This window comes from Scleropages formosus, chromosome 4 (assembly GCF_900964775.1).
Source record: "Scleropages formosus chromosome 4, fSclFor1.1, whole genome shotgun sequence".
Classification (NCBI taxonomy): Eukaryota; Metazoa; Chordata; class Actinopteri; order Osteoglossiformes; family Osteoglossidae; genus Scleropages; species Scleropages formosus.
The window spans coordinates 30274891-30346362 of record NC_041809.1 but is presented as its reverse complement, the minus strand read 5'-3'; the positions used below and the strand labels follow the sequence as shown (position 1 = coordinate 30346362).

Sequence of the window (71472 nt, the reverse complement as noted above, 5' to 3'; positions counted from 1 at the left end):
TGTCATCGTTTCATCGGAGAAGCCGTGAGAGAGAGTAGTGCCGTTCGTGTTAGTTTTCCCTTTCTTTCCTTCACCGCAGCGTATTTGATCAGCACATCCATATTCAGAGAGCAGTGGAAGTACAAAACTGTGGTACTATTTTCAATGTGAATTTTCTTGCCTCTTGTGTATATGTGTAATTACTAGTGAACTGAACTGTAAATATGATATCTTTCACTTAATATTTCTTAATGCATGAACAATACAGGGCAGTACTAGCAGCTAGCTTCACTGCTAAAAGCATGGACGGCTTTTGCAGCACTGGCATAATTCTGCAAACAGATCTCTTAAAAAGGAAAAGGAAAAAAATCCATTGTTCTTTGTTATCGTTTTGATTTGTTGCATGTTTTTATTTTCCAAAGGTTTATTTTTGTAAATCAGTCAGATTCCAGTAACTTATTTATTTGTATCATTCGCACATTCCTGAGATGAGAGGATACACGTGTTCTGGTTGCATATATTACTACAGATATATTTCAGACACTGGATATTGCCGGAAAGTTCACGAGTGCGAAAACAGTTTCAAAGATTCAAAAGTGTTATGCCATATGTAACGGAAACATGTTAACTGCATAAGAAGTATATAGACACTACTGGTTTCAAGTCTGGTTAGATATGGCTTTGTGCTGTTACTTCTTAAATTAAATTAAAGGTAAAAATGCACATTGATATGACCTGAATTTGAGCCATGAGAGTATAAGTTTGTTTTGTTCTTTTTTTTTTTCCCGGATAGTTTGCTTTCAGCCAGATGAGCCTTTCTGGAATAGAGGGTAACAAATTACTATATTTAATTATAATACATGCATGACACAATCAGATCTCATCATAGGAATTAGACAAAGCAAATAGTTTCACTAAGACACCCCTTGTGCTCTTTCCCCTCCTCCTTTCCCTCCCCAATCATATAACCAGTTTTATAATTCTGCATCAGGATGCTTCCACTTGGAAGAGCTGTAAAAATGTTTCTGCCATTTCTGACACCAGCACTTACAAGAAAAAATATACTTGCAACCCATATTAAATAGAATAATTTGGCAAAACAGCAAATTTGTTTTGAGCTACCAGTTCATATCTGCTTTTTGGTTGGTTTGTTGTTTTATTATCTTGCTTTTCAGATTTGTTTTAAATAGTGATTGTTGTTATGATTTACCACCAGGAGGACGACATTTCTATCCTATTTACATTTTGTCCTGGAGTAGGCATTTGTTTAGTACTGTATTGTTTTCATTTACATCTATTACTTGATTCAATAAATCTGTTCTTTATTGAGTGTTTGGTTTTCTTTTTGGTATGAAATGAATTCAGCATCTGTATAGTGTTGTATTTCCTTACATTTTTTTGTCAGTGCCAATTAATGTAATGGTGTCAATCAGCTTTTCTATGTGTTTGAGCAAACTGTGTTTTTTACTAATACAAGATGTTAAGTGGTATGAAAAAGGGTTACAATTAAACCAACTGAATTTTTACAAATAAAGGCTTATGTAGTAAAGGATGACAATGCTGTCTTTTCATTTGCCCTTTGAGGACTAATTGTTCATATTTCTACCTGATTTAAGTACTTAGAACAATTAGTCCCCAAATGGTAAATACAGTTTTTGCAGAAAAAAAATACAATAAAATGGAAAATTCCTGTGCCATTGTAATTTTGATCCATTATGTCTGTTTTCATCTTCTGTTAGCTCTTACTTTCCATACTTTTTTGTCTCAGGAATTGCTGGGTAATTGGAATGATATAGCAAACTGGTCTTGGCGTGCCTCAGTCATAACTTAAAAAAAAAAAAAGAAAAGAAAACATTGTCTACTTGTTATGCATTTTAATTTGACTATAAAGCTGACTTATCAACAAGGAAATACCCCCTTTTCATATCTTTTATTCTGAATAAAGAAGCAAAGAAAAATCAATTTGCAATGTTTTCCCGTTCTTGAAATTAAACCATACTGTAACAAATCTTCACATATTAGAGGCATTATGTCTTACCTGTATTGAAGGGTAGGGCATGCAGAATATTGACATCATCTGCTGGACTGCAAACGATGGAATGACAAAAGAATAAATTGGATGGGACTGAAACCTAACTCCAAGTCAGGGTGGTACAATAAAATAAATGGATATGATTAAAAAGATATCATTTGTCACATTGAAACTCCCAGCGATTAAGAATGCCAGAATCCACAGGATCATGTAGGGTACTATCAAAGAGCATGGTTTATGTTCGACTCCCATGAGCTTTCTGCTTGGCTCTTCATAGAGAAGGTGCACAGGGGCATATTTTAAATAGGGCACTAAGTATAAATGAGGACACTAACGGTACTGGTGTTGTTTTCCTGTCCACTGGTAAACTTTGAAATTGTTCCCTGGGGAAACTTTTATAGGGTTGATGTGTATTGCCCTGTTAAAGATGGATGCAGGGTCACCAAAGTAGTTCGGCAAAAAGGGCCCTCCATTTCCTGGGTCTATTGTCAGCACTCCATATAAAAATATCAAATATTCAAAGGATCGCATTAACATGGTCTAGGCACGGATGGTTGCTGCGCTGAGGAAAGTACAACAAAAGCTGGTTAACAGAGAAGACCGCATTGCTTGTGGCTACCCTTGGTAGTAACGGCACACTTACCGACTGTCCAGTTATCCCTGGTGAGCGTCCAAATACTGCGCTCTCGGTCAAAAGGTCCACCCAGCTCCAGATCGGTGCTTTAGAAAGTAAACTCGTAAATCTCAGCTTTTATTTTCACGATGTCAAGGCCTTTTTCCGTAATAAATAACAGTAACAAGTTTTGTTACATCATAGCAGTTATATGAAAAGCAAATGAGAAGTAGTTGAAATTTTAGAAAAATGTCTTTGCTCCATAACAGAACAAAAAGTCATATGTGATGCATATCCAGTTAACGCTGTGTGTGTAAAACAACTGTATACAAACTGTTTCATTGTCGTAACTTTTTTTCTTTTTCCAGCCTTCATGTAGGTTTAACGCTCGTTCCTTATTGCTCTGATGAAGTCAAAACAATGGTCACATTTACCGATTACCGAGAGTTTCCTATCGCCACAATCGTTATTATCAATGTATGTAGTCTGCTGATCCATTATCCATCAAATCAGTCCTCACAATACAATATTAAAGAGAGACGTGGCATTATAATTAGTAGACATTGTCTGCTTGTGAAGCTACTGAAATATTTTGCAGAATATTTCATTAAAAAAAGAACAATTCAATTTTTTATACATTTTATGAATGTTACTCCGCAATACATCCCAAATCCTCATTCTGTTTCATTAACCGCAGATTTGAAACGCAAAAAGCATAATACCGGTCTGCAGACGTTGGATTTTGCTATTTCTCCAACAAAGAGAATGTCAAACATATTTGTCCATTTCGATGCCTCTTCATCTGTAGGGAAGAATGGCGAGTAGTTGCTAAGGGCTGTGTCTGATAAAATATTCAGAGAATTGTTTTATCCATGGTATAGGACCAACACTGCTCTGGAGTTCATACTGCATTCATATTAAATGACCATCTCTGCACAGCTGAAGCTATACACTCTTCCTTTCTGCTCCTTTTTCCTTTATCACTCCAAAACACAGACACAGTGGCCTTCCACTAAGATGTCTGCCAAATCGGGGGCTTTGATTAAAACGAGGGGCGGGGGTGAGGGGGATGAAGCCGGTTTCCTCTTTATGTTCAATTCGGGGCCGCAGATTTCAGAAAAGCACGTAGGAGCGTGGAACAAGGAGAACGCGCCATGCTGGAGCACCTCGCAGTGCCGAGCAGCAGGCTGATGTCGGAGCAGGCGATCGCCTGCCGTCTTACATGCAGCGGTGGCTGATGTAAACAGAGAGCAAACCACAGAAGAGGGGAGCCATGTTCGAGAGGAGGGAGGTGCATCACGTCTGTCTCGGCTCTCATGCTGGCCGCCTAAAGCTCTCGCCAGCTCAGCCTCCGTCGAGTCTCCGGCTTCCGATCTGTGAGCAAAGGGCACAGCCTGTTGGCACCTACTTGCATTGCATAAAGTGTAAAATATGCCTTTTTTTTGTTTTTCTGTTTCTGGAAGATGATGATTGCAGTGCAACACGACCATGTGTATAATAGCAAACACAAGAGCTGCACACATGCGACATATATGACGGCGTGTAGGACGTAACACACAGCACTGGCACCCTGGGTTATGAAGGCTCAAGTTACAAAATTTGAAAGGCACAAACATTTTCTGGATTTTTTTTTTTCTTTTAAATTTTAAGCAGAATTTTCTTCCCTTATCTATTTCTCAACGTTTCTCTAAAGCGCTGAAGGTGACCTGTTTTTACCTGTCCAGCTGATAGATGGCATTAAAACGCTCCCAAACAGGACAGTAGAGCAGGACGAGACGATATTAATTCATCTTTCTTCCTCGCTGTTTACAGCCATTGTGTGGTATCCAGGAGTGTTGGTGACCACTAACGCAGATGACAAATGTTAAACACGTTCATTGCACGAACTGGTCAATAATCTGGACAGCGTATCTTAAATTGTCACTTAATAAATTCTCATGTGGCTAAAACATTATGAAATTTAATAAAAACCCTTACTTTTGCAGTTATTATAGCTATATCCAAGATTTTTACAGAACGCAACACTTGAATGTATCATGGCGCATCAGTATTATTATTATTATCAGGCTTTTAGTATTTAATAGCAGCCTTGAAATAACTAACATGAAGTGATAAATAAAATGAATTATGAACAGATTGAGCCAAACTGTGTTCATAACATGATTTCTCAAATATATTGCTTAATGTTTGGCAAGGATAACAACTTGTAAACAAACCAGTGCAGCAGATGACTAGTATAACATTTCACACCTGAGTATCAATTATTTCACAGAGGGGTGGCACAGTGGTGCAGCAGGTAGTGCTGCCACCTTCCAGCACCTGGGCTGTTTAAGGGAAAAAAAATTCAAATCTGGCTTAGTTTGTGTAGAGTTTCCGTGGTCTCCCTGCTTGTGTCTGTGTGGGTTTCCTCCCAAAGGTATGCAGCTCAAGTGAACCGATGACGTTCAGTTGCCTGTGGTGTGTGACTAGATGAGTGATTGCATGTGTGGCTACCCTGTGATGGACAGGTATCCTCTCTAGGTTGTACTGCACCAGCTTAGTGCCAAGTGATGCTGAACCTGGACCAGGACAGGGGGTTAGGAAAAGTGAGTGAATGATTTCATAGATAAATTATTACAGATTTAATGTAAGTCACTGTGATTTGTCATACAATGTCTCTGAATGAATAAAAGTTAACGTAGAACGAGTTCCATGGATTGAGCTGTCGTTCAGTTATAGTACAACTGAATAATATGTTGTGCCATAAGAGAAAGAGCAGATGGCATCGGACGGCAGGGTCCCCCCAACATTCTTCTTGATGAAGACTAGACAAAATAAAATAGTTTGAGATCCACGTAGGAGAATCCTTATCCCTGTATTACTGGACATAGCAGGGAGCCCTCTGGACCTACTGGCCAGGGCATCATGTGTACCAGCACTGGGTCACTGAATAGCTGCCATGGCAAAGCAGCCTTATTACATAAAACAGACACAGGTAGCCAGAGCTTATGTCTGGTGTAAAATCACCGGCTTCGACACAAATAGGTGGCAAGCTTTGTATCTGTACTATGTACCTGTGCAGCTTCCTCTATTCTAAAATTATCTGGGATTTGACATCAGGTGTAGCTCACTTCACTGAAGCATAAACTGCAAAATAAATAATTATATATCTAAATACACATAAGTATACGTTAAAATCAAGCAGGATTTTTAAATTCTAATTTATATATGTTTGTATATGTGGAGGGAAACTGGGCCATATGTCTTACAGAGAGAAAGCTGCTGAGAATTATTAAAGTATATATAGTAGTAAGCATAACTTTGTTGGATTACTTGTGCAGTGGTGTCATGTCTTGGGTGCATTTCAGTTATGTGGTCTAAAATGTACCTAGAAGTCATTCAATTTTTATTTTTTATTTTTTTTTTCTTTTAAAAAGTTTATTTTACATGAGGAACTGTTCTAAATGCACCACATCCCCAGTGAGTTAAGCTTTGACCCTAAATTTACCCTCTGATAGTAAGTTTATTACTGTTACACGGTTTTATTTTGATATTTTTTATTTGCTATTTATGATTCATTTTTCAAAATAATTACAATGCATTTTCCATAAAAATGTACTATTATTGCTCTCATTGTGTCATGTCCCATAAGGATTATATGGTTAACAAGTTATATTTTACCTTTGCCAGCTATTCCCACATATGCTGCAGTGTTTTTTTTGCATAAGTGCTAAATTGGTACTTAACTACTTTTTAGATTGTCCCCTATTTGGGAGCTCTGAAGGCATGTCAAAGGCCCAGCATTAAACCAGCTGTTTTCTCTCCGTTGTTCTCCAAAGGAACTCGCACCTGAGTGTGTCTCCTCCCCCCTTAGCCTTAGGACAAGCAACTTCAGACTGTGTGAGTGTGTGATTTCTTGGAAGATAATCTAGTGTCTTCTTTTCACGGGACAATAAAATTACCCACCTGTATCAATGAGTAAATAATTGTAAGTTGCTTTGGAGAAAAGCATCATATACATGAATAAATGTAACTGACAAGAGCATCACGTTCGGTCAGGAGGGGCAGCTGGTAGCAGGGTGGAGCAGCTGCGAAAGCCACCGTGCACACATGCCTGGGGAGGAGAGGGTGTCTGGGACGGGAGCAACGAGGGAAGAGAAATCAATGTCCGTGGTTAACAAATCACTCTTCTAAATTTCAATTTAAGAGACATAGATGTGGTGCGTTTGGGGTTAACCGACAAGCAGAACTTGACATTTTGACTTGTTGTTTGTGGTGCCAGCAAAGGAGTGCACACTATGAGATCTGGGCTGTCAGAAAAGTCGCGTGTCACGTTTTGACAGAAGCAGAATGCATTTGTGATTCTGCAAAACTGGTCTGCGGTTGTGCTGTTGTACGTGTGTTGTGCCAGTCACAGCGTGTAACCAAGCAGAAGAATGGAATTTAGTTGGCATTTACTTTTTGTGTAAAAACATTTCATTTTTATTTATTTATTTATTTTTTTTTTTTTGCAGGATTTCAATTCAGTTTTCCCCTTCGTGTTTTTTGAAAGCGTATCCTTTTCTGAAATCCTGATCACAAGACAGATATCATGCGTTCCAAAAAATTTTGAAAAATTACAAAATACGTAGAATGCAGCTATCGAAATCATGTGCTCTCTGTTCAAAAGATGTTTTGCATTCAAATGAAGCAGTCAAATATATTTTGACATAAATTAAGACTAAGACACTTGCATTACTGCTATATTTACATTTATTCATTTATCAATGAATCGGAATATAGCTGAACATCAGCTCAATGTATGGAACTCATTCTACGTTAATTTACGTTGTATTAATGACGCTTTTCTCCAAAGCGACGTATATCTTAGATAATAAGGCAAAAACTGCATTAGATCAACAGAAGGGGAGATTTGGATGCACAAATGTAATTCTTGAGTGTTAAAAGCCATTCTGAGAGTATGCTAAAATTTATAATATACTGTGTTTGTATTGATAATAAATAAAAATACAAATTAAAAACGTTAGTTTCATTTTTGCCACAAGTGTGTTTTACACAGTGTTTTGTAAGCAAACATACAGGATGTATTTACATAGGCAAAGGAACAGAGCAACACTGTACTCCATTGTGAGATGAACAAAATAAATATGCTGGGAAAATATAGATAAAAATTCTTACCAGTTTTTTTTTTTCTTTTCTTTTAATGCATCGCTACAATGTTATCTCTGGTCTGTTGTCTGGCATGGTTGTCCCATCCTGGACAGGACTCAGACTGGGATGTCTCCGCAAACTTGCTTTGAAAAGGACCATAAACACACTTGCCATTCCCTCACAGGAAAAAAAAAGAAAAAAAAACCTCTTTGGGACTGAAAAATGGGGAACAACCAAAGAGATCACTTTAAACACAGGTTGTTGATTGACTTGGGTAAGTATTCATGCACTGCTCAGAATTGCCCAGCTCTCTCTGTTTTTGTCAGACTGTTATGAAGTGTTACAGCCCAGTCTAGGGTTGGGTTTCAACACAGGGTTGTTGAGACTGACTTCAGAAGCAGAGGTGGCACGGCGAGTAGCGCTACCGTCTCACAGCGCCTGGGTGGTGTGAGAGGATGTGGGTTTGATCCCTGCTCAGTCTGTGTGGAGTTTGCATGTACTCCCTGTGTCCGTGTGGGTTTCCTCTGGGTGCTCTGGTTTCCTCCCACAGTCCACAGACATGCTGGTCAGGTTCCCCCATAGTGTGTGAGTGAGAGAGAGTGTGCTTCACTGATGTATGGATAAGCGACCCATTGTAAGTAGTGTATCTAGCAGTGTAAGTCACCGCAGTGAATAAGATGTGTGGGCTGGTAACACTACATAGAGTTCATTGAAAGCTGCTTTGGAGAAAAGCATCTGCTAAATACATAAGTGTAAATGTATTTACTATTTGCATATATTTTGCACAAAATACACAGTTTCAGAGGCTTTTACCTCTACTTACAAAGCCGTCACACTTCCTGCGCACCTAGGTATGAGAACAGGTTCTCATGGGTGAACACGCAGCTCAGCAACAGCAAGAATACAAATGTTTCTGGTAGAGCCGGCCTCCCTTTGGTCTGGTGGCCATGTGACTTTTCATCCTTCTTTCATTTCTGATCACCAATAACTAGAAGTTAGATGTCGATTAGCCTTCCCAGCTCCACCCGTGAATAGAGGGAGACTCACATTCCCACAAACAAAATATCACAGGCCTTTGGAGCAAGGCTTTCAGTACGTTAAGAAGATGGAAGACTAGAGGAAGATCCCATTGTGAGTCGTTGCTGGACATGTTTTGACATTTCCACTGTGTTGGTGAGGAACCTGAATGGTAGCACATTCACAAGTGAAGTACCCCCCCCAATTCCTCTGTGTCTTCACTAAATTAAATCTAACTTCTCTTTGACTTGGCTGTTTTTGTATTTTGTACAGTATGGTATTGTTACTGGAGTAACTGAAGGTAAAGGCCCTTTCAACAGTGTAGCGACGGGTGCAGTGTTTGAACTAGGAAGCTTGAGATTGCAAGGTGACATCAATAACTGCTGTGGTTTTCCCCCTTCCTGTTGCAAATTACACACACACACACACACACACACACACACACACACACACACACACACACACCATCTGAAACCGCTTGTGCCACACGGGGTCGCGGGGAGCCGGAGCCTAACCCAGCAACACAGGGCGTAAGGCCGGAGGGGGAAGGGACACACCCAGGACGGGACGCCAGTCTGTCGCAAGGCACCCCAAGAGGGACCCAAACCCCAGACCAACCCACTGTGCCACTGTGCCACCGCGCCCACCTTTGTTGCTAATTATTAAAAAAATATTTAGTAAAAGGTACACAAAAAAACAGCACCGTGACAATGGCAGCAATTAAAACGGAGCAGTCATAAGATCTCCATGGAGACCAAAATTCGGCAACACTAGCCACAGCTTTCTGGAGTACCCAAGAAAGACAGAATTTTACTATGTCAGGGATCTTTTTGCAATTTTTGTGCTTTTTTGGAAATTCAAGGCCAAAATAACCTTCAAATTAAAAAAAAAAAAAAACAAATTCAGAGAAATGCAAGGTGTTTTACTTGCTCATTTTAAAAGTACTTCTTTTCATAGCTTTTACTGGATTGTCCAGGGATGTTCATTTTTTAGGGTTGATGGAATGAAGGAGTGGTCTCTTCAAAAACTGAAGAGCCTGGGACGTGTACGTTTCAGTGTAAGATATTTTCACTCGCCCCGGTGTCAGCAGTGACGTGGCACAGAGTGCCACTACTGCTCGTCAACTGTTCACACCTCCATTAATAACACAGCTTGAAAGCTCCTATTCATGCTGTCTGATAAGGACCAAGTCACGAAAAGATAGTCTGTACAGACCAAAGCCTTTCCATCAAAACAAGACTGTTTCATTTTTGTTATAACATTTTTTTTCCCAATATACCTTAAACCAACCCAGTGCTGATGTTAATTTACAGTAAGGAAGTTAAGTTCTGTGGGGAAGAAAGTTGATATCTATCCCTGATTAAGACGTTTCATAAGACTTATTTAATGTGAGTACACACACACACATTTTCAGAACCGCTTGTCCCATACGGAGTCACGGGGAACCGGAGCCTACCCGGTAACACAGGGCGTAAAGCCGGAGGGGGAGGGGACACACCCAGGACGGGACGCCAGTCCATCACAAGGCACCCCAAGCGGGATTCGAACCCCAGACCCACTGGAGAGCAGGACTGTTAATGTGAGTAGAACTTTTTAATGCTCAAAGACCCAGTGGTCCCTGATTTTACTAAATATCACATACTTCTTTGAGAGAGATTAAACTCCGTCCCATTTCCTTTCCCAAAATTCAGCACTACAGGACAAATAAAATTTAATCACAATTTGCCATGGCCTTAACTTTCAGCGTCACCTTACATTAAATGTACCAAACAAGTCATGATTGATTCGTTGCCAAATATTGTCACAAAGTTCTTTGTTTGGTCAGGGCTTGAGTCAATACAACTGAACCTGGACACATATTGAAACTCAACACTAGGAAGTTACTGCAACGGTCACAGATCACAGAGCAGGTGTATAAAATATTACATTTATGGTAAAAATGCTACAAAATTTGTGATAATTGATTCATGTAACTCAGAGTTTTTTTAAGTATTGTTAATATAACTGCCATTTTTACAGAAGCAATTCAGATTAAGGTAGCAAAGCGTGCCTCCTTGGACTCTACTTTCAAACTTCTGGTCACAACTTTTACTTCAAATCCGTAGTGCAGAGTAAAGCAGTAAACCAAAAATGGAAAATGTAGCAATGGCCGAAACATATGGAAATACATAGATTTAAAAGAGTTTAAATGACCTTCCTTTCAAATTTCTGTCACTTTTTTTTTTGCTGTTGTTACAAAGATGGTATTCCTCGCAAAGAAAAAATGTCACCTTTTTGCGGTGGGTGTGTGTGTGTGTGTGTGTGTAATAAGTATTGTTATACTTGTTCAAGTCTATGCATAAACTTGGCAAAAAAGCCTCTTGCCATGATTTTAGTCTCCATGATTAGAGTCTAGTCTCTTGAGCTATGAAGTTTATTTTGTCTTAGAACAGGCTGTGTGGTTTTATTGTTGATTGAACACTGATTGGTTTTTTTATCAATCCTCAAGGGGGGATTTGAGGGGAAGCTGAAACTGGTACACAGCACTGTTCATATACAGCAGAATATCCTTTAACAGACAGTTCTTAATGAATGATCATCAGTTAGTGTGTTGTTTTAGTAAATACAAAAATTCGAATTATTTTGAAATTACAGTGAAAACTCTGAAATTCAAAACAGATTTTTTTTTTTATAGAAATTACAGGGCTTTGATTTGAAGCCACCACTCTTACACAAGTAAGTGAGAGACCTGTAGTCTTTAAAGCTCATGGGTTTCGTTATAATTTTCATCAAGAAAACCTAGAAATAATTTATGTGGCCATAACCTTTACTATGCGCCTAACGGCAATCGCAGCCTTTGAAAGTGTGTTTCTCGGTTTCTCTGCAGTTCTTTTGGCAGAATCAACAAGCCCATGTCAACACAAAGAAACTCCATATCTAGCTGCAAAGGCCCAGGCTGTGTTAGTCACTGTATGATAGCGCTGTATTTAACTAAGTGCTGTGTTTTTTGTGGGTGTTGCCCATTGGCCTGATAATGATTATGAGAAAAAAAGCCGCGCTAGTCTCCAAAACCCGAACTGGGAGACACACGACACAAAGCAGAAAGGAAGGATTTGCCTGCTGCCAAGAAGACTGGAATGAAAATGAAGTTGTCAGTGCTTAGCATTGCTGTACTTTACTCTCTTTTAGGTAAGTTTTCCATTTCTGCATTAAATCTACTCAGTTTTATGCATTTAATTAATGGTATTAATGTAATACTATTTATTTGCTGAAAGCCTGCTGCCCATGCCTTTGGGTGTGGTCTTCATAGCACAGCCAAGGCAAGAAATAGGTTGTTTTTTCTAAATGACAATATTTTCATCAGGATTAATAATTTATTTGGCCTAAATCCATTAAATCTTAAAAGTGTATTCAAGAAAATACAGCTCCTCAGAAAAAGGAAAACTGAGCACACAATACACATTTGAGACTATAAAATTTACTCACTCACTATTACTAAATTAGACCACAGACAAACAGTTAAGTCCAGCTTTGTAATAAATAAGTGCGCAGATCTCACATTTTGTTTTCAGCAGTATAAACCCTGTCAATGAAAAGTTCCAAAAATAGACTTAAACATTAATGAAACTTTAAACATAAAGTGTTGCATGATGCACTACATTAGCATTATATCATATTATTGCATATTAATGTCTCCTAAAATGTCTCTAATGCAGATTTCTGTAAAATTTTTATAACATTCAAATAAAAATGACAAAATAATGTACAATAAAATGAGGAAACAGTATAATCATCTTTAATTTATTTTTTTATGTTTTAGGTTCTCTTCATTCAATCACTGTGTCTGTTCCATTAAGCACAATTAATGTGACCAATGGTGGGAATGCAGTTCTACCATGTACCTTCACAACGAATCAGCCCACCACCAACTTGAACATTCAGTGGTCTTTTGTTTCCCAAACGACAGATCAGACGGTGAGTTGCCTGTTGCCTGTTGCCTTCTTCATTGCCTTCCGTGCTTAAATAGTGCTCGTCGTCATTGTTCAACTCACAAAAGTAATATTTGGAATTAAGTTAAAAAAAAAAAAAAAAAAACTCGATTACCATGCCTCTTTTTGTAGAAGAAGCACATGAGTCCCTAAAGTTATTCCATACCTGCACTTAGAAGGAAAGTGCAGTCTTTAAAGAATGCTTTTCCATTATTGGTGCAACCTCTGTAATGTAATGCATTTAGCTCACAACCATAGTATTGGGTCAGTTACAGCAACGCTTTGTCTTGGGGGCACAAGTTATGGATATAATTACATCATCTCATGTTATGATGGGTAATCAAAATGACATATATAGCACACACACACATTTTCAGAACCGCTTGTCCCATACGGGGTCACAGGGAACCGGAGTCTACCCGGCAACACAGGGCGTAAGGCCGGAGAGGGAGGGGACACACCCAGGACGGGACACCAGTCCATCACAAGGCACCCCAAGTGGGACTTGAACCCCAGACCCACCAGGGAGCAGGACTGTGGTCCAACCCACTGCGCCACTGCACCCCCCATACATATATAGCAAGCATACATATATATTCTCTTATAATTATGCTAGGGAATATTTTTTAGGAAAGGTTTTCAAATAGCGAGAGATTTAAATTCAAAAAGAGAGATTTAGGTTTAAAACCTATACAGCTTTTAAATTAGGAAACTTTAACCAGCCACAGGCTTTGTGTGTCAAAACTTTCCGCGTGTGCTTGGAATAGTCATGGCGACACAGAGAGCTGAGAAAGATGGTCGAGGCCAGGAAGTTTGCTCTGCCTCAGGCTCACGCCAGCGTCTGCCGGCCCTATCGGAAAGCCCATGCTTTTGACCACGACATCGTCGGGCACTGACTCCAGCCGCACCCTGGCCGGACAACAAAGGGCTCTCTGGATCACAATGGCACCTGCGCAGATGGATGGGGAAGGCGGAGTCCTCAGCTACCGCTTACATACTTGCATATGTCGGGAGCAACTATAGAGGGCACTACTCTTTACCCGTCCAAATGGTGAAACGGCGACAAGTGCACCGTAGAACCTAGAGGTTGTTAGTTCAAAGCGTTTAAATTTGTTTATCTTTATTTTTTAATCCTCGCTCATAGCTTCCCATAGCAGGTGCTTAATATTTCAATGACATATCCGTTTCCATAAGTGTGAAAAAATTTAAATTGGTATGTCAGTTATGAAAGCGGATGCATTGGAAATTGCCATATTTCAACTTAAAGTTTTGGTGACGAGTCCGTAGCCTGATCCAGCACATCAGCTGCCATTAAATGGTAATAATTCCCAGAAAAATGTATCGGAGAATCACTTTAATTCTGAACATAATATTATCATAAAGGACAGCAGGCATGCTGTGTGAATACACACACACACATTTTCAGATCCGCTCGTCCCATACGGGGTCACGGGGAACCGGAGCCTACCCGGTAACAGAGGGCATAAGGCCGGAGGGGGAGGGGACACACCCAGGACGGGACGCCAGTCCATCGCAAGGCACCCCAAGCGGGACTTGAACCCCACACTCACCGCAGAGCAGGACTGTGGTCCAACCCACTGCGCCCCCACGCCCCCACGCCCCCCTGCTGTGTGAATAACCATGATGAAATTTAATTGAAAGGTCATTCTTAAAGTTGGTTTGAAAGAGCTTTACATCCCCAGAAGAAAAGGCTGTGAAAAAGTTTCAGAAGGATGAAGGTTGTTCTTCTCTTTATCATTTCTGTTAAATGTTTAACTTCAGTCTTTTCATTTCAGATTTACTACTATCAAGCAGGCCAGTCTACCATTCCTCAGAATTACCATGGCCGAGTGATCGTGCCTCCTTCTCCAAACACCACTAGGAACGCCTCCATAACAATAACCAATGTCAGTCCTGCTGACTCTGGAACATACTACTGCGAGGTCCATAACATGCCAGATAGTCTGGGCCAGACAGAAGGGCGTGTCATTTTGAACGTTTTAGGTAAATCAGTTCAGTAGCGATCGAACTCGAATATGAATTTGAAATTTCACATTCAGTATGTCTGTTTAGATTATTGTTTTACATTATTCCTGCTGACAACAGCTGTATTGCAATACGATCAATTAATGAAAAAATATAAAATGAAACCTGTATTACTGTGAAAAAAAATGTGAGCCCTTTCAAATTATCTGAATTTCTACATGAATGGCTCTTGAAATGTAATCTCATCTTCTTCTTTGTCTTAATGTTATTTAACAAACGACACGCAATATTTTACGTAATCATATCTTTATTGAACAAATGGTTTCAACAATCAATGTCACTGACTGAAAAAGTCTGTGAACCTCTAAGACAGTGACATCTTGGAAAGAGGAAATTTGGAGTCAGGTATCCCAGTCAATGATGTCCCAATAAGTTTAGCTGCGGGATTTACCTCTCTGCCATAAAAAAGGTCACACAATTTTGGTTACCTTCACAACAGAAGTCTTTTGAAAGGTAATAGAGCAGAATCAAAAGAGATCTCAGAGGGCCTAAGAAGAAAAGTGGGTGAAGTTCAAAAGACTGGAAAGGGTTAAAAAAAAAAGGGTTTTAAAAAGTGTTAAGAAAAGCAATACTCATTCAGTCAAGATATCCCAAAAACAGACAAAAATGGAAACAGTTTTGTACAGAGAAATCTGGAAAGAGGAAAATATCTCCAAACCACTGTACAGGTGTGATCAGCAGTTACAGGAAGCATTTGGTTGTAGTTTTTCCTGACAAAGGAGGTTTTGCCAGTTACTAAATATAAGGGTTCACATACTTTTTTCCATAAACGACGTCGATTCTTTGAACCATTTTCTCAACAAAGATATGTAAATGAAAATGTGTGTATTGCTTGTGAAATGAAGCTGTCTTTATTATGACTTACACTGAGATCAAACCACAGGTCAAAAGCCACTCGTACAGAAATCCGGATAATTTCTAAGGACTCGGAAACATTTTCTCACAGCTGTATTATGTCACAACATGTTGTTTTGTATTGTATGGAATATTTTTGTTCTGTACTTTTTAATGTCATGCAGTTGCACCTCCATTGCCACAATGTTTCAACAATGAACCCAAGGCAACTTATATAGAATCACAGTTGAATGTTCACGGAAGATCCCATTATGACGTATTGACATTAATTCATTTAGATGATGCTTATCTCCAAAGCATCTTACGATGTTAAGCAGCTTACAGTTATTTACCCCATTTACACAGCTCGGTATTTTCTTTGGAGCTTTTTTCCGGGTAAATACCTTGGTCAAGGATATCAGAGCTGGAGGTAGGATTTAAACGTGCAACCTTTGGGACCAAAGGCATCTCTAACCACAACGCTACAACTGTCCCCACAACAACAGTGACACGTAATTGTACAACATTTGACTGCAGGGCTGTTGCTGAAGTTGAGAGTTGCTCTGGGTTATTAAAAATAATTAATTCTGTCAGAATCATGTCATGTCAATGTCTGTAATTTTAAATCCCCAAGAAAAACCCTCAAAACCATTTTGCGCCATCCACGGGACGGTGGAGTCGGGCCATTTAGTCACCTTGACTTGCCACACTGAGCAAGGGAGCCCCACCCCGACCTACAGCTGGACTAAGGTGGAGCAAGGCAAGTCCAGGAGCTTACGTGCAGCCATCAGTGAGTATCCCAGCACAGAGGCCCAAGCTGAGTTTGTGTGACTGTTTGACATAACAGTAGTCTGTCAAGACTCAGAACAGTGTAGTGGGCAAGAGTGTGGTCTTATATCCTGAAGGATGTTGCTTTAAACCCTTTTCACTACTCACAATGGTATTTGCGCCAGTAAAATGTATAAATGCAGACTTTAAACTGTACACACTGTGGCTTTTATTGCTCTTAAATAATGATAATAAAGAATGGATAAATTCCCATGGGTTGATCGATTTGATAAGAGAAGAAAATTGTCACATATTTATCCGTTTAATATCTTGTGTGCTCTTATATTCAGATACTCAGACTGGAGTTCTACAGATTGGAAATCTGTCTCAGTTTGAGTTTGGAACATACCAGTGTAACGCCTCGAATGTTGTAGGATATGATATCTGCACTGTTAATTTAAATGAAGGTAAGGATGACAACTATTTTATCCTTTTTCCCCAATGTTCAAATGTAAAATTGACCTGTAATATGCATTCCAGGCAATAAAGGTCGTATAAGGGCAGCAGACTGCAGAGTAGTAAAAACTCTTGCGCTGCAACTAGAATTCCCTTGCTTTAGTACTCTTGAACAAAGTCCTTCTGTATAAAAGGGTAAATAATTGTGCCATTATGAACAATGAACATTGTAAACCACACTGAACAAAGGTATCTACTAAATAATATGTAGTTTTTAACTTTTCACTTTAAAATTGCTTTCTCAGTTGCATGTACTGCAGGAGTAGTCATATATACAGCGTTGATTGCTTAAGTAAACTTTTATTCAATAGAGTACAGTAGTTTTCCCCAGGTCTATGAAGTTTATCTATTTAGTCTTATTCTTTTAAAAAATACAATACATATTTTATTTTTAGATGGTTATATACTTGAAACATTAAAGGTTTCAATATTTCACCATTCTAACAAGTGCATCATAGTGTAAATCAGAAAAGCAGGGATTTTCTGCTTTATCACTTTTGTGTCAGCTAGTTACTCTCAGATGACAAATAATTATATGTCAGAAACTTTAACTAGACAATAGATTCTGACTATACTGGAAATGTACTAAAAACGTTTGCATTAAACATGTTCCTTGACATAACTTGGTTTTCAAAAACTGCAACCGCTTTGTAACCACACTTTGGTCAAATGCCCAGTTCAATATCTGCCTGCTTCTCAAGCATGTTAAGCACCAGCAAAATGTGCTCCAGTGTAAATGGAATGAGATTTGAATGAGCACAAAGTAAATGAGACGCCATTCCGCAGAGCTGAGCGACGGGGTCATCGCCGGCGCTGTAATTGGGGCATTGCTGGCATCGGCTCTCATCATCTTCATTGTGTGGTACATCCTGCACTCGTTGAGAAAGAAACAGTACAAGGCGGTGAAGGTGGCGGCAGGGACTGAGATGCAGTAAGCATTGAGCGCCTCCTCCAGACAAACACAAGCTATCGAAGATAAGGGTAGAAAAAAAGCAGTACTACTTCCCTAGAACTAGTAACATCTAATCCAGTCCTGCTTGCATGTTATTAAAGAGACTGGGAATGAGAAATGCCTAAATACATTGAAAATATTCAGAAAAGGTTGAAATATGCCAAAATGAAAATCATGAGATTTTGTTCATTTTCTAGTTATTTTTTAACGTTGCCTTGTTACTTATACTGTACTTATTTAAAGCTACAGAAACCCCAGTAGTCAATGTTGCACCACTTTCTGCAATTCATGAATGTTTACAGATTTTGTTTACAGTGTCGTGAGTTGAAACATTAAGTGATGATATTATAGGAAAGATGTTCAGGGTTATCACGTGAAGCCTCAGGGACACTTTCTTCTTTTGTAACACTTGTGGATCTCATTTCAGCACACAACTAAAGGCCACATCTGTCCCATTTCTAGAGTTAAATCGCAGAGTGGCAACACTGCCAAATTCGACAGCATGCACGGCAGCGAGGAAAACAGTCAGGCCACTGCCTCGGCGGCGCCTACGGAGGCAGCAGAGAGCCAGGGAGGGGAGGAGAAGGAGCCTGTGGTCTAGGAAGAACCCCTGGAGGGGGGCACTGAGGCTGCAGCTGTCTGAAACAGAGCTCATGTTCATTATAGGTCTCACAACAGCGAGTGAAAAACATTTTTGTGTGAGTTTGTTTCCCTATATTTGAGCTATTTTCAACTTTTTAAATGTTTTTTAACAATAGAAATGTTTTTAATCTTTTCGTTCAATTTTTAATCTTTTAGGAATTAGTTTTCAAAGCTTTTCACAGCTTTAAGTATAGATGATTGCGAATGTTTTCATTCTACTTTAGTCTTTTTTCTGAGCTGTAGATAACTTTGGAGAAAATCATCCGCCAAAACCATAGCTACAATGTAATGTTAACAGCCTTGCACTGTTTCCTCATCGTCCTTAATACTCAGTATATTGTTTCAGTTCAGCATTTGATCAATAATTATGTCTTTAGGTATCAACAGTGATTGTGGTCTTCCTAACAATGAAGTTAGGTTTATTAACACTATTAAAGTTTTTTTTTTTTTTAGTATTTGGGTCATCTGTTACTACTTGCTGCTGTGAAAAAATATGATATGTTAACGAGTGCAAAGTTATAAGGCCAGTACAAGGGCTTTGGTTACAATTCAACTGTTTAATTGTGTTCTTCACTCTGTTCTTTCCCTGAATACATTTTTTAGCTTGATACACTTAAAAAAAATGAGAGAAACTGAAAACATTTACAGTTACCATTTTATGCACCCATCTCAGTGTAAATTCAAGGCATGATAAGAATAAAATAAAGTCCCAGATAGGCAATAAAATACCCTACGGAATAAATTTAATTAATGCAAACATTAAGTATATAAATCCCACGTCAGCATTTGCAAGTTTTAAATGAAATTTTCTAAGGATGTCAGTCAAAACATATAGAAAAAAACAGCAAGAGACCATAACAACGTCATTAGTGTCATTAGACCTCCTCGGAAATCAACACTTTTGTAAGAAAAAAATACATGGATGTTACATATTTGAAACTAAGACTAGAAGCCCCTCTTATCTGATTTTGATGACTATCCAGCATGCATAAACGTACGTCATGAACAATTCAACAGACATGTTGAAAAGGCATGAATAATTGGCCCTGGACGTTTACTTTAATGTGCTGTGGAAGAACGGCGCAGTGCAGGGCCCCGGAGGGTGGACGAGCCCAGTAGCCCTGGGATGAACTTGCTCTCACACCTCCAAGAACACTGTCAATTGGTTCAGTTAAGGGGTCTTGTTCCGGAGTCCCTGGGAGTGGCTTAGTGAAATATCCTCTTGCTTGGTGCATTCCACAGTCAGAGTTGGACTCATTTGCAGCATGGGAGTTAGATGCTGCAGACTGGCCTTTAGTACAGAACAGTGATACATCACAAACATTTAGCTGTTATAATCACCGTACACACTTTGGCTGAAACCACTTGTCTCAAGTGGGGTCGCAATGAGCCCAACCCGGCAACACAGGGCGTAAGGCTGGAGGGGGAGGGGACACACCCAGGACAGGACATCAGTCCATCGCAAGGCACCCCAAGCAGGACTCGATCCCCAGACTCACCAGGGAGCCGGACCCAGCCAAGCCCGCCGTGCTACCGCCGTACGCTAACCGATCAGGTTATTCCACAGGACCAATTAAAGTGATTTATTGCATAAAAACCCAATTAACGCAAATTAAAAACCAGCTCATTACAAACCATTTTAATTTCTGAAAACAATAACCTGAAATTAAATGTTGAGTCTTACCTCGAGCCTTAGCTCACTTTTTCCAGGAAAATCTCTACAGACGAAGACTGTTACACACTAGACCATAAGTAGTGCCCTCAGCAGACCACTGGTCTCTCCCTCCTTGTTTGTCACCTCAATGTTCTCCAAGAATATAAGAACTTCTGTTTATATTGAATGTTTCAAAGTCCTGCTGAGTGTGAGCTCCTTATTCTGTTCTTTGCAGAGTTGAGTGTAGAAAATTCATAAAAGCACTACCACACTAACCCAAATGTACTGGAACACATACCGGGGGGAAACAGACTTACCTGAGAACATCTGACTGCAGTTCATTTTGAAAGTTTGAAACAAGGGGGCTAATGTATTTCTGCATATCATTTCCATTTGCACTTTTAATAACACTGCACACCTGAAGTTCCAATTTAAGTTTTTTGCAATAATTCTATGACGCCATAATATTCTATCATTCTGTTATACTCCAGCTTTCAGCTAGCAGCGCACGTAGAAATTTCATCCCGTGCCTTTTTTTGTTCCAATAATTTACTGTGCAGTGCCCCATCTAGACCTATGGACTGACCTTCTGTGGAAAACTGGACTTCTAGGGCCAAGTTTGGGCCCGGTGCAGTTGAATTTGACACACAGCGACCACTCATTTGCGCTTAGATTTACAATGAGAACATCATCAAGGTTGGAGAATGCAGTTACTTGAATGCTTTCAAGTGCCCTGAAAGCTGAACGATGGGAACAAAAGTGCCTCATTGCTATGTAATATGTGTTTCATCAGCCCATGTTAACATCTTAGCACGGGGACCTCCTTCAATAGCATGTACCGCAATGAGAAGCTGGCTGAAGATAAGGTTGTGCAACAGCTCCTTATCAAAGTAACCAGAGCAAAGGTTCAAAACTGCAGCAACAGGAAGCCAGCGGTTACTAAGTGCTCTGTCTTGCATGCGCAATTAATCTTTACCAAGATAGCAGCTGCACAATTTTATAAGGGCATATATGCTAATGACATACTGGGGGAAAAAGAAATGAAAAATGCTTTAGAAAGCTGTACGTCCTTTGTTAGCCCTTCTTTGTCGGTGATTGTTAGAATGGACAGTGACGAAAGTCACCTTTAAGATATGATGAAGGAACTTTTTGTGCAATAAAGTATTATATTACTTTTCCGCACATGGCAGCACATCCAAAAACTGTAAAATATGACAAATAGGCTTGTGTTCATTACACTTTTATCTTTCTTTCTTATGTGTGATCCAAAGATTCATTCAGAAACTTTCCTTAACTGCTGTCAAGGGCAGGGTCACAGTGATCTGAAGCCAATCCTGGAAGCACAGGGCACAAGGCGGAGCAAGGTACAACCTGGACGGGACAAGAGTCCATTGCAGGGTCGCCACAGGGGCACACTCAGGCATTCACACAAGATGGGAAATTCAGAATTGAGAAAAAATCTGAAATGCGTATCTTTGGACTGTGGGAGGGAACCAGAGCACCTGGTGGAAACCCACAGACATGGGGAGAACGTGCAAACTCCACATGGAATGAGTTGGATTCAAAGCTACACCCTAGCAGCGCTACAGCCTGCACCACCGTGATGTCCTGAAAAGGGTTTACATTGTTATAATGTATTACATATTTTCACACTAATTTATGCATCAATGATTTATCATAGTGAAGGAACAGCTAAATATATCAAATTGCCTTATTGTTCGGACAGCATATTCTTTCAAATTGCAATGAATTAAAGACAGATTACATTGTAATATTTTATTACATTTAAACATTTATATAAAATGTTCAGTGCTTTATTTTGTTACATTGACAAATATTTGCTATAATGCATGGAAATTTACTGTAAATTTTCTTGCTATTAAAATAAATTCATGATAACTTGGAAATGCAAAAAATTTACATCTGCTTAATTTAAATACTTTGTTCATAAAAAAGGAGTACAAAACAACTCATACTATATTTACAGACATTAAAGACATTTAACATTATAAAGCATATGCGTACGCTGTGCTTCAGATTATCATGGCAGTGGTGAATAACTTCATTTTACCTTATCCACCTTAACTACACTGACAGATTAAGCACATGCTATGGGGAAATTCCTGGATACCATGTCACTGAGAAAGGTCAACGTCTTCGCCAAAACCAAAGGTTGTTTTCAAAGGTCATAACAGAGTCAGAGGGTAAAATAAAGTAAAGTAAAAGGAAGTTCCAAAAGTCAGTCTTTTTCTCCCATTCAGTTCTTGTGTTTTAAGTACATGAGATGGTGAGGGGAGTAGCAAAAATGCACCTTTCTGGTGGCAGTGCCCCCGTCCATATAATCCATCCAGAAACACACACACGCACTGGCTGAGGCCACTTGTCCCATACGGGGTCGCGGGGAACCGGAGCCTAACCCGGCAACGCAGGGCGCAGGGCTGAGGGGGGAGGGAACACACCCAGGGCAGGATGCCAGTGCATCGCAAGGCACCCCAAGCGGGACTTGAGCCCCAGACCCACTAGAGAGCAGGACCAGACCAAATGCGTTGTACCACCGCACCAGAAACAGCAGTACAGAATCACACAGGTCTGGAGTCTATCCTGGAAAGGGTCCCAGCCGAGGTACACGCTGTAGGGGATGTCAGACCATCACATGGCAATTACATATTCTTTCATTCACTCTCACATACACACAATGAGGACAATTTAGAGTCACCTGTTCACCAGAACCATGTCTTTGGACTGTGGGAGAAAACCCATGTGAACATGAGCAAGCATGCAAATGCCTCGCAGGAGTTGGATCCAAAGCCAACAGAAAACAGCTAAAACTCACTCACAGACACACACTTTCTGAACCACTTGTCCCATACAGGGTCATGGGGAACCAGAGCCTAACCCAGCAACTCAGGGCATAAGGCTAGAGGGGAAGGGGACACACCCAGGATGGGACGCCAGTCCGCCACAAGGCACCCCAAGCGGGACTCGAACCCCAGACCCACCGGAGAGAAGGACCCGGTCCAAGCCACTGCGCCACCGTGTCCCCCTCGGCTAAAACTCGACAACAGTAAAATTAAATATACAGCACAGCAAATATGCCTGGATACTCACCAATAACTTTTTTCCAATTTTAAAATATAGAGCACTAGATAAAATTGATAAATTAAAAACAAAACGTTAAATACTTTAATATATGTAAAAACACAGCACTATGAAATAACAATGGTCTTAATTCAGTGTGTGCAGGCAATTGTCAAAGGGCTTAGCCGGAAGTGGCAGCTGCTCATCGTATTTAGGACTGCCTGTATGCTACCTCGGAGCTGTGCATGTTCGACCAGCCCCCACCAGAAAAAAGTGTAGAGAGGAAATTCAGCAAGGAGTAGACAGCCCACATAGTGCTGCCGGCCGCATAATAAAAGTCACTCAAAGAATTTGTGGAGTCTTCTAGAGAATTAGCGAGCTGAATAAAGGCGTCACCGACCCCTTGAGACCAGCTATTGCGATTGATATTGTGTGTATTGCCTGTGCGATACAGGAGAATGTTCATAGCTGCTCAGAAGTTTCCTCTTTCCTAACAAGCCCATTTACTGATCTGTTGAAAATGATTCCTCTCTGGTTCACGTTGTACAGCTTCTTGAATTTTCCATGGATGGCGCACAGGATGGTTTTCCTGAAAATGCGGGACAGGAAAAAGTAGATGACAGGATCCAGGCAACTGTTGAGGGCGGACAGGCATAGCACCAGCTCGTTGAGGATGTGCAGCATCTGCTTGCTGCTTTCTTCCTGGATGACGTCCATTTGGGAGAGGACGTAGGGGACGCGCACCACATGGTAGGGGAGGAAGCAAAGAGTGAAAACGGTGGGCACCACAAAGGTCTTCATGACTACCCTGTTCCTACGACTCCTGGCTTTGGACTCATTGCCACCGAGCGTTATAGTTCTTAGCTTCATGGCGATTGTCCCATAGACGCAGATAAATACGAGGAAGAGGCCATAAAAGAGGCCAACCACCATGAGGTTGATAACCCCTCCCGTCAGTTTTTTCCTGTGGAAGTGGAAGCAGATGGTGTCGCAAGGCTTGCTTCCCCTGTCACTGATTAAGAAGTACAGGGAGCTCAGGGCAAAGACAGTCCACGTGACGTACGCAGCCTTGCGACTCCACTCCACCTGATGGATCCTGAAGACCCTCACGGGTTTGATTATCTTAAGATAGCGGTCGAGGCTAATGAGGCTCAGGAAGACGATGCTGGCGTACATGGAGACATAGAATGCAATACCCACCACCCTGCAAAGGTAAAAGGGTCCATGGCGGTTGTGATAAAAGATCCGTGCCGGAAGGCAGAGAATCAGGAGCAGGTCAGCCAGGGCCATATGCTTCATGTACACTGTAATGGAAGAGTCCAAGTGACTCCTCGTGAAAAAGACACCGACCGCCGCAATGTTACTGAGCAGTCCGACGATGAAGATGAGGGAGTATCCGGTGGGAAGGACCAGAGAAAGAAAGCCGTCGTGGACCTCACATGTGCCGTTGTTGCCAGGATTGCCTCTTGGGGGAGCTGGCCCCTGGGTGTAGGACTCGGTCATGCTGGTCTCTCAAAGGCAGTTCCAGTTCCACCTTCAGACATTACAAACACCACTTAGAGCCAAACAGAAGCAACTGTTCATTTAATAAACATGGCAAGTGTATTCCAAACATTTAAAAACTGCATGTATTAGCAACCATAATGCAATAACACATTAGTTACATATTTTGCCTATATTAAAAATGGTAAAAATTGGAACCGGTTAAAAATTGCACAGTTCTTCAAATGCAATGTAATATAAATGTTATATAAATATTCTGTAAAACTTAATGCAACGTAATAGAAATGCTGTTAAACAGCGATTGAGCGTAATTTTGTTACAGCCTTAGACAAGGCGTTGATCCAAAGCAACTAATACAGTTTCAATAGAACAAAAAAGGTTGTTTGTTCTACGTTCAAATCATGCTACATATGTGTATCATTTGCACCAGAAACCATTGTGTTTTAAGTCCATTTCTACACTATCTCCAGTTGCCCCCGTTTCTTTAAATCAAAAGTTTTCATTGTTATAGCAAATACAGGAACATAGAACATAAACATAGGAAAAAGATATTTCATTAAAAGAACGCTACATCAAGCTGCAGCAGGGAAAATACCATTAAACCTGTTTGTAAACAAACAAACAAACGAATAAATAAATGAATAAATAGAGCAAGCGAATCGTATAAGAAGTACAGAATTCAAAGAAATTGTATTGTGGGCACGCATATAAATTCAGAGTAAAGTTTGCAATCTTTTATTCTGCCTGAATCGTTTTTATTCTAGGTTCAAAGTGAAATAAGCAGAGACCGTGTGCCGGTTCCTGACAAGTGAGTAACACGGGACGTTGGGAAAAGAAAGCAAGTATATATAGAGGGCTTACCTGCGCAGCCTACGACGTTCTCTGCTTTGTCACTGAATGTGTCTGGTGAGGACTTCAAATTCACAAAACCTCAAGCAGGAAATTCCTCCTATAGATGCACTTGGTCAACTTTGTTGGTTTCGGTTCACGCTACAATGTTGACTTCCTTTCCTTATGCTTCATTTCCACTAAGTTCAGCAATTGTAGCAAAGTGCGAGATGTGTCACAATGCTGCAAACACAAGGTGGCGGCATTCAAAACCACACGGCGATCATGAGTGACGGCGATCAGCCGCTACACCCCAGCCAGACCGCTTCGCTCGTCTACTTCTGCTCAGCTGGTGGTCCCACGCATGAAAAGTAAAGCATGGTGGTTCTCAGTTCTGGCTCCGTTGTGGTGGAACGACCTCCCCCTCTCACTCAGAACTGCTGAAACTCTGTCTACATTCAAGGAGGGTCTGAAAAGTCAACTTTTCCGGACTCGCTTCGCCCAAGATCTCTCCAGCTCGTGTATGGTGTAAATGTTCATGCACCGTAACTTTATGATCTTCCCCATATAGGCCTTTACACAGCCACTACCCCGGCATTGTATGTCATTGTTTGTGTACCTTATTCTTAAAAAAAAAAAAAAAAAAAATGCAGGAGGTTATCAGGATTCATCTATCCTGCGTTTTATGGACCAACTCGAGCGATGAACATTGGTGCATCAAGTGGAAAGTAACAAACCAAGTTTACTTAAGAATCACATGTCTGCAGCCATGTCTCTTTCTCTTAATGTAATGTACAAATTTGTATTTTCGCGGAAATGTACATTGCTTTGGAAAAAAGCATCTGCTAAATGAATAAACGTAAATATAAATGTAGTGGCATTTTCTATTTAGAGGAAATTACAAGTCCATATTGGGGATTAGTTCTAATAATATCTAATTACATTTATCTAAAGTAATTCTTGCATAATTCAGTATGTCACTGCTTCCTAAACACAATCAGAATAAAGGATAATGAATAAAGAGAAACAACGATCTTGTTCCTTTTCAGTGCCTTTGGCTGCAAGTCTACAAGCTCAACTCTCTTTTCAATTTGTGTCACTGTGTACTTCACATATTTTCCTAACCTCAAATAGGGCAGAGAACCAGCTGAGAATTTCTTACTTCCGCTATGATTAAGAATCTGAAATCAAGGGCCTCCCTATAACTGCTGCAGTAAACTGCTGTTCGCTCAGCTCTGGGGTCGTATATCAAACCAGCAACACAATCTTTTTTTTGATGCATTTTCTTCACCCTTCTTTTTTTCTAAAATTTCTCCGCTGCAGAGTGAAAATGGCCCGAGTTTCTGTATGCCACTGTTTTATGGAAGCATTTCGCTTTTATTTAGCACGCTTTCCTCCAAAGCGACTCTCAGTGAACTCTATGTCCTCCTATCAGACCACACACCCTATTCACCGCGGTGACTTACACTGCTAGATACACTACTTACACTGGGTCACTCATCCATACGTCGGTGGAACACACTCTCTGTGTCACTCACACACTATGGGTGAACCTGAACAGCATGTCTTTGGACTGCGGGAGGAAACCAGAGCACCTGGAGGAAACCCCACACAGACTGAGGAGGGATTGAACCCACATCCTCTCACACCATCCAGGCGCTGTGAGAAGGCAACACCACTCACTGTGCCACATGAGGATTTCAAGGTGAGACATTTTTTAATACTTTCCTCCAACTCACCCTTCTTTTTCTGCTCCAAAGTTACACGGCGGGTTTGGCCGGGGCCTGCTCTGTGGTGGGTCTGAGGCTCAAGTCCTCTTTGGGGTATTTTGCGGCAGACCGGTATCCTGCCCAGGGTGTGTCCCCTCCCCACTTGGCCTCGCGCCCTGCATCGACAGGTCAGGCTCCGGCTCACCGCGACCCTGCTTGGGACAAGCGGTTGTACACATTGAACCACAGCACATTGAGCTACCTACAACTACTTACTCATTTATACAGCTGTTTCATTTTTACTGGGGAAATTTTAGGATAAGTAGCATACTCAAGGGTATTTGCCCCTGCAACACTTACAAAAGCAGAAGCTCTAATCACTGCGCTTCCAGCTGTCCCTTCTTGCTTCATTGGTTGCCCTGGAGACTAAACTACAGTACGTGGTGGGAAGACGCGCAGTAATACTGTCTGAATGAATTTCGACGGGATGGTTAAAATGGTTTTCCTTCAGTATCTTGGAAAGCTTTTTGCAGTTTGAACTGATCGGATGAAAAGATTTAGGTCTACTAGAGCGGAAGCTATAGGGATCACGAACACCCAATTCGCTTCTGCGAGGAACTGTTGCTTGTCTTAACGAGATATAATCCCTCCACTTCCCCCCCCCCCCCCGATCTCGTAAGTGCATGATAAAGTATTTATGTTTAATCATTTTTAATAAGAATTTGTTGAATAAGGGATAAACCTTTATGCAGCTACTCATGTGATATATACTGGTTTAAATGGTGGTATGTGATAAATTGACACAGTGAATCTCTAGAATCATGTGTCTGCATCCAAATGTCTCTTTCTGTTGTTGCACTCTTTGCATTTCTCTCTGAGACACATGAGGCTTAAGAGAAAAGAGCACGCTAAACGAATAAATGTAAATGCAAGTTTAAACATGGCATGATTTTGAGATCGTTATAAAATCATTAACTCCAAAAAACGTAGAATTGTATTAGTGCATGGCCAGCGCGTGCAGAACTGTCTAGAAAGATAGCAGAGACCATTCCCTTCTCAGCTTCAGGATGGTGCGTGTGGTTTTTGTAATTACAGAAAGTGGGGCAGAGCAAACTCACATTCACCGCATAGAACGAAAAAAATAAAATACCGTGGTTAGCGCCTGATCTGCAACCTTCCAATGAAATAACATCACAAAGCCATTACTTCCTGTCAGTTTTACCAGACCATGTGGCATTAAAAACATTCACATAAAACCGCACAACTTTAAAAAAAGTGGTCCAGCCGTTCCAGTGGTCCTCTTGCTGTAAATATAGCTGCGTGCTGCAGGACTTTGGTCACTTGACAGTTTATTAATATTTGATGAATTCATATGTATTCCCTCTAAAAATGCACATTATTTTACTATTCCTGTTGTTACTAGTTCTGTTGCTACTCTGTTGTTAGTATCTATCCACCTCCCGCACCCCCAACGGAATTTATCACACACACACACACACATTTTCAGAACCGCTTTTCCCATATGGGGTCACGGGGAACCAGCATCGTTTCCATAATTGGCATCATCAGTGATTCAGGTCTCATTGCATAATTTTAAAGTCTCAGTAGGTTCATGATATCATACAGAAAAACGTAAGTGAAACTTTAGTCTCTCCCCCCCCAAGAGAACAATGACTTATAAGAACAGGAGATACAGTGGTGAGAGAACTAGAAGGCTCTTTTGGTAATTACAAGGATTTTTGTGCAAAGCAGGTGAGAAGTTACAGTTATTCAACAGTGTATGAGTGAAAGGACAGGCCTGTTTCAGACAATATTCTACTGTATAAGCCAAATATGCCTGTTCTTTTAAATGAAAGTACACACGCTGAACTGCTTGTCCCATGCAGGGTCATGGGGAGCCAGAGCCTAACCCGGCAACACAGGGTGAAAGGCTGGGGGGGGGGGGGACACACACCTAGGACGGGACGCCAGTCCATTGCAAGGCACCCCAAGCGGGACTCAAACCCCAGACCCACCACAGAGCAAGACCCAGTCCAACCCACTGTGCCACCGCACCCCCCCTTAAATGAAAGTATGTGGGGAGAAATTATACATGAAAATGTTAACACATATAATAAAAATAATATTTCATATGTAACCTGTGAACAACTCCTACAGCCATGACACATGTCAGCTGAAAATCAGCGTGTATAAAACATTTATACACATCTTATAAACATTTTGATTTATAATCAAAAAAGCTACTGGACAGAAAGAGAAATCCTCCCTTTTAACATAAAACAATAACATACAATACTACAAACAACAAAAGCAAGAATATGAACAAGGCAATAACCAGAATTCTAAAAGTTCTGAAAATTTTTCATATTCAGAAAATTGTTTTAATGACATTATTAGACAAAATTTGACATTTCGAAATGTATAAATTTGTGCATTATTTTCAATGATCAAAATGAATGCGTTTCCAGTTTTGTATATGTAAAATACATGTAAACACATATTTACAATGCATCCACAACAAATGTGTCAACTGGGAGTGATTAGAGCTGCTGCCTTTGGACCCATAGGTTGCAGGTTCACATCCCACCTCTGACTCTAGTGTCCTTGAGTAAGGTAATTACCCTAAATACACACTTTCTGAACTGCTTGTCCCATATGGGGTCGCGGGGAACCGGAGCCAACCCGGCAACTCAGGGCATAAGGCTGGAGGGGACACACCCAGGACGGGACGCCAGTCCATCATAAGGCACCCCAAGCGGGACTCGAACCCCAGACCCACCAGAGAGGAGGACCTGGTCCAACCCACCACGCCCCCTACTACCCTAATAGCTCCAGTAAAATTATAAATGGGTAAAATGTATAAATGGGGGTAAATAATTGAACGTAGCATAAGTTGCTTCAGAAAAATAATGTTTCTGCTGAATGAGTAAGTGTAAACTGATTCATTGCCATCGCAGGCAAGGGCTAAGTCAAGTCAAAGCATGGGTCAGTGTAACTAGAAACCACACCAAAACACAGCTACAATAAACTGAGTATAAAATGTCACCTACATTGAAAAAAAAGGCAATTTCTTAGCTGAACCGCTAGATGGAAGAAGATCTATGTCTTTACAGGAGACAACGTTTCCCATCCACGACGATCAGTCAGGGGATGTGTCTCTTTGTGCACACTGATTTAGCAAAAAGTATTCATAAAATGAACAGGCTGCTATTTATGATAGAATTTCAGCAGCATTTAAGCTGTCAGTAGAAAGCAACACTTCATAAGAGCATCTGGTTGAATTAACGCAACGGCCGTAGCGGGACGAGAATCAAGTAACAGTTTCCACTGCTGCCGCTAGATGTCGCCAAAAGCCTAAAGGAAAACACTGCTCCGCAACAGCAGCTCCCAAACTAAGGGGATGTGAGCCATTCCCGCGGTTCGTGTTCTGCTCTACCAGCACATCCGATTAAACTAATCGTGAGCTTCATGTCTGCATGATTCGTTAAGTCAATTTTTTTCTGCAAGCGAGACAGAAAAGGAGGGTATGAAATAACTCGGCTGCGCGCACTTCTTCCAGACTGGCAGCGCACTGGAAAAGCGAAGAAAAGGGGAAACCGCGGGGAACCTGTGCAGAGTGCGCAGGCTGCGAAACACGCTAAAAAAACAAAACGTAGGCTTCGCTTCAGTATGAAAGTATACCATGCATGCTTAATAATTATAGTACGCCAGTGAATCTTTCCAAAAAATTCGCACCCACTAAATGCACTGGCGAATGAAATCATTGACCTGCTTTTACATTAACAAAAATATGGTCAAAGGCTCAAAAATTAAAAATCCTGCATGGGAGATCCAGGGCACATTCCGCGATGCTGGAAACGTGTCTACGACGCTGCGGTCTGGCGGCGCTAGAGGGCGCTGCTGTCGCCGGTCGATCCTGCCGGCGTCAGAAGAGAACTTTACACCTGAAAATGCCCCGATCCTGAGAGCAATGGCAGAATGATACTGAAACACGCTTCACATATAGTTCTGCTTAATTTTACCCTGAATTACACGTGTCTGGTTTTATACGCGTGAAGATTTTTTAATAAACATCCTTAAGTTTAGATTCACAGTAAAGTCCTACCAGAGCGGGCAAAATGATATAATTAGATCCAGCTTTTCTTGTACGAACGTTTAAATGCGTGCAGGAGACCTATTTTCCACCATTCCGCAATCTCCATTTCTATTTTTATCTGTCTGTAATCAAAATTAACACGGACACTTCGATCCTTTGCCAACCTCTAACCTCCAGTTATCTGATTGAAGCCTAACAAAAAGGCCCACAGCGCGCATGCGTACAATCCGTGGCTCCTGCCGGAAGCGCTTGAGTTCCCATGGCAACGGATAAACAATGATTTGAGTGAGCGGGATCAATACAGCGCGAATCACCTTATTTTAAACCTAGCAGTAATTAAAAAAAGATTTTTATAAAAATGAATGAATATTACTCTCCGGCGAATGTACAAGCTCTGGCTGCCTTGCTGTGTCCCCCGAAGGAGGATGATGATGATGATGAAGACTGTTCGGTAGGGTCCATGGTGTCCACTGTCGGTTTTGTTTTTTAATGAATCTCTTTGAATTTTGAATGAATCTTTTTTTAATGGAAAACTATCAGGTTTTGGAGGGATAAAACATACTTTAAAGCTGTATATGAGGGACAAATTTAGGCTGTGCTGAACTTTGGGAGCCTCTCCCTGCAACATACATCAAGTAACTAACATAATGTCACCCAAAACATGACATCTATAATACTATTATCACAGCATGGATAGTATTTTGTTGCTGTGCTGCGTCACTGAACATTTTTTTTTTCTTCTTTCTTTCTTTTGCCAGTCTGCAACAGCCAAATTAGGCCCTGGTGATATCGGTCCCCATAAAGAAACAGAGATCAACCCAGGTAGGATTCGTCTCAGGCAACTTTTGCTTTTATTGCCATGTGTATTATAATTTGTCTATGTAGAAACTGCAGAATAAAGTATACACACTGAAAGGTTTTAAACTACACTCCAGATGCATTTAGGGAACAGTTGCAGCACTGCACCGATCAAGCTGGCTTTCGGATGAAATGGAGATGTATTAGTTGTGATAGCGCATAAACTATTTGAAACCTTTTCAGACCACCAGCCCAGGAATGAGCAGATTTTACCCCGGAACACATGGCTTGGTCTGCATATTCTCAGTTCTAGCATATTCAAGTTTTCCACTTGTTAGTCCCACACAAGTTACGCTGCTTGCTTACTTATTTAAATACACACACGCACACACTATAATGAGTGTGTGTTAAAACATTGCAGTGCAGTTCTCATTGTTGCAGGAGTCAGTTTCCACTACATTTATATCCACCTGTATATCTGAATGTGCAGTGTCTTGTTTCATAAGGCCTATAGTTGAATTGTCCTCGTAATAAACCTTCGCTGTTAATCCCTGCACACGTTATTCTCTACTGCAGCACCACGTTGTAAAAAGAACAGCGCAGACATCTGGAGTGAGGAACGCTTGGCAGAGGATGAGCAGTCTGATGGCATTGCTGATCCCATTGCTGATCCCAGGCAACAGCCTGAGTATGTTTACTGTGATCAAGTTATTATATTATGTCCACAAAAAGAGTCCTGGGACAACAGATACTGCATGTTTGCTTTTTGTAGGTTCACATAAATATATTTTCATGTGACAGTACATGTGTTATATCACAGGTATGAAATTGTTTTGAAGCAAAGTGTGGGTACAGAAGACCTGTTTCTTGGGATGAGTCGGAAAGACCCCTCGTCCATGTGTTGTGAGAGCATGTTGGTTGGTATTCTCGCGACATACTGTTCTCGCTGCCTTCATTGTAACAGAATATGTGTACAATGGCATTATTTGATATATATTATATATGTAATATTAATATATTATTACAGTGACCAATTTTAAGTAGTGTATATAGCAGTGTAAATCACTGCAGTGAATAAGGTGTGTGGGCTGATAACACTACATAGAGTTTGTTGGAAGTCACTTTGGAGAAAAGAGTCTGCTAAATAAATAAATGAAAATGTAAATATAATTATCAAAGTGCTTTGATGAACCTAAACAAAATTCTAATGTATCTACAATATTGCTGGAACAGAGGAAAACATTTTTTTTGCTATATTTCTTTTCATTTATATCATAACCATTTCATTATATGGCATTTAATATTTTAGCACAACTGTTTGCCTCTCTGTTTAGGTGAGGATCAAACTGCCTGGCACCAATGTCAGTGAAGTGGACCTGGATGTCAAAGAACAGTTTCTTGAACTCAGAACACCAAAATTGTAAGATAATGCATTGATCATTAACCGCTTTTAGACCTTCTCCCTTACTGTTTCATTTCTGTTGCTGGGATAAGTGCTGTATTTTTGTTCAAAACATTCCTCTAATAAGTAGCGCACAGTGTATAGAAATGGACTTTGGAAGGGCAAGTGTTTTACAAGAATATATGAATTTTAGGTTGAAGTTGGTGGCATTTTGCATCTGTTTTTGTTTGCCCAGTAAACTAGGTCTGCACCTGCCCCATCCGGTACGCGCTCACAAAGGAAAAGCTCAATTCATTGCGGAGAGGGAGGTGTTAGAAGTTTCTCTGCCCATGAACCGCCTCTTGGATGATCTCAACCTGGCTTAATAGGAAAGGAATGAGAGGCATCAGTGGATCCAGAGAAAGGAGGATGAGAGAGAACTAATCACCAGGGTTGGCACTGGAAGATATGGAGCGCCACTTCAAGGATGGTTACAGAGCTTTCACAATCACAGCTTTGGTTGAGCTTGTGGTTTTATATCTTCCCAAATATCAACTAACACTAAACATCGAGAAGAGATACTTTTGCAATCATACCACAAGTTTTGTTCACTGCGGATTTTAATCCCTATTAGCTATAGTCACAGAAATTTATAACGGGAGTAAAAACATATCAAATGTAAAAATGCTGTGACTTCTTTAATGGATGTAAGAATAATGAACTTTTTTGGGGGGGGATTTTTCGTATCACGAAATTCTTTCAGTTTTTTGTAGTTTCTGTAAAAAGAACACAATAAATTGAAACCATCTTTGCATCATTTTTGCGGCCAGTGTCATTCATTGAATCATTTCATTAAATTTGTTCCTTATTAAATAAACACACAAATTAAGCTAAGCTGCTTCAGCTAAGAGGGGAACATGACTAAAAACATTTATTCTGACCTTTTTTTTTTTTTTGGAATACAAGAGGAATTTATTAAGAGGCCAAAGTGCTGCATGAAAGATTGTACCATAAAGATAAACAGAAAATATTATTTATCAATGATCACTGAGCGGAATGCCTTCCCTTCTCATTTAAAAATTACAGATATAGTTTGCAAGGAACTGAGTAATGACTTTGAATGATGCATTTATTTAAAAAAAAATCTGAAATGTAGATGTTGAAAAATGGAAGCAAAAATATTTTCTAGTGAAAAACATACCCGAGATAAGCTGTGTGACTGTGTGACAACGGAGGTCTTTCACCACCAGCCCCTGATAACAGTTCACAGTGTACAGCACATTACTGACAAGTAGAGCTCCTCTGGATACAAAGTTATGACTGTAGCATTTGTGCATAAACATTTGAAAGTAGTACATCTGTTCAAAGCATGAGCTGTCCTGCAGCACTTTTGTACTTGGATGAGAGTGCTGAGCTAACTGTGAGACCTGTCATCATCTTTAGTTAAGTCATCACTCTTGTCTTCGTCGGTAGCCTTGACGTTCCCCATGGAGTCCTCTTCGTTTTCTGAAACAAACCCTTGGGAAGCGTTCTGTACCTGGTGCTCTAGAGCAGAAACGCGCTGTTTCAGCCGCTGTTGCATGGCCGTGTACTCGCTGAGGAGCCGTGCAAAGCGTGTCTGCAGCGTGTCCAGTGAGTGCTCCAGTCGCTCCACTTTCTCCTCCAGTTCTTCCTCGCTCGGCTTACTTGCGAGGGTTTCGTCCAGCAGCCCCTCCTTCGTTAGGATCTCCCGGCCTCGGTCCTCCAAAACCTTCTTGGCATCAGGGTATTCTGTAACTGCCTCCATCAGGTCATCCTTGGAAAGGCAGAAAAGGTCAGAGTAACCAATGCTGCGGATGTTGGCAGTCCGCCGGTTGCCCATCTTGCTGCCCTTGATGTTGAGGATGCTGATTTCCCCAAAACAGCTGCCAGCAGTCAGGAGAGCGTACTGTGTTACCCCATCATCTGCAACCACTGCAAGACGGCCCTCCTTAATGATATACATCTCCTTGCCAATGTCGCCCTTGCGGCAGATGTAATCGCCAGGGCTGAAAACCTGCGGTCTCAACTTGAGGACCAGTTCTACTAGCAGACCTGCTTCACAGTCTTGGAAGATGCGCACCTTCTTTAATGTCTCCAGGTGCACATTGATGGCAATCTCAGCACGCAGTTTGTTAGGCAGGTTCTTTAGCACTTCCTGTTCATCCACTGCTTTCTCGTTGGTCCATAAGTAATCAAACCACTTAATGACACGTGCCTCCAACTCCTTGCTGACCTTGCGGAACTGCATGTAGTGCTTGATGGCATCGATGCGAGCCTGGAACTCGGCCCTAGTGGCATTCATGTTGGAGATCATGGAGCCCACATTCCCTACAATGGTGGCAAAGATGAGCACACCGACCAAAAAATCAAAGACGACAAAGACGTACTCCTCGTCCCTGACAGGCGGTGGCATCTCCCCAATGGTCGTGAGGGTGAGTGTAGACCAATACAGGCAATAGATATAGCTTCGGGAGAGGGAGTCATATTCTGTGTCTGAGACATTGGGGTACACCCAGGTGTCAGAGCCAAAGCCCAGAGACTTGGAGATGGCATAATAGATGCAGGCATTCCAGTGGATGATGACGAGAATGTAGAGCACCAGGTTGCAGATCCGGAAGATGTTGGGGTAGTTGGTGCGTGTCTCAGTGCGGTCAAAAAATTCAAACATGCGGGGGAAGCGCAGTAGCCGATTGAAGCGCAGCTGAGGCATGTGAATGCCTGTAGCAATGTAAGCAAGATCTGTTGGCAGGATGGACACCACGTCCAGCTTGAACTGGAGTGTATGGACGTAGCTGTCTCTAAGCTTGGAGAGGTCTTTTACCAGCAGACCCTGCTCCAAGAACCCTATTGAAAACACATCCCGTTAAGTGAGTCATGTAGTTCAGAGCACATGGCACAGCAATACATACGACTACATTTCAAGGGACGAGCCTGGATGGTAGAGTACGAACCTGTCCGTAATCGAACACAGGAGTCCAGGATGTACACTACATCTGAAACGTAGTCCAGTACCAGCCAAAGGATGTAGCTTTCTGTCTGCAGCTCATCAAAGCAAGCCCTGTAGGCCAACAGCAAATGAGTTTGCTTCTCCCTTGCCTGAGCCACAACACACATGTACATACAGAGGAAAGGGACTGACAAATGCAGAACACTAATTACACAGAGACTGAATATAACAAAGTCAGAAACTTCCTAGGATAACTTTTTTTTACATTTACATTTATTCACTTAGCAGATGCTTTTCTCCAAAGTGACTTCCAATGAACTCTGTGTAGTGTTATCAGCCCACACACCTTATTCACTGTGGTGACTTACACTGCTAGATACACTACTTGCACTGGGTCACTCATCTATACATCTGTTCTTCTAGCCACACTGTATTGATGCTCTGCACATTCGCATTGCTGACTTATTTGGTAATTTCTAGAGAAGTACACTGAAGTTGCTGAGTTACGACATGATTACAAGTCAGAATGGACAATATGGAAAATTATTATCAGGATCAACAATTATTAGGATCAACAAGTCACTGTAACATGTGGAGTAAGGTCATGAACACTGTCCCAGTTCTGAATTATATTACATAAGAGGATTATCATTTGTGTACCACAAGTCCCTCGATACCCTCTTTTTACCATCCTCTTTCTTTGGCCACTTTTGAGCCTGTCACCTGATATCTTGCAGATCTAAATGAGCAATTCACTAAGGGATACAGTACCATACCTTGCCACCAACAAGGCCCAGTTGTAAAGCACGGCAGAAGCGATGACAAACAGCCAGCGGTAGTATGTGTTATCCGCAGATGCAACAACAAATGTGTTGAACTTCTTCCTGTTGTTATAAAGAATTACACGGTGATGACATACATTTCAGGTTAACAAAGAGGAAGGGGTTCGATAATATAACACTGCCGCACATAGTGTAGTAATTCAAGAAAAACAGACTTGTAAACTAAGGGTTGTCAGTTCAAGGCCTTGAAGGTGCTATGTATGGACCAATATGCACAACAGTGGAATTACAGTAGCTTAAAAAATAACATAAAAAACATCAAGATGTATTACTGAGCAAGCGCTGCAGCTTATAAACATATTAATAACAAGAGTATAATATTGTGATATTCCCATAAGAGAACAGTGCATAAAGGGGTCACAACAAAAGACTGAGTTGTGAAAGCAATTAAATGTAGTTAGGTAGTGTCACAAAAAGCTTTTCAGGTCGCTCTTTCACTTAAGTCCTGAAAAATGATTTCATCCAATGAACCTGAGGTGGTCTGCTTGCACACAGTTTAACACTGATAGGAGATCAGGGAAACCCAGCACTGGAATTTAACCGAGCTGTACGGTCAAACTGAACACAGTGAATTACAAATGATTACCTTATGTTACAATCCAAGGTGACATGTAGCCCACATTACAGAAATGTAAAACTATTTGCCCGCCCAAAGAACAATTCAACTGAGATCAGGTTTAGCCATATACATTAGTAACCAAGATGCTGAAAAGTGAGTGTGGATATATAGGGGAGTAGCTCCGAAAGGATGTGAAATGGGTGTACCTGATGCTCCTTTTGCCATCTTTGTCATTGTCATTGGCCTGGCTGGTGCGACTGGGAGCGGTCCTCAGCTCTGGACCACGGAAGCGCTCTAGGAAGGAATCGGGCCGCTGCTCTTCCTCCAGCAAGCTTTTGTGAGCCCACTCCCTTAGGATGATCACGAGGCTCACCAGCCTGAAAATTGCATACATCAAAAAAGGAGCACAGTAATCGCACAGATTGCATAAAATGCACTACTTTTGGTTTTTTATGCACATGAAGGTGAGACAAGCACATGGCTGATTCTATCCGCCCTAGTGAACTAGCAACTTCCCTTTCACCCGTTACATGCGTAGTTATGGCCAAAAATATGCACTTGCACTTTTAACTTATAATTTTCCCTAAAAGTAAGTTGATACTGACTGGACCTCATTTCTTTATTTTATTGTTAATACTACAGTCACAGTAATACTTTGTTTGTCATTCTGAACTTAATGTATCTTGAAATCGGAAAATAAAACGAAATGGCACTGACAATATTATTGATACCGCAGACTTGGTGTCAATAATTTGGTAGCACAGTCTTTGGTCAAAATGAACGCAATCCAACGCTTTGTCTTGAACCATTTGTGGGTGCTGCTTGAAGTGTGTTCGGGGTCATTTCTGCACCGGAAGACCCATGACCTTTCAATGGAAACCCAGCTTTCAGACACTGCGTATGACATTGCACTCCAATATGCTTTGTGATTCTCCTGTTTTCATGATTCCACGCACAAATACAAGGCACCAAGTTCAAGAGGTAGTGAAGTAACCAAAAAATATCACTGAAACGCATGCCTCCATGTTTCACTGTAGAGAAGGTATTTCTTTTTTGAATACAGCTACCTAAGGGGGGCGCGGTGACGCAGCGGGCTTGGCCGAGTCCCGCTCTCTGATGGGTCTAGGGTTCGAGTTCTGCTTGGGGTGCCTTGCGATGGACTGGTGTCCCGTCCTGGATGTGTCCCCTCCCCCTCCAGCCTTGCGCCCTGTGTTGCCGGGTTAGGCTCCGGTTTGCCGCGACCCGGCTCGGGACAAGTGGTTTCAGACAATGTGTGTGTATCTGCCTAGTTTCCATATAAAGCAATGCTCATATCCTAATACCATAAAACAAAGTGTGTGAGTGTTAGGGCTTGGATACAGCTGAAGTATCCAAAACAAAAAGAAGAGAAATAATGCATATGAATAATTGGTTCCCCTTTAACAGCTTTCATGAGCTTGCAATTTGGTTTAAATGTTGAGTAAGAAGTTCAGGTGGGTCTCCAGTTTGAATCCTGCCTGGGGTGCCTTGCGGCAGACTAGCATCCTGTTTGGGGCGTGTCCCCTCCACCCTTCACCCTTGTGCCCTGTGTTGCCACGTTAGGTTCCAGCTAGCGGCGTCCCCACTTGGGATGAGCTGTGTGTGTGTGTATGAGAAGAAGTTCAGCAAGAAAAAAACTTCCAAAAACTGTTGGCGAACCTGGAAATGTAGAATTCGTTTGTTAACTCACCGGGACAGACCCCTCCGGCCACTTTGAGGTTCAATGTCAGCAACTCGTTGAAGTTCTGAAGATGTGTCATCGCATGTCGACTGAACTCTGTAAATGTAGGAACACAACTGGACATGAGGAGATTCATAGCATTTGTATTCGGTGCTGACAGACACAATATTTCAACCATGGGTGAGAAGAAACTTCACAGACACACTAGCTGTATGGAGATTTTTGGAATAGTTGGTCTTCTTGAGTCTTGCGACCTTGCCACTTAACAGCTGTTCTTACTCCTCAGGGCCAGGCGCAGCAAATTGTACTTTACATTCACTATTGTCAGTCCTCACCTGCTCAAAGTGCTGTCAGGCCTCTCGGACTCGTCGTCTAGACATGTCTTCACGGACAGCCGGTGAGCCGAGAGAGCCGTGTCCTCCGCTGGCCCCTGGCCAGTCATCCCGTGTCCTCTTGGGTGAAGAAACAGTAGGGGAAAGGAGACAGGGACATAGACATATATGTAATAAAACTGAATACCCCAGAAAGAACTCATGGTTTGGTAAATGATTGAAAGATGTGAGACAGCCCAGTGAAATCTAATTAATTAATTGTAGGGGTGATGGAAATACTATGCACGCAACGTACCCCTAGGACACAGGTTGTGAAACACTAGGTCATTATTTTGTAATAGTGCAATCAAACCTCTCTAATTAAGAAATGGAACAAACAACTGCATGTGCAGAAGTCCCACAGGGGCAGGACTGGGTAATCCTGCTTCATCCTGCATGTTCAGCGTTGAAGTGGTTATATGATGTATTCAGGATTTGTATTATTTCAGTACATCACATTCAGATGGTCACTCTCTCAGCTGCCCCATAACTGAAAATGTTTTAAGGGTTGCATGGGGCACCAAAGTGCAGGGACAATGAACCAAGGGGGAGAGCCTGCCAGCAGCAGCAGCCTTCACCTGGGGCTCTCTGGAGAAGCTGCTGTCGCTGTGGAGACAACCTTGGCATCCATAGCAACAACAGGTATGGCAGTCCTAGGAACCGCTCCTCTCCAAGCATGTGTGTCAGGAGGTACGCGAAACAGGAAAAGAAGAGTGTGGTAGAGAAATAGCAGCGCTGATAGTAAAGGGGGATGAGAGAAGAAACAGCCGAAAGTATGACCATCTCCGCCTGTCACTTCTTAGTGCGCACAGGTTGGGACGGGGTGATTTTTTTACTTATTTGCATGCCTCGATGAACATAAAGAAAGGCGCACGCACACGAAAAGGAATAATTTGCTCTGTGTGTTAGAAGTTATTGCGTGTTGTTCATATTTGCAAAAAATGCATTAGCTGTTTATAGGTAGGAAGGATAGCATCCTTCTGATTATAGTCCACAACGGTAAAATACAATTTTACAAATGTTTTATCTGGTGCATTTAATATTTTTATCGTCCCGATCAAACACATTGCATTGTGTGTGATAATATTGTTCTACCCCTAGGATCCAGACTTGCTGTCGTACAGATATATGAAGAAGGAAAACTGACACTTATTTTGTGACTGAATGCACTTCTTTCCTTTCCCATCATAAGGTAATATGAGTACGCAGGTAATGAATGCTCTCATCACTGTTACAGCAGTGCAGATAGGTGATGAGCTATTTAGAAGTAACTAGACAGTACTTGGCACTAATTGGCAGCTTCAGGCACTGTGCTTTTTGTGTTGCTCTGCAGGCATGGTTACACCTGCAAACAGGTGCGTAACATTGTTATAGACAGAACACAGTGACACATAACAAACGATTCAGAATCTACATGCATGATATCCAACCTGTAATCTCCACATGCTCGAAATTATGCATTTCACAGACAAATAACAGGCTTCGGAAAAATTTGTGTAAGGTTGCGCAATTCACTCTCCAAGCAGATTAACGCAGAACATTAAGTAACAGTACAGGAAACTTCAAGCACGTGCATGCAGCACATGTACAAAATGCAGTAAGACAAGAAACGGAGCAAGGCAAGGTTTGCACGGCCATAATTTATTGAAGGTGAAGGGTCTCACGGCCGGTACTTGTATGCGACTGTACATGGAGAAGTCACTCACCAGGTTGTTATAGCTTGGTATCCAGTTAGTTAAAAGAGATCCTGCTATCTGACCACCCCAAAAGCAAGTGCTCCTTCCCAATCATTCTTGCCATGATAGTGCGTGACTTGCCCCCCTACATCCTTTTCAACTCTCTTCTTTCTGTCCCTCTCAGGTCTCCACCGCTCTTCCCCGCTCAGCTGCCAGCACCCTTGGCTGCCTTTGTTCTCGCGATTCCGATGATGCGTGAAGGTACTTCTCTGTCGGCTTCTGAAGCTTCCAGACGTCTAGCGAAATGGAGCAGAGTGACAAACTAAGGAGTGATCAGAGGAAGAAAAAGGGAGGGGATGCTTCGCGTGGGAAGGTGGGGAGGTGGTTATCGGAACAAACTCAAGTTGGCGCGTGGCTTTTTCCTCCCCTCTCTCCCGCACGATTCTCTCATGGGATAGGAAAGGGAAACCTAATGGTCTTTCTTGCGTGTTCCCTTTCTTCTCATCCTCCACCTACTGCAGATGTCACATGTGCATGCATTAGGGTAACAGCGAGAGGTACCACAGAAGGCACAAGGGTCATGATCTACACATTTATTTTCTTAAGCAATAAATAAAAAAGTATGTTATTTATTTACTATTTTGATCTAAATTTAATGTGTTCTAGAAGGCAGCATGGTAGCATGGAGAATAGCACTGGTGCCTCGCAGTACCTGGGCCGCGTGATTGGTTCTATCCCCATTTGCTGTGTGCTGTGTGTTACACCTTTACACAGCGGCTACTCCTGTATTGTACATTAATGTCTGTGTACCTTCTAAAAAAATACAAAAAAAATTAAAAGAAAAAAAATCTAGGAAGGTTATCAGGATTCATCTATCCCGCATTTTATGCACCTACTTGAGCAATGAACATCGGTGCATCAAGTGGAAAGTAACAGACTAGGTTTACTTAAGAATCACGTCTGCAACTATGTCTCTCTCCTAATATAATGCACAAATTGTATTTTTGCTGAGATGTACGTCGCTTTGGAGAAAAACGTCTGCAAAATGAATCATTGTGAATGTAAATGTAAATGTGTGTGGGGTTTGCATGTTTTCTCCAGATGCCCCGGTTTTCTCCAACAATCAAAAGACGTGTTTCAAGTGAATTGGTGACTCTAAATTAAATCTGTGTGTGTGTGTGTGTGAAAGAGAGAGAGAGAGAGAGAGAGAGAGATTGCCCTGTGATGGACTGCTGTCTATCCTGCCTCAAGCTATGTTTGGACATCATTGCTAAAGGATGGGTGGATGGGTTTAAAACAAAATCAGGAAGCAATCCAACTATAATTCAGAGTAGAATAAAATATTTCTGTCACTTGGCTTGCACTAACTTCTATGAAAAATATGATCTGGCATCATTCTTAAGCTTTAAAGGCAGAGCTGATTCAAGTGTGTATAGCCTCGTCATTCTAGTTACAGTCATATTCATCAGCACTTGAAAATAAATGATTTAAATGTAAATTTAAATGCTCCCTTTCATTCAGACGTAGCATATTAATTTCATCCACTGAAAGTCGTGAAGGACTGTCCCCCTTGCGCCGACTTGAGAAAGAAAAGCACAAACACTGAAACCCAAGAGGGGATATCCATCACAGCTTTTTGTTTCCTCATCGGTAAGTTCTTTGACAGAGCGTGACAGAACCCTTCCAGGAACATTTGTCAGACACCTGTTACGCGTTCCGCTGGGTAGTGATGTGAGATGGTGCCTGCATGTGGAGGTCTTTTGAGGGGGGGGGGCTTCAGTGTTCAAGGGACCAACCTGCATCCGTGCAGGATCCAGATCACTGTGGACTCTTGTGTCCCCATTGTGTGTCTAACAGATACAATTACAATGTGTCATGTTTATATGGATTTAAAAAAAAAAAAAACACTCAAGTGTGTCATTGTGTATGTGGAAACCCTGCAACAGACTGCTGCTCCATCAAGGGTGTCCTCCGCCACCCCTTGCATCCTCTCCTTCAGCGATGCACTCTGGACCACTGACACCCTTTGAGGACAAGCAGTTATTAACAGGGGGTGAAAAACTGAAGTGTATTTGCTGTTGCTAAGAAACACACACACACTTTCTGAACCGCTTGTCCCATACAGGGTCGCGGGGAACCGGAGCCTACCCCGCAACACAGGGCGTAAGGCCGGAGACACACCCAGGATAGGACGCCAGTCCGTCGCAAGGTGTCGCAAGGCATCCCAAGCGGGGCTCGAACCCCAGACCCACTGGAGAGCAGGACCCAGTCCCACTCACTGTGCCACTGCACTCCCTTGCTAAGAAACACAATATGCAAATTACTAGTACTCAATTTTTCTTTAAAATCAATTTTAAAAAATGATATGCTCATGACACTGTAGTCAAATGTTCAATAAATGTAAGCGCTGAGCTGCTTATATCAAAATAAATACTTTGCCGAAAGTGACTTAGAGCAGTAGACTTCCATTCAGTATTTAGTACAGCTGGGTATTTTTGTTTACTGGATCACTTCAGGCTCAGTGTAGCAGGGTACAATTCAAGGTACAGCAGCAAGAACAGGGATTTCAACTAGAATCCTTCAGATTCCTAGATGACAACACTAACCACTATGTTTTCCCCATATGGTATATATACTTCAGATATATTTAACCATACACGAGGCTTTATATATGTATTACCCCATAAAGATGTTTAATATATTTGTGTGATTTTTCAAATGTACAAAGTTTCATTCTGGTACTTTTGATCAAGGGTGTTAAAAGCAGGGGCAGGGATTCAAACTCCCAGTCAGGTGGAAGATACCAAGGAGACATTGTTTGTTGGGTCTCTGGAGCTCCCCTCTCGTTCCTTTCCACGGGCTTTGAGGTCGCCTGTGGGGCTCACATACATGCTGAAATGTATGAAAACAAGAAGAGGAAAACATAACTATATAAAATGTTCATATAAAGATGCAGCGGCAGCTGAAAAATATGCTCGATTCAAGAGCAGCTCCAAGTGGACAAATGTGTATTTAGAAGGAGAGCTTTCAATTATCAGGTTCAATGGCATCATGAACTTCAATCATCCTCAGTAGGAGTTCAATTTTTTTAAAAAAAGGTGTTAGTCCACATACTACTACTTCAGTGATCTTTGTGCCACAATTCCTCACTGCTAATATCCTAGCTGTACAACATTACATAGTTAGGGTTAGTTACTTTCATTCACTAACTCACCTGGAAAATGTCTTTGGAGAAAAAAACCCAGAGAGAACATGCAAACTCCACACAGACTGAGGAGGGATCAAATCCACAGCCAGGTGCATCAGCACAGCATGAAACATCAGTACTTACCTGCTGGGCCACATGTGACACCCAGTCCAGAACCCAGTACCACCATGGGGCCTTTGTACTTATACTTTGGCTCCTGGTGCACAAGTTCTCAACCCCCTAACCCCGTTGTTTGCCCATCTAGACTATCCAAGCAATGTCAGAGTCGTAAGCCTGAATTCATTCAAACTGTTTTCATTGATTTCTTTTATCTTTAATCAGAATCAGAACGAGCTTTATTGACAAGTATGTTCACACACACAAGGAATTTGTCTCAGTGACAAACTTCCACAGCACAGACAGAATGACAGTGACAAGACACAATATGAGAAGACAGAATATGTGAATAAAGAATAAAAAATATATAAAAAATATAAAGTACACAATATACAAAAATAGTCACTAGACATTATATGTATGTACAGGTATGTACAAATGCAAGGGAATGTAAGATATGTATGATGTGATAAATAGATATAAATAGCATTGTGTATTGCACTGGTTTACTTTCTAGGGGGGATTTACCTGTTCATGAGGTAGACGGCCTGAGGAAAGAAACTTTTCTTGTGCCTGGCTGTCCTGGTGCTCGGTAGCGCGGGCAGATGGCAAAGGTTCAAAGATGAACTGGCCTGGATGTGAGGGGTCTAGAATGATTTTGCTAGCCCTTTTACTGCCTCTGGATGAGTGCAGTTTTTGGAGAGCTGGGGGGGGATGTGCCGATGATTCTTCCAGCAGTCCGAACTATCTGCCGTAATCTTCTGATGTCTGATTTCATAGCTGTGCCGAACCAGACAGTTATACAAGTGCAAGTGCAGACTCGATGACTGCAGAGTAGAATTGCATCAGTAGCTCCTGTGGCAGGTTGAACTTTGATGTTCCATTTAGGTTTTTCTTGTGCTAAAGGTTGAATTAACACAAAAACTGAAGGCCCTAAGAACATCGTGTTTGTGTTTAAGTCAAGTTTACTCTGCATAGCTATGAGAAAGCTATTACACAAGACTGCCTTGCGTTTTAACCGATGTTAAAGTAACACTATCCGGTTCATAGGAATTTGATGCTATTTCAACATAAATGGTTGTCAGTTTTGGGGCTCAAGCATCATTAACATTTAAACTAATGGCGATTAATAGAGAATTGCCTTCATGTAGTTGAGGAAGACTGTACACCCATTATACAGCTGAGAAGCTAAGACAAATTTAGGGTACCGAAGTAGGATACTGTAGTATTCTAACGCAAGGGAGTACCTCTAGTTGCTGTCTCCTACCCCAGCAACGAGACAGTTAAGGTTAGCTGAATACAGGAATACTAGTCACTTTTTTTCTACCCTTTGGTTAAAGAAATTGCCACAAAAAAAGCTCTTGAGGCATAGAAATCTCTCCTCCCAAAAGTCCAGCTATTAATAAAATATTACATGCATTACTTGTGATATTTCACAACTAAGTGATGCAATCATAAAAACAGTCAAGGGATTTCCCTACAATGATGGGGATCTGCAAGGTATTGTGTTGGTTCTGCAAGTTTGAATCTTCATCCAAAAGGATCTCTGTGTGTGGTTTATATGGGTTTCAATCTAAGACTTGCAGGTGAACAGTGCTCTGTAGATAGCCCATTACCGACCACTCAAATCATTCACACTCGCACGAAAAAACTGTAGTCTAGGAAAGACCCGTATTTGCAGAATACCCAGGGGATCCCCATGATCAAAGACATGTAAGCTTTAAACAAGGTTCAAACCTTTAATGCTACAAATGTGAGGTTAACGGCACAAGGTGACCCATCTTGTGTAGAAGAATGAATGCAAATTTATTCAGACAAAACCAGAGATCACATATGCATAGTTCATTTATTTTCTTCTTGTAAAAAGCACATCTGAGTAAAGACATACACGACAGGCTAAAATGCGCTCATAACAATGAAATGCTTAACTGATTCTACCTGGAATGCATTCATTTTACATTTTTGGTAGATTGTATATAAAAATAAGCATTTGTTGCAACGGTACATAGAACCACAAAGGAAGGCACTGTTCAGAGATACTGCACTCAGTGGACCTCCACTTCTCTCAGATTCATCACACATGCAGAGAATTAACCCCAAGCCTAGACATGTCAAATATAACTGATAGTTCAAACAAATACCCAAGAACCAAGTTAAATTTACAAAGGATTCTTGGGAGCTTCAATGCAAACACCTTCTATTTAATGTAATGTTACCAACTGAACGCATTTCAAACTGTACCTTCGCACATCATTACAGGTTGTGAATGAATTATTTTGGTCTTTTGAGCAGTCCAGAGCCCCCAAAATCACCTATTTCCAGTCTTGTCATGGAGGAAAAAAAAAAGTTCCTGTACATCAATTTTAAAATACTGTAATTAGAGCTGTAACAGAACAACTATGTGCATAGAACAGTTTTGCTGTCAATAAATTGAAAATAATCCAGCCTAAAAACAAACTTGAGGTGATATTCTTAAACATTTCTCAGTAAAATTGCGCAACAGCAGCCTCAAGTCTAGAGATGTAGTCTACAGAAAGATTTAGGTCAGAAAACTACTGAAATACATTTTACATGCTTTATAAAACAGATGAAGACCCTGGAATTCAAGCTATTATTTATCCAGTCAATTTTTGGTTTCTTATGTTCCACAACATACCTTTGTAATGCTAGACCACACCTATTGGCATGGCAAGTCTTGAGAACTGACGCTTTTTAAAAAAAAAAAAAAAAAAAAATTTAAGAGAATAGTTATTCAATCCAAAAACGTAAGAATTCCGCATAAAACTAAAATGAAAGATGCCATTTAAAAAAAAAAAAAAAAAAGGATGTAACGAAAACTGAAAGGTCTCTGTAGCGAAAGGCCTTTGATATTTTTCAATGCACAGAAGCCGTTTATCCAGCAAATGGCTTATGAGCGGCACATTTGGCTTTGAGGTGACAGCAGGGCAATGGAGTTACACTTTCTTCATTCCTCGGCCCATTAAGCAGGCAAACACAGTCATCACCATTTTGGGTTTGACTTCCACCAGGTCCTCTGGAAGGGCGTAAACACGAGCTCCTATTTTTCGAGCCATGGAAACTGCATACCTACAGAGCAGGTGAGGGGATTAGAGGAACACGTGTATATAACTTAACTGAAGTTGAGAGATATCCACAATATGTACATTAGATATCCAAAGCTTCCTTTAATGTGATGAAAAGTTTTCCCTTTAGATTTACATACTGCAAAGTAGAAGAAACAGCACAGTGCAACAGGGAGCAGCGCTGCTGTGGTTTCGATCCCCACTCAGTCTGCATGGAGCTTGCATGTTCTCCCCATGTCTGTGTGGGTTTCCTCCCACAGTCCAAAGACATGCTGTTCAGGTGCACCCCATAATGTGTGAGTGACAGAGTGTGTTCCACTGATGTATGTATGGATGATTGACAAATTGTAAGTAGTGTATCTAGCAGTGTAAGTCACCATGGTGAATAAGGTGTGTGGACTGATAACACTACATAATGTTCATTGCAAGTCGCTTTGGAGAAAAGCATCTGCTAATGAATGTAATGCAAATGAAACCCTTAAGAATAATATCCTACCCATGTGTATTCTCACATGAAGGGAAAAATAGATGAATATTTGAAAGATTTATCCATGTATGTATGTAATACTTCAGCGAATTTCATAAAAATACATGGGGGGAAAACAGCACCATGTTAAAATATAAATACTCTGATTAACACAAATTAAAAGATTTAACATGAGTGTTCAAATCTGGACTCAACTGACAATCTTATTCTACTACAAAGCGTCACGCGCCATTTCTTCCTGCAGCAAGAAAAACTGATGGATCACATCTGATAGACCCACACACCGAGAAGTAAATGATCTGCTGCTAGACGATGTGTCAATAGTACTCACTTGGCATTCTCCAGCTTGTCATCCTCAGACAGCCTGCCCGTCTTCACCAGGTCATAGCTGATGCTCCCCGGCTGAATGGCATCAATCAAGTCTAACACTGGCAGACTTGAGCTGATCTCTTTGTCCTAGTGGTCAGACATAAGAATCATACACACATAGATGCTGGCTTCATTGTGCATCTACATTTTTTTTCCCCCTACCGAGTTGATGCTTTTCTTCAAAGTAACAAGTCCCGCCCCCAATAGAACTTGCAGCGTGTGTATGAAGATGATGTGGTAAAAGTGACTTTATGAACCAACTGGGTTACAGACAGACTTCCGGCCCCAATTATGTTCATTAGCTCAGGAGACAGTGTACTTGTATCTGCTGCTGAAGTGCAACAAAGTGGTTTGTTATCCTTTCCTAGGTGTGTTCAACCTTATGTCCCATTTTACCTGGGTTCACAGCAATCCTGACTTGCTAAGAGTTTACTAAAAATTAAGAAAAGCAATACTGGACATACAGGCAGATACACAACCCTACAAAAACTTACTAAAACTGAATTACACAGACTAACAACTAACCTTGAAGTTTGTGATTTTTGTTTTTTTGCCTGCGTTGGACAAAGTCTTGTTGACCCAATTAACTATAATGTCATCATTAACTTTCTGTCCATCTCCAAGGTCCTCCAAAACATTTAAAGTATATCTGTAAACACAAAAAAAGAAAAATGAATTGAACAATTACACGTGAATTTTGCTTGGGAGGAAAAAAAAAAAAAAAAAAAAAAAGATACTTGCATTAAATTACTTCAGAAAATTGTCAGAATGGTATGTAAATTCTCAAAAAGACCTGACACAAAACAAACAGGTTTGTCACAAATCTGCAAAGTTGCCCTGGTAGTTTTTTTTTTTTAATACTACATTTAGCAGAACAAATAGTCTTTCAATATTCCGTTTGGGGAGGGGCGCAGCGGGTTGGACCGGGTTCTGCTCTCTGGTGGGTCTGGCGTTCGAGTCCTGCTTGGGGTGCCTTGTGACAGACTGGCATCCCATCCTGGGTGTGTCCCCTCCCCCTCTGGCCTATCGCCTTGTGTTACCGGGTTAGGCTCCGGTTCCCCGTGACCCCGTATGGGACAAGCGGTTTCAGATGTGTGTGTGTGTGTGAGAGTGAGTGAAGACATTTCCCCTGACCTCCTCATTAGCTGCCAGACCAGGGCCAGTGTCAGTGTAGCATTGCCATCATTGAGATCCTGTCCACCGATACCAACAAGGGAGAACTTGGCCTCGTTCTTTCCTAGCTCCACTGCGTAGTTGCAGTTCTCCAGCTGTTCAGAAGCGAGATGGTGTGAGGGTCAACAAGTCATTTGCAAGCCATTCAAGCACAGAAAACTTTGGTTTGTATAGCTTGAGCTTGTTTCAGAAAGATGATGTAGAAATAAATGCCTGTTTTCACCACATAAAACCCATCTACTGGTATCTACACAGTAAAACTATATATTTGTAGCATTGTTTCTGCTTATTTTTATGCAGTCATTTATGCTACTAGGTGTTTTACTGGAATAAAGAAAAATAGTTCAAGGGCACACCAGCAGGGCCCTCCTCTCCCAAGACATAAATCTGTAATGTTCCGTGTTCTTTACCAGTACGCAATCTGCGTTTCAATTAGAATTGTTTCTTTCCAATATGCCATGCAATATATGTACACATGAGGAACAAATTTTTTTTTTTACCTTTTTCATATTAGTCCCAATTTTAGGATATGGTGGTTTATTCACTTTATTATTCCAGTCAACAGGAACCTTGATTTTCTCATATAGCTGCAGGATGACCAGGGCATCCTGCAGATCGCTGTAAACAAAAAAAGCACAACTATAAATCACCACCCTGGCTATGGACCACGACATAAGAGAACTGCGTGGCATAATGCTCCACTAGAGAGGAGGGGGGGGAGACTACTGAAAAATCAAATATTGTTATTTCAACTTCATTTTTTCCTTTGTTAGGCTGTCCTATAATTTAGCTACCTTGGAAAAGAATCTCTAATACAAAACAGAAAAACTATGTTAAGAGCAGTATAAGAACGTACCCGTAAAGATGGTTGACATGAGGGTTAACTCCCAGGGAGTTCATCCAATTACGGAAGGTCCTCTCCTCCCGTGTCTCACCTGGAGAAAAATTAAAAGGGCAACATGACAAATGAGGGCATGTCTGATCAATACTCCCATTAATGAGAAGTTATTAAAAAGGAAAACAGGCACATTTTTTGAACAATACACATGTGCAACTTGGAGACATTAGTACAATTTACATTACTCTATGTTTATATTAAGTTTTAGGAACATATTTACATAAAAGATTAAGTGATAACATGTACTGCACAGACACATGCCACTGGAGATCAAAGATCTGCTATGCTGAGCCACTATCAGCGATAAGGGTATTTAATAAGAACTGCTGAGTTATTCAGTGGAATTTCTAGCTGCCCCTAAATTAAACAAGTTGAACAAAAACGTACAGAAACTGCACCTTCATGGAACTATGTTCTCTAATCACTATTTATTTTAAAAAAAATATCAAAAGTTAGAAAATATATATATATTTTCTTTTTTTTCCCCCCACAAAAAACATTTGCAGATAGCAACTGTATGCACTGATCAGTTGTGACTGAGAAAACTGAGGGCTGTCTAATGCTAGCAATGACAAGTGAGGTACATGTGACTGTGATGACTATCCACACCAGGAAGTTAATATCATGAGGCATCTCTCCTCCGTGCTCACCTTCTAAGAGTCCCCAGTCTATGTCTTGGTTCTCAGGCTTAGTCAGGGCAGGGTACTTGTTGAAGAGGTTAGCAACAAATGCCAGGTTCAGTTTGGGATTACCGCTGACAACGTCAGCAGGGGTGACAAACTGCCGGCAGCCGAGCCTGTCCGCCTGTTGTAGCATGCTCTCCGCTCTTCTCAGGTCATCCTTCTCCTGCACAATTCAGAAATGGGCAGAAGTTAAAATCACTTACACAGCTTATCATACTGATGCACTAAAAAGAAGTAGGGAACAAAGCAAAAATGCTAGGCCTCAGAGTAATTCTCAAATCAGCGTTACATTTTCATGAACTGTTGAGTAATTTTTAGGAAAAGAATTTGATTTTAATAAATGCAAAGTATTCTGACATTTAAATTGATTCAACTGGACTAAGCTGTTCTTCAGTATTGATATACATCAACATTATATTCTTAAAATGATGGGAGTGAAGTTTTGCTTCCATAAAACCAAACATGAGAACCTAAACTCAAGTAGTAAAGAGAATTAAAGCCTTCAAGTAAATGTACAATAATTAAAGCTTACTGAAAATAAGTGTATTTACATTGGAAGTGGATTTGTCTGAGATACAAGTCAAAGCTGAATGTGCAAAATAACCGATATCCACATATGATAACTGATGTAATGGCTGAAGTTCTTTTTCCATCATAATCTGGAACATGTGACTCAGGGACAGATGGTCATTAGACATCATAGCATCAATGTTCCATCATTGCAATTTTCAGGGTGCCTAGATATTTTTAACATTCTTTCTTCTCCCTTTAATGGCTGAGACTACTTGTACGAATTGAGTATATGGATGTCTGGCAGTATTTCTGTGATTCATCTGCAGAAGGTTCTCACGCATAACAGTATACAAAAGTTCAATGTTCCTCGTGCCACAGGTCTTAACTACAGACAAAACCTATTCCTCATAACGGTAATCAGTTCATCATTCTCAAATATAGTAAGTCCCTCTTTTGTCAAAATGGTTTTGCTATGGGTTTATTGTAGTCATTCATCCAAGGTATCTTCACCCTCAGGAGCTTTTCAATATAAGTGTTTCTGCTAAAGATGTTATGCAATGGATACACTTACATTGAACCCAGACATGTTAATGTCAATGCAAGGCTCATCTTCTTTCACGCCTTTTGGGGCTATCTGGTTCAGGAGGTGAAAGTAGGCCCTGGAGTCCTTAAATGATAGCAAGCAAAGAACCATTATTGCTATGATGCAACACAAAATTCTGTAGTGAGGAAAACAAAAACTTGCACTGACACTGAAAAGAGCATGAAACTATCAAAAATCAATTAGGCTCATTAAATATTTAATCATTTGTGTGATACCCATTTTTTAAAAACTGCAGATTTTTAAAATCAACATACCAGCAGTTAGAATCATCTGAAAGCTAGTGCACAAAGACAATTAGATATTTCACATCATAACTGCTACGTTGTAACAATAACTAAAAACATCAGGAGATTCCAAAGACAGAACATTAAATAAAGGGAGTTAAACAAGATGACAAAAAATGAAGCTTAATAAATTAAAGACCAAACACTACATATTATCATAATGTGAAAGTTTGAATTTAAGTATCTACTATATAAATGTGGAGGTGATTCGCTGAAGCAATTAGCTCATGGGTTGTAACACACCTCAGACTTATCAGAGCTACACTGGCTCCACATAAATTAAAGTGGATAAAGGTAAAACAAAAAGTAGATGGTCCAGTAGGATAAGTAAGATAAGTTTGATTTTGCAGTTCAGCAGCACTTCAGCTATTGTGTTTAGGTAAATCTCTATGTTATCTAGGATTATATTTCAAAGAACTGAATTATCAAAAGGAATCTGAAAATCATATCAAGTTAAAATGCCCTTTAACGGTCAAGCACCAATACAGATTCTTACTTTGATGTCAGAGCTAAAGTTGTTGATCTTTTTATAACCAGCATTCTCCAGGTGGAAGTTGGCCCAGCGCAGCAGGAGCTCCTCCGGGGACAATTTCATCAAGTCCTCCAGTGTCTCCCCTTCTCTGAGCAAAGCTGCCAGTGCTGCATAACCAAGCAATAGCAATTCACTAACTTAGTCATCCAACATTTATACCCAATCACAAAACATTTATGACTGCCCCCCTTGCTAGATTATATAATGAGCTAGCAGCGCTGCTGCAAAACCCATCCTTCAGTTGAAAACGGGCAAATATCATAGTAGTCACTGATTTAAACATGGAGAGCACTATAAAATACTAAAGTTGATTTAAATAAGTGAAAGGAACTATGGGCCGTACCATCTGAGATCACAAAGACACTAGACTGATTTACTATGGATGCTGATGGTATTGTTGTGAACATGCATATATATTGTGCAATGATTTCTGGTGTTAGTAAGACTTGGTATGTCCACTACTAACTTCTTAAGGCTGCTTAAATCGCCAATATGCTACTTTTTGTTTCTGTCCCATTAATATTTCTACAAAGGCCAATCAGCATTGGCATCATGACCAGCGACAAACCTGGCAATCAAAGCAATAGGCAAAAGGAAGGTACTGTACCTTCGTTCCTGCTCAACTCAATGTCTGCAAACAAACCAATCTTGATGATCTGCCAGAGCAGACCAAGTACAAGGTGAGGCTTTCCTTCCCGTAGATCCAGGGCTCCGATGTTGACCACATGGCAGCCAATAGCGGAGGCGGAATTTAAGGCGAGGTTTAAGTTTTCCTGCGTGGTATTGGAAACATGGATTTTTTTTTAAAATCAGATTTATTCCAAATTTAAAACCTAAACACTGAAGCCTAGGACAACACACAAAGCACAGAATCAATACTGTGTTTCTATGAGACCATTGCAAAAACTCACCTGGGCTGTGAAAGGAGTCAGCTTCTTCTTATTTATTGTTCTCTCATCGATTGTATCAGGTACCGAGAGGTTGATCATCTTACTGAAGTGAACACAAAAAATGAAACCAGAAAACAGTTTGAAAGCAATATTTATAGGCAACTGAAGTATGGCATATTGATTAGTCAGGAGATTAATGGAAACTCACCAGAGCACAATGCCATCTCCTACAGCTTTGAAAAGTGAGTCATTGTTGGGGTCCATGGGCAACACATGCTTGCAGTCTGGGTCATTCTCCAGGGCCTTGTTAATCCAGTTCACAAAGGCATACCGCTCTTCCTCTGCAAGAAAGATAAAATGTTTCACAGCCAGCAGTATCTCTAGAAAGCTTAACATGTTACACTAGTAACTGCCCAGCAAACTAAAAGACCATGAACTAAGAACAAATCAAGATCTGATCAACTGCCAATGGTAGTTGCATGAGTTGAAGAAGAAAATAAAATTCTACTGAATACTACATAAAGTAACGAACTTTGACTGATGCACAAAGAAGTCGTGATGACACAAAGCTATGCCATCACCCTAGAACGCAACAGTCATACCTAAGATATGCCCAACTGAGTTAGGAGAATTAGGTTTCGTTTAATACTCCTACGTAAGCTTGAGGCATTTCTCACCATTTAGAAGAATCACATTTGGATTTTGCATATTTCCCTATAGCTGAGAAGTGCTTTTGACCTTTGGCCCATTTCATTTCTCCAAATCATGTCAGCTTTTCACTGACAGCAAATTCAAGTGCACTGATTTTATTGATTTCTCATGGCCATTATTGGTTTTTTGGCACTAAAGGTTGAATCAATGCGTAAACAGAGTTTCGCATGTGTTGCAGTATCCTCCTGTGGTGTGACTGCAAAATGAGGGGTGTTCGGAAGCTATCTTTACTTACAATCCATATTACTGAAAAGCAGTTCTGAACATGACCTGGTAATCATATCTTCCAGTCACAAGAATTCATCTTATAGGGAGTTTTTCAGGGACGCATTGCTGTATATCCTACTAGCCCTGTAACCTGAAGTGATTTATTCTGCTTATATCTCTGGTAAAACTAATACACAAAAATTTAAATGGGGGAGAAGGGGGGGGGGAAATAAAAAAATCAACAATTATTGCATAATACTACACTATATAAATATCGATCAAGACAATTTGGTAAAAGCCAGGTGGCCTTAGCCCACACGTTTTCAGAGACTAGGTACCCAAAATCCCACCTTAAGGATGTGTCTTCATAAACAAATCATCTCTGGATACCAGGGTCAGGGCACATATCACTGAGTTACACTGCCCATCTAGCCATGTTTTACTACTCCACATTAAGAACCATGGTCATGATTTACTGTACATTACACAGCCTTTCTACAGCACACAACAGGTGAGGTAGTACCTCCATCTCCCTGGGTAAGTGTGTCTGCAGACAGAACAGGAACTAATGTATCATTAATAGCTTAAAGTTGCAGGAGAAGCACTTTCATACTCAACCAAGGCCATCAGTCTGCATCCTCTGAATGTTACCATTAAAAATTGAAAACGTTTCCAAGCACATAAAAATACTAACAACCTGTTAGTGTCAAGATAAATCCAGCAGATAAGGGACTCTGCTGATAAATTTTTAAGTGTCTGCACATTACCTGAGGTTGGAGTGCTGACTGGCACTGAGCCAAAAGCTCACCTGAGAACGAATGCTGTGTGCCCTCGCTAGACAGTTCCGAGGTGCCACCAATGGCCAGGATACCCTCCTTCCTGTTGATGGCCTTCCGGAAAGTTTTAGCAATATCGCTGCTCTGTAGTTCATGGAATATCTGCAGAGAGGATGAGGCGGGAACAGGAGCAAAACGGAGGTCAGACACAAAGAAATAATCATACCTCAAGGAATGTGACCAAAAAAAAAAAAATCTAGATGGCATGTCCATAGTCTTGACTCTGCTACATTATTGAAAAGGAAGTGTGAATGAAATGGTTGTCCAATTTGCCATGCCTGAAAGGCATCAGCTGCCCCTGCAGACATACTTCACATAGCCAGTAGCTGCAAAACTAATTATTCATTAGAAATCTAGAGTTTGCTTCTGGTTGTTTATTTCATCAGACGTGTGAAAACTTCTCTGAAGAGGCAGAGTTGGGAATTGAAATCCGGGAGCACGGTGGTGGCCAACATGGCATTAAATTCACAAGATACCATTTAAAATCAGGAATCATACATCAATAAGGTATTTAATAAGTGAATATTAGATACAATGGCAAGCCTCACCAAAACAAATGACACTGATAGGCTTTAATATTACACTGTGTAACATTATGACACAAATCCCAAAATAGATTTTCAAACACGATGTTGTACCAAAGGACACTGCTATGCAGAAGGGAGTCCTGGCTGGTGGCCACAGTACAACAAAAAGCAGATGTCTGTGGAAAACTGGTACCAGCACAGGTTGCCATGCTGCACTGCGACATCTACCAAATATTCAAATGAACAGGTAGTCTGAAATACACACACACACATTGTCAGAACCGCTTGCTCCATACAGGGTCGCGGGGGAACCGGAGCCTATCCAGCAACACAGGGCGTAAGGCCAGAGGGGGAGGGGACACACCCAGGACAGGATGCCAGTCTGTCGCAAGGCACCCCAAGCGGGACTCGAACCCCAGACCCACCAGAGAGCAGGACTGTGGTCCAACCCACTGCGCCACCGCACCCCCCTCTAGTCTGAAATATTCTCATGGAAATATGCAGGAAGGGCATTATTTATAATCAAAAAAGCCAAATGATTTAAAATATAACCACAATGAACCAGCAATAGTGATGGTAGCAACGATAAACAGTAGGCAGAAATAATGTCATTCTGCTACATGTATGCCTGCAAGCATTATGGCCCATACATACTTGTAATTAACATATTCCTTTGTACTTGGTGGTTTTACAATGAAGTATTCAATATTAATGAAATATACATTTTGCTCTGAAGCACCATCATCCTATTAATACATCAATAAAACAAAATAGCGCAAGACATCATATTCATGCAACTGTATTAAAAACCCTTTACCATCTTCCACCATCGAGTCCAGTTATCTATGGTGAATATTTAGTTTTATTTAGAAACATTCCAGTAAGTCACTATGAAAGGTTAAAAATAGAAGGGAGGGAAAAAAAGTGGTTTATGGCACAGCTGCAATGTGGTCAGATTCTGAGGATATAAAGGCTGACAGAACAGGGAGCCTGGAAATTATTACAATTTTTAAAATATTTTCAGCTTCTGAATGTCTGTGTGCTGCAGTGTGGACATTAACGGCTGAAAGACACTGGCACTTCCCCTCAGACACTTCAGTCATTTGTGAAGTATTTACACAAGATCGCATTGGAAGTAGGAGGGATTGCTACCTTTGACACATCCACCCAGTTTTCAAAAATGGAAAAGAACTCACCCAATTTGACCAGAAAAATTAACATTCAACAAATGAATTCAAATAACCTAACTTTTGTATAAGCAATATATAATGCTGGAAGGCAAATGAGAGTTCTGCACAAAAAAGGTTCAATGGAATCAGACATTTGGGGGAGAAGTACACACTTTTGTCTCAAACTAGAAAAAGAAAAAAAGGAAAAAAAAAAAAAAGAAAAAAGAGCTTTCATCATTATCGGGGGGCAAATCTGTGCCAATCTGAGAATGTGAAGACTACTCATGCAAGCATTTGGAAAGTTGCATTGCCTCTGGTTGATCTCATTCCATACCCAAATTGGTGTGTGTGTGTGCGCACGTGTACGTACTCTTTGACTCTGTGTGCATTACTGTGCCTGGCTTGGAAAGTCCTACTTTATAAATACAAAAACCTGTCTGCAATTTTATGCCTATCAGAACACTTTCATCCCTGAAACTTCACCCTTGTTTTAATATCCATTTGAAATAATGTATAGCATGTGCTTGTTGCTGGTTACAGCTGTACAAGTCTGTGTAAAAGTGACTTTGTTACAAGCATGTATATATTATTGCAGCTATAAACGCATTCCAAGGTCTACTTACGGCAACAAATTCATCAAAACTGATCTTATTGTCCTTGTTGCGATCACCCTCCAGCATCAGCTTTTGGATGATCTCCCTGACCTTGTATCCTGGCAAGGGCAAATTAGCTTCTTTAAACAGGTCATGAAGTTCGTAGTCGCTGATGAAGCCATTGTTGTCAAGGTCTGTCAAGCAGAAGCAGCCATCTCAATCAGTGATCTTTGTCAGCAACACAAACATATGGTTACATAACAAGGTGAACTACCACCAAATTATGGGTGCATATTCCACCAAGACTTACTATGCAAACAAATACCTTTCCAAAGGCAGTTGAAATGTATAGTAATGTGTATACGCATTAAATCCAACGTAAATTATTCCTGGGCTCCTACACAATAGTATTTCACTTTTCTCATATTCAAAAATTCACTTCAAAAAGGTAGGCCTGAGAGACTTTACATTATGTTCACTGATGGCTCATTGCATTTTCATAGCAATTCCCTACCTTACAACGACTGCATCTTGGCTTTTTAACACCGACACTATCATCACCCCCACAAAATCTTGTGAGCATTACCATTGGTCCAACGTAGTTCTTCTATTCAGGTTACTGGTAATAACTAAGAGTTACTCACTGCTTAAATGGCTGAAATTTCACTTGTCATCTCCAAAAAGAATCTACTCCACATACCAGGCTGACACTTACCCACTTTTCTGAAGGCTTCCTGTAGCTCTTCTAGTTCATCCTTTGAGATCTTGCCTGCCATCTCCCAGGAGATAACTTGCAGCTTAAAAAGTCCAAAGGTGGGGTCTGTCCTAACCGAACAAAACAAAACTGTCAGTCAGCAAACTACCACTGCAACAGAACATCTCTGACACACAATCACTGTTTCATACTGTCCTTGCTGCCAGATTACAGAAGGTTGCAAAACATTACAACTTAAATAGGCATTCTACCAGCTATTCAAACAATGTGTAACAGAACAAAAAGCCTGGTCACATACAAGTCTGTCATTCCATTGGACAAAAGAATACCACCCCTGGTCCATATCAAAATGGTTCTGTCCTAATTTCACCGCTCTCGATTAATGCTGACAATGGTGAAACACTCAACCTGAATGTTACACTACAGGCAGAATAGGTATACATATCCAGGGTAAATCTAAACTGTGTTTAACATTGCACATGTAAATACTAGTAATACAGATATTTCAGTGATAAGACTATACTTCACAGAACATTATTTTGAATTATTTCACTGGTGCTTATCTGAGGCCTTTCAATGCTCATCTATCATACCACTATAAACAGTCATATGAATGTTTGACTTATACTTCGATATTAAGTTTTATTACAGATAAAACCATTAGATTCATTTCTGAATCAGATTTGATACAAAATATGAAGTTCTACCGGGGCTTGACGAAAAGTCTGAATAAGATTTAAACAAAGGCCACCTAAACATAAATTTAGCTTGTCAATGTTAATCAGACACATCTGAAATAAAATGTTTTTGAATAAACAAATCAACCAAGTCAAAGTGTACAACAAGTTAGTTACGGTGAATGAATTTGGTTTCAATATATTTTTTGTCCCAACACATCAAGTGGTTGGAAATGACATGAAAGAATTATAGTACCAAAGGTAAAAGATATCCAAAATGAAATAATGTGTCATGCAATGCCCCCACCCCTTCATTTATAAAGAGGAAATAAAGATGCATAAAACCACTAGTCAAAATGTCTGTTAAAATTGAAGTTACAAGAACTTGTAGAATCAGATTTAATAAAAATACCAGTACACCTCAAGCATGATACAAAATGTCATGGTAGGAAGTTGTATTGCTGTTACTTCTAACAATTATTAAAAATAAGCCTAAACACAGAAAAGGGGGGGCAGCACCTGCTTAAAGAACAGTAATTTTCCAAAAAATTACTAGTAGCTAGGCCACCTAAAAAAACAAGCCGTGGTGAGCAATAACTCATGAAAAATTTCCAACTGTAGCGCTACCAAAATTTTTAATCAATGACTGTAATACTAGTACTTCTATTAATAATCCCAGTTTAAGGTAATTTTCCCGTGTGACACATCTACACCGAAAAGACCTAACTGCAGGATGATGGAGATCAATATCTCCCAGCAAGTTGTCATCAGTGAAAATTACACTCATTTCACTAAAAACTTGTCCACAACTCACATTAATGGTCACAGCTTAAGGCACACTCCTTTCGCCATCCCTTTGCTTGTACTTATCAGTGCCACATTTCCAAAGTCAGTTCTACTTTTAAATAAAGCCTTGTTTTGATTGAAAACCTGCCATCATAAACCCCAGTCCCATAAACGGCTACGAACGGTAGCACAGACGACAGCGTAAAGCAACTTAATTCCAACTCAGTTGTGCAAATATTCTTGCACCAAAATAGCCATGCTATGCTGTAACCAAAAATGTTGGCTATTTGCTATAGAAACCACAGGCACAACTCTTAAAAACCAAGAACACAGCAACACTTATCGACCGAGCCCAAAGCACACTCCTGACGCAAAGAAAACTAGTCCGGCAACAGCAAACCAACCTTTCGCACCTTCTCCCTCCAACGACCTTTACATTTAATTAAAGTACTACATTTGACCTTGGCATGCCCAAAATGTTTTCCTCTGCTGCTGCTGCTGCAAGTTGCTTAGAACCCACAGTGTACGAATGGGTGTGTTCTGAAACAGAGGTCTGGGAACTCAGGAGCAGCTCGACAGGTTTCCACTCCCTTCCTACAATGCTGGTTAAGAACCCTGCTGCACACCAACAGTGTTATGCACGGAACTATAAATGAGTCATTGAAAATAAGTAAAGTTAAATTTAAAATAAAATAAGCCTTAAACCACAATGTTTCCTCCTCTGCAAGAAGTGGGCCAAGCTCACGTCTGCAGGGTGGAACTGGCAAATGGGGAGCAGCTGCAACGGCTAAAACTTATACGAAGTGTAAAATATGAGAAGAAAGTTCAAGTGCACTTAATTACAACTACAGTTCAGCTTCCAGTGTTTTGTGTGTGCGCCACTTTTTTTCTTTTTTTTAAACTGCTTAGAGGTTTTGAGATATTCCTTCGTTTGTTAAATAGGTTTTGTATACGATAGCAATGGTTCAACTAGACAACGGCTTGTGATCCACAAGTCACTGGTTCAAGCCCTTTTCTTCTTGTTACTTTTATCATGACAAACACAATCACATACAAAATCATTCATAATGATGATACTTTTCTGCAGAATTCAAAACTTTTAGAACTTTACATTGCTTTGCTTTGGGAATTATACAGATACAGGCAGAGATGCTTACAAGCGGACAACTGACATGAACAGGAGAGGCAATGCGCCATGTGAGGGGGATTCTGCTCTCCTTGCACAGTGCACATCACCAAGATAAGAGACTTTTTAATGCAAAATATGCATAAGTTACTTCTAAGTAATAGCTGATAATGGTCATTTATATTTGCTCATAACTTAATTTTGGTAAAATGAGCCTTCGTCATATGAAGGATGCTTTTATTTCTTACTACATGTTCGGTGTGTGCTTAGGGAAAAAGATTCAAAAACACACCAAAATAAGGATCTACCTTCATTGCATTAAAATCACTGTCAAAAATCGGAAAAAGGCTTGTTTTACACACATCTATGGCTTTACCAAAAAAAAAAAAAAAAAAAAAAAAAAAAAAAAAAAATTACATAATGTAGTGTCTCTCTCACACACACACACACACACACACACACACACACACACACACACACACAGAGTCTGAAATCGCTTGTCCTGAGCAGGGTCATGGCAAACCAGAGCCTAACCTGGCAGCACAGGGTGCAAGGGGACATACCCAGGATGGGACGCCAGTCCATCACAAGGCACCCCAAGCGTGACTCGAACCCCAGACCCACCAGAGAGCAGGCCCCAGTGCATCACCACACCCCCTACTGTAATGTCATACAATTTAAACACACACAAAAATTTTACAATATACTTATAACGCATTGATGTTTTATTCAAGTTTGCATAACATGAACTTCAGGGTGTAAACAGTGTGGTGGGAAGTTTGCATGATTTTGGAAACTTTACATAAATAACTTGTCCTTTTAGATGAGATCGGAGGCCATAAAAACTAAAGTGTCCAACGCAGCCAAGCCAGGCAGGCCACTCACTGCTAGAGCTGTCTGATGAAATCAAGCTGAATACCCACAAAGAAATTTGAAGCATTTAGGGCTTGGTTACTCAGGCATGCTCCCTTTTTAGCATGTAGACAAGAGACTTACTGCTCTACAGGAATGATCATTACCTCCAGCAACAACTCTCCTCATGACATCCTCCTGTGAGCCTGATGAGCTGTCATGCTTGGAATGACTTTCACATTCACAGCGGCCTACTTTCAACTGATTAAATAAAAATCATACTTAGGATTAATCATTATTACTAATTTACAACGAGGAGGAGGAGTTTCAAAAAAAAAAAAAAAAAAAAAAACTGCAGAGCCTAGTAAAGAACTATCATCAAAAATGCAGACAAAGATAATGGCTATACACTAACAACAGTGATTCACAATGAAGTAACTTTCTAGAAAAACAGAAGGCTGGCAGAAAGCTGTTATTAACCAGAAGACCAGCATTCCTCTTCCAAATTAAGCTTGTATGAAACCTCTTTCAACTATGACCAGGCGTTTACTTCCTTAAGTGTAGTGTAATTATTTTTTTTTTTTAAACAGACATATACCAACTATAAGCGCACCAAATGAAATGACATTAAGGGAAGCAAGGCATCCAGATGGTGAAAAAGTATGACATCCAATGTCTCCTCAGATAACGCCACCAGATAATACCTGTCGATGTAACACTAGATGGATTGCAAAACATGAACACAGAAGGAGCAAGATGAGAAAACCAGATTATTTTGGACAGGGGTGCTGGCTGTAATTTTTAAGACATGGAGAGCCAGGAAAAAATGATGGATCTTGGATCAAACTGGGTGAGGACTGTCATTACATTTAATCAGTGCGCAGATGCTTTTCTACAAAAACATAAGATTACCGGTATTTAGCTGACCTTATTGTCCAAGGTAACAATACCACCCTGTAAGAATTCACTCATTTATAATGCAGAGCCACATCTCATGCATACGACAAATCAGACTCCTCAGTTCACCAAAAAAACATCTTTGGACTGTGGGAGGGAAAACAAAGCACCCTAGGCAAACCCACACAAAAACAGGGAGACAATGTGAACTCAATGCATTCCATTAAGCATTTCTGAGTTACATTGCCATTATAGTTGAGAAGTGTGTTTGGTTTAAATTTCAGCTGTGCAAAATACAACTTTGTACTGTATCATTTTTTCTTTTGGTTGCAATTTTTTCAATGTCAGCAACTATACCAATCCAGTACATATCAGTGCACATGTAAACAATAAATTAACCAAGAGATCAAATATAGAGGGGGGGAGATGCACAAATAATAAACTAACTGAAATCACAGTGTTATCTCTTGGGTGAAAACTCATGCAGGAACACAAACAAACAAACTACACATAATTTTTGTAAGTACTCCAAGCACACTTATTGTGTTCCAAATCATTTCACTATTCCTAGGAGGCTCGTCTGTAATGCCTGACTTCCTTCAAGACAGGAAACATTTCTGCAGTGCAAACATTCCACAACACAAATATTTTGTTCTTTTAGGGAGAGAACAGCTTACTTTATTTATAAAGATCTTTGATACTAAGAGTGCAAGACTATGCAATTACACATAGCGGAAGCGACAGCAAGCCTTAACACCCTACTACAGTCAACACACACACACACACACACACACACACACACACACACACACACACACACACACACACACACACACCTATTTAAGCCCTTTCAGTCGAACACTAGAATATGGTTGTTGTGCCCAGATGGCAATACCATCTTTTATAATATATTTTTCCAGGTTTGGCTTAATCTCTCAGAAGAAGTAGGGGAAGGGGAGAACAACTACATATAAAGGCAGAATCTGCTAGAAACAGCACAACCATTGATGACAACAAGACAGCCAGCCTGTGTCTAAACCTAGAATAAATCTAATACATAGACAAGGTTGGCTAATGCAGGCTATGCTGCAAATCCAAACAGCAGTACAACACACTGCAATGCACTCTATTGTTAACCAAGTTTTCATGCAAAAGTCTGTTCTGCTTCCAACAGAAGCTATTGAATTCAGCTTTTGTCTGGACAACTGCATAAACTGTTACCTATGCAAATTTAAACAATGGAATGCACTTATTTCCTTATTTTCATCAGACCACTGGAAAGGGGGGGAGACACCATTATCAGGGTCTTCACAGGTTAAATGACTGCTTCCACATCAGCATCATCACTCCTTAAACCACCTCTCGCAGCCTGCCAGTAGTTTCCATATCTGAGTCACGCTAAGGTTAGTCATGTTCTTTTCTAAGCCATATGGAAAATATGGGTGTGTCACTGCCAGTCAAGTATAATAGAAAAGCTGAAGTATGTTATAATTGAACTAACGTGTGGACCAACACTGATTTTCTCACGCACATTTGTGGTCTTACATCTTAAACCTGATCTGCTTCTCAGATCCTGGTATTAAGCAATGTGTTTTATGTTGACCTGGCCAGTCTAACCTTATCCCACCTTCATTAGCAGAATATAAGCTCAAATCCCTTTAATTTAAAGCAGTAAGCAGCTGATATCCAATTTCCTTGATGCTGAACTTGGAATTCTTGCAAAATTCATAGACTCATCCTGTGAAGCCATGATAAAGTTGATAGCATCCTACAAAAAACCAAGCTTAAGTGTCTTCCAGAACATAGTATGTCACAGCACAAGAATTTGAGAAGGTGGGAAGCAAATCTTGCTTAGAGTAGAAGAGGCCAACCATGCTCACTACACGCACATTCAGACCCTGTTACACCAGAAGGTTTTATATGGCTTTACAAGTGTTTAGCGTTAAGGCAACCAGGAAGTATAGAAATTTTGCACACAGACTTGTAATCTGAAAACTGCATTCAAGTCCTTGAAAGGGGCCATCATATTTTATCAAGTTTACACCAAAATACTGAACCTGAACTGCTACAGTAAAAAAATATGGCTGCTATATTAGTAAAACTATTCCCAGCAGCCACAACAATAACAATAAATTGTCTCTGGACTCCATGTTTCTTCATTTAAAAGAAATGACGAAACAAATCTTGGGGTTCTCTGAGGTAAGCAGACAAGTCTAACCAGCTGGAAAATTGTCACGCCACCTCTTCTGCTATGACTTTCCTGGACAGATAATTAGAAGAACTTACCATACACTGTTAAGGCCCCTCCCTGACCAGCCCTTCCCTTCACAATCCACCCTGTTTTCTATTCACAGTATCACCATTATGCCTTATAAATTGATTCTTATAAGCCTCAGCTGTTTGCTCCACAGTGACAAAATAAGGATGTTCTCTGTTTGTGACAGCATATTCATTTCATCATTTTTCATTTACACCTTACCCCAGTGTAATAACAGCTCATCATTATATGTACATTTAATCATTTAGTAGATGCTCATCTCCAAACTCAGAGTCTAACACATTTAAAAAAAAAAAAAAAAAAATTTGTACACCTCCTACAGGCTGTCACCTTCAGTCAGCAATAGTTTCCCTTCTTGTCTAATATGTAAAGAACTACACAAATGTCGTAAGGCTTTGTATAGAACTGACAGACTACAATGGAGTTCATATGACATTTTTTCCAAGCACATTTCAGTTCACTGAACAACCCTGGGAATGACCAAAGACAGGATTACAGATTTTAGACGCTCACCGACCACTTTATTAGGTACACCTTACTAGTACCGGGTTGGACCCCCTTTTGCCTTCAGAACTGCCTTAATTCTTCATGGCATGGACTCAACAAGGTGCTGGAAACATTCCTCAGAGATTTTGGCCCATATTGACATGACAGCATCAAGCAGTTGCTGCGGATTTGTCGGCTGCACATCCATGAAGCGAATCTCTCGTTCCACCACATCCCAAAGGTGCTCTACTGAAATGAGATCTGGTGACTACAGAGGCCATTTGAGTATAGTGACCTCATTTTCATGTTCAGGAAACCAGTTTCAGATGATTTGAGCTTTGTGACATGGTGCGTTATCCGGCTGGAAGTAGCCATCAGAAGATGGGTACACTGTGGTCATAAAGGGATGGACATGGTCAGCAACAATACTCAGGTAAGCTGTGGCATTTAAACGATGCTCAATTGGTACTAAGGGGCCCAAAGTGTGCCAGGAAAATAACCCCCACACCATTACACCACCACCACCAGCCTGAACCGTTGATACAAGGCAGGACGGATTTATGCTTTCATGTTGTTTATGCCAAATTCTGACCCTCACATCTGAATGTCGCAGCAAAAATCAAGACTCAGGCCAGGCAACATTTTTCCAATCTTCTATTGTCCAATTTTGGTGAGCCCGTGCAAATTGTAGCCTCAGTTTCCTGTTCTTAGCCGACAGGAGTGGCATCCGGTGTGGTCTTCTGCTGCTGTAGCCCATCTGCTTCAAGGTTTGACGTGCTGTGCGTTCAGAGATGCTCTTCTGCATACCTTGGTCGTAACGAGGGGTTATCTGAGTTACTGCTGCCTTTCCATCAGCTCAAACCAGTCTGGCCATTCTCCTCTGACCTCTGATATCAACAAGGCATTTTTGCCCACAGAGCTGCTACTCACTGGATATTTTCCTCTTTTTCTGACCATTCTCTGTATACCCTAGAGATGGTTGTGTGTTAAAATCCCAGTAGATCAGCAGTTTCTGAAATACTCAGACCAGCCGGTCTGGCACGTCAAAGTCACTTAAATCACCTTTCTTCCCCATTCTGATGCTCAGTTTGAACTTCTGCAGATCGCCTTGACCATGTCTACATGCCTAAATGCACTGAGATGCTGCCATGTGATTGCGTTCACGAACAGTTCAACAGGTGTACCTAATAAAGTAGCCGGTGAGTGTAGTTTGCATGTCTGAAACCAATGAAGTTACATCACATACTGTGTGCAACTGGGAGGGACTGGTTTTATGTGTATATTTAGGCTTTGTATTTTTTATATGCTTTTATAGTTACACTATTTTTATAAACCTATTTAGCCTTTTCCTTACACTGCAGCTGTGCACTCTCAAGTCCATGTGCTATACTAAAAGAAAAGACGCAATGGTGTGGACTCCTTGATGTTTTAGTCATTTAAAGAAAACTCAAAAGTTAAACACAAATAAAAGACAAGAAAAGGACTTCTGAAAAACAAATTATTTTGCTGGTTTTGCCTCTTCAATAAACGAGCGTGCCTACATACATTTCAATTCGGTGACTTCACAGAAACTCTTAATTAAATACATTACTTCTTCCTTAAAACAAACTGAAACCTTAGCTGGCAAAGCTTGTCTCTAAGAGTTTACTATCCTTGTGTCCCTATAAAGGTCTCCATGTGGCACTGTCAGAGGTTCCAGAGACACTCTCACCAGTTACTAGGGAGACAGCCCCAGATGGTCAAGCTTACTCTGCCACTAATTCCTTAATTCAGGGATCCCCACTTCAAAGAAGGCAACAGATATTGCCTGAGCTTTTCAAAATGAAGAAAAGAAAAACTATTTATCTGGACGTGGACTTAAATGGGGATGAAGAACGATCAGACGTCGGTCCCAGAAGCTCTTTCATCATATCCGGCCTCCTCCCAGTCCCAGTCTCGATCGCAGTACAACCCCCAAAACCCCTGAGAGAACTAATGACACAAAGACCAGAACATAAACACTTCCAGTTCGTAAAAAACAATGGTTTAAAACACAAAACTGTTCTATACAACAAATTCAAAATCTACTACATCCAGTATACACACTTCCAACTGCCATGCAACACATTAAAATTTCATTTGCTGGTGATATAATAGATTTTATTTAAATAACAGGTTTGAGTAGAATTATCTGAATATAAAATGTAATTAATAATCAACTAGTGTTTTGTCATTAGTAATTATATTTATATTCAGATCATTTAAAATTGTACTAAAAGCCTGCAATTTCAGTATTCTTGTAATATTAAAACAAAGCGGAAAACGGGTATTTAGAAATTGGCAATTATGTATTACCTCCTTTACTAAAATGCGATTTATCATCACGATAATTAGGGTCTCTAAATCACTATAATCCTCCATATGTAGGACACCCCTTGCTGTGCTGTAAGAAGACATGGCTTCCCCCAAGATAATTTTCAACCTCAAGTGACCCTTAGGCATCATTAGTAAACAAGCACACTGTAATTATCCTGTGACTCTTATCCCGGGAAGTGTGTCACGAGGCCTGCAGACCAGCCTGTTGTAGACATAACAGGGGACAGCAAGAATTACGTAATGCCCACACCCAGTCCCTTCATATAACAATTTCTATTACTGATTTTTTTTTTTTTTTTTTTTTTTTTAAGAAATTTGGCACAAGATCATAGCTCCTCCTGTCCTACATGATCAAATAGGAATTTCAGGACTAGATGTAGGGAACACATGAATCAATACAGAATAGAATGGGAAATATACTTTTAGGTTAGTAGTTCCCAGTATTTCGGGAGCCCCAGCCATATACAATCTTCCCCCAAATACGCCCATTCAAATTCAAAGAATTTGACTTTACAAAGAGTTTCATTTAACATCCCTACGAGTCCAACTTACAAGCTATTTCTTCACATTTACAATAACTGAATTTGGATTTTGTGCTGCTGAGTGTCTGATGCACAATTATTCATCAGGCAGATGCTTTTCTCTAAATACAACTATCACAATGGAATATTTAGCTGACACTAAATTCCAAAAGTTGACCAATTTGTCCTGAAAGCATTTGTGAAGTTCATCAGCTTCCAGCCAGTTTCAACTTTGTTTAGATCATCTCCATAAACACCACATACTCACTGTATGACCAGAATTACTACAGTTGTAACACATGAATGAGCTGAAAGTACTACACGATGTACAACAAAAAGAATTCTTTTCAAAAACGATGCTGTTCAGTCTCAGCCATAAGAATTATTTTTCAATTCAAAATGTCAAATCAGCATAACCTGCATATTAGTGACAAATGAACTGCCACCTTCCTGATAATTTACATGCATTTACATTAATTCAAAGTAAAACTACAACCATCGGAACCGATAGGCATTTGAACAAGGTTACACATTTTAAACTGATACAATGTTAGAACTTATACAGCAGGGTATGTAAAGTAATACCTTCCAAAGATATTTATATTTAATATATGATTTAATTAATCAGCCTTTCAAATATTTGGCCAAATTAAATGGGTAAGTAAGCTTCAGGCTCATTTAAATTGACAAACATATTAAAAATCCTAACACAGCACCATAAAGAAGAACAGAATCTCTCCAGGAGAATTACTGAGCGAAATAACTTTCCATGGCACCGAAAGCAGGTTTCAAGTATCAAGACACCTTTCAGAAACATCCTGAATTACAGAAAACCCAGGGCAACAGTACTAGACAGGACCAGAAACAAAAAGAAGAACATCACTCCTCAATATTTATGGTCAAATGAAGATCATATGTGGTTACGGCACTGGCATCACACCTGCCCAAACACAAGCAGCTTGCTACACACCCAACTGGGTGGCAGCACGCAAAAATAGTACCGATTTCCATATGATCACAGCTCCCAGTCATAAAAGTTATATTCCAGGTTCATAAAATTATCATTCCATTTTCCAGCTCTAAATTTATCTACAAAACATGCTTTATAAAGCATGTATCTGTTTCACTGATTATTTTAAACCAAGAAACTATCACATAGGCTGAAGTTTAGCTTGGAAGCAAGTAATTTGCTAGTATACGTGGCACTGTGTACATACAATTAATTTTCTTCAAAAATTTAGAAGATGTAGGAATGTACTTTAAAAACCAATTCACAGTATAAAAGCTCAAAGTGGAAATACCATCCTACTCTACATCCTTAGACTTTTATCAACTATATATGGCCTAAACCAAATATCCTGCAGAAAGCAGACAGAGAAGACAAGGTATTGTATTAAAGAAGCAATGTCAAAATAGCTTTAATGCCACTTTTATCTGAGCATAATTCAAAGCCCTTCTGCAGGTAGGTTTAACATTGAAAGATACGGACTTGATAGATTGCTACTACTTTCTTCTGGTTTGAGCCCCGACGGCGTGCTTCCGGTGACGCTCAGGAGTAAGTTCCTTAATCCGGACCGATAAAAATATGCACGTCAAAAAAAGATTTGAGGATTTTCTAGATGTTTGTCTGATGTGAGATCCAGGCCAAACAAGTCCACACCTCTTCGCTTGACCTAGAGAAAGATGCCTTTTAAGGGCTGTTCCTCAAAAGACTGCAATTGTGAAAAAGCAATGCCGTCATTCTTACCAAACCACAGTTAAAAAAAAAAAAAAAAAAAAAAAAAAGTCAAGGCCTCCATTTTTGGAACACGTGGCTCAGCAAACTGCTAGCTATACAAGCCAAACTTCAGACTACATCTCCCTGTGACACTAAAGCATTTTTTCAGCTGACCAAAACAAGTTCTCAACACCTACTTAGGCTCCACCAAAGTGGAAACTGGTGCTTTGTGCTCACAAAACACGTTTACGCTGACAGCTGATACATCCATGCGCATTTTTTTTTCCCCCCCTCGAACAATCTGAAATGGCGAACGCGTACGCACACAGAAAACCTGAGCCGCTTAAGGTAAGTTCCACCTCGGTCAAGTTCTCGTACGCCTGGTGCTTCCTGCCGAAGTTCTGCTTTTGCAAGGGGGGGGGACTTTGCGGAACCAGCTCTTCTGGAATGGGAGGCCTTGGACTTCCCACCGCTAACCTGTCAGAGAAACACACACTGCAGCTGCACCAGACACACAGGATGTCTTCTTCAAGGTGTCAT

The 71472-nt window shown here is 40.6% G+C and overlaps 5 protein-coding genes across 5 annotated transcripts in view; 2 read left to right on the top strand and 3 right to left on the bottom strand.

Moving 5' to 3' along the window:
- Positions 1-11893: 11893 nt before the first annotated feature.
- Positions 11894-18456, top strand: LOC108934177 (V-set and immunoglobulin domain-containing protein 1-like). The gene is made up of 7 exons (XM_029251115.1): positions 11894-11939; positions 12571-12729; positions 14522-14743; positions 16254-16409; positions 16738-16854; positions 17690-17834; positions 18318-18456. The coding sequence occupies exons 1-7, from the start codon at positions 11894-11896 to the stop codon at positions 18454-18456; spliced, it is 984 nt and encodes a 327-aa protein (XP_029106948.1).
- Positions 18457-23498: 5042 nt separating this feature from the next.
- gpr34l (G protein-coupled receptor 34 like) lies at positions 23499-25666 on the bottom strand. Its single transcript, XM_018751876.1, has 2 exons — positions 25594-25666; positions 23499-24763 (listed from the first exon to the last, which is right to left on the bottom strand). Exon 2 carries the CDS (start codon positions 24730-24732, stop codon positions 23692-23694), a length of 1041 nt encoding a protein of 346 aa, XP_018607392.1. The 5' UTR covers positions 24733-24763; positions 25594-25666; the 3' UTR covers positions 23499-23691.
- A 2600-nt stretch (positions 25667-28266) lies between these two features.
- LOC108934178 (cyclic nucleotide-gated olfactory channel-like) lies at positions 28267-40054 on the bottom strand. The gene is made up of 8 exons (XM_018751709.2): positions 39948-40054; positions 39622-39708; positions 38120-38290; positions 37289-37396; positions 36517-36623; positions 35050-36409; positions 30208-30226; positions 28267-28296 (listed from the first exon to the last, which is right to left on the bottom strand). Exons 1-8 carry the CDS (start codon positions 40052-40054, stop codon positions 28267-28269), a joined length of 1989 nt encoding a protein of 662 aa, XP_018607225.2.
- dnaaf6 (dynein axonemal assembly factor 6) lies at positions 31638-34275 on the top strand. Its single transcript, XM_018751879.2, has 6 exons — positions 31638-31816; positions 32124-32187; positions 32740-32851; positions 32984-33080; positions 33498-33583; positions 33801-34275. Exons 1-6 carry the CDS (start codon positions 31724-31726, stop codon positions 33928-33930), a joined length of 582 nt encoding a protein of 193 aa, XP_018607395.1. The 5' UTR covers positions 31638-31723; the 3' UTR covers positions 33931-34275.
- A 7667-nt stretch (positions 40055-47721) lies between the features above and the next one.
- The window catches only part of LOC108934443 (plastin-3), a 25213-nt gene continuing 1462 nt past the window's right edge, over positions 47722-71472 (bottom strand). Inside the window, exons 2-16 of the mRNA XM_018752286.2 lie at positions 59238-59347; positions 58553-58716; positions 56206-56335; positions 54688-54820; positions 54501-54582; positions 54197-54362; positions 53554-53696; positions 52741-52836; positions 51624-51819; positions 50932-51010; positions 50576-50693; positions 50037-50170; positions 49428-49551; positions 48865-48989; positions 47722-48050 (exon numbers count right to left, since the gene is read on the bottom strand). Of these exons, the coding sequence (XP_018607802.2) occupies positions 47918-48050; positions 48865-48989; positions 49428-49551; positions 50037-50170; positions 50576-50693; positions 50932-51010; positions 51624-51819; positions 52741-52836; positions 53554-53696; positions 54197-54362; positions 54501-54582; positions 54688-54820; positions 56206-56335; positions 58553-58716; positions 59238-59298 (1884 nt within the window). The 5' untranslated portion in view covers positions 59299-59347 and the 3' untranslated portion in view covers positions 47722-47917. The remainder of the gene's footprint in view (positions 48051-48864; positions 48990-49427; positions 49552-50036; positions 50171-50575; positions 50694-50931; positions 51011-51623; positions 51820-52740; positions 52837-53553; positions 53697-54196; positions 54363-54500; positions 54583-54687; positions 54821-56205; positions 56336-58552; positions 58717-59237; positions 59348-71472) is intronic.

Excerpts from the sequence above, each read along its gene's own strand:
- LOC108934177 (XM_029251115.1), top strand. The coding sequence starts at position 11,894 with ATGAAGTTGTCAGTGCTTAGCATTGCTGTACTTTACTCTCTTTTAG. Across the intron at positions 16,410-16,737 it reads GAGCTTACGTGCAGCCATCA|ATACTCAGACTGGAGTTCTA; the intron begins GTGAGTATCCCA and ends TCTTATATTCAG. Across the intron at positions 17,835-18,317 it reads GCGGCAGGGACTGAGATGCA|AGTTAAATCGCAGAGTGGCA; the intron begins GTAAGCATTGAG and ends TCCCATTTCTAG.
- gpr34l (XM_018751876.1), bottom strand. The coding sequence starts at position 24,732 with ATGACCGAGTCCTACACCCAGGGGCCAGCTCCCCCAAGAGGCAATCCT.
- dnaaf6 (XM_018751879.2), top strand. The coding sequence starts at position 31,724 with ATGAATGAATATTACTCTCCGGCGAATGTACAAGCTCTGGCTGCCTTG. Across the intron at positions 32,188-32,739 it reads AGAAACAGAGATCAACCCAG|CACCACGTTGTAAAAAGAAC; the intron begins GTAGGATTCGTC and ends TCTCTACTGCAG. Across the intron at positions 33,081-33,497 it reads TGTGTTGTGAGAGCATGTTG|GTGAGGATCAAACTGCCTGG; the intron begins GTTGGTATTCTC and ends CTCTCTGTTTAG.
- LOC108934178 (XM_018751709.2), bottom strand. The coding sequence starts at position 40,054 with ATGACTGGCCAGGGGCCAGCGGAGGACACGGCTCTCTCGGCTCACCGG. Across the intron at positions 38,291-39,621 it reads GGCCGGAGGGGTCTGTCCCG|GCTGGTGAGCCTCGTGATCA; the intron begins GTGAGTTAACAA and ends TGCAATTTTCAG. Across the intron at positions 36,624-37,288 it reads TGGGCCTTGTTGGTGGCAAG|GGCTTGCTTTGATGAGCTGC; the intron begins GTATGGTACTGT and ends GTTGGCCTACAG.